This window comes from Amphiura filiformis, chromosome 15 (assembly GCF_039555335.1).
Source record: "Amphiura filiformis chromosome 15, Afil_fr2py, whole genome shotgun sequence".
In the NCBI taxonomy this organism is placed as follows: Eukaryota; Metazoa; Echinodermata; class Ophiuroidea; order Amphilepidida; family Amphiuridae; genus Amphiura; species Amphiura filiformis.
The window spans coordinates 43,465,101-43,537,189 of NC_092642.1; the positions used below are offsets into that span (position 1 = coordinate 43,465,101).

At 36.3% G+C, this 72,089-nt stretch overlaps 2 protein-coding genes across 2 annotated transcripts; one reads left to right on the forward strand and one right to left on the reverse strand.

Moving 5' to 3' along the window:
- Positions 1-1,091: 1,091 nt before the first annotated feature.
- On the reverse strand, positions 1,092-28,198 carry LOC140171686 (thymus-specific serine protease-like). The gene is given in 13 exon segments (XM_072194980.1): positions 1,092-1,374; positions 2,775-2,920; positions 3,356-3,538; positions 4,453-4,582; positions 9,996-10,250; positions 10,446-10,571; positions 11,178-11,269; positions 11,272-11,300; positions 13,410-13,539; positions 15,570-15,690; positions 19,891-20,036; positions 21,158-21,261; positions 28,026-28,198. Coding segments are annotated over 12 exon segments (1,458 nt in total). The 5' UTR covers positions 21,222-21,261; positions 28,026-28,198; the 3' UTR covers positions 1,092-1,338.
- An 88-nt stretch (positions 28,199-28,286) lies between these two features.
- On the forward strand, positions 28,287-54,550 carry LOC140171687 (alpha/beta hydrolase domain-containing protein 17B-like). Its single transcript, XM_072194981.1, is given in 6 exon segments — positions 28,287-28,547; positions 28,550-28,687; positions 28,690-29,107; positions 52,278-52,367; positions 52,369-52,403; positions 52,406-54,550. Coding segments are annotated over 6 exon segments (891 nt in total). The 5' UTR covers positions 28,287-28,465; the 3' UTR covers positions 52,534-54,550.
- The last annotated feature ends 17,539 nt before the right edge of the window (positions 54,551-72,089 follow it).

The window sequence follows — 72,089 nt, forward strand, 5'->3', positions numbered from 1 at the left end:
AATAGGGGGGTAAATTGCTGCAAATGTCCTCGATTCCCCGTGAAATAGGGGTCATTTTCAAATCCTGGAACGGTCATACGTCCTACCTTTAAATACAAACTGAACCCACCGGGAACATAAAATTGTTATTATTATTGCAGGATCAGGTGGGCACTCATATCAAATGTATTAACTTCCACAAACAGAAATTTGCAGTTAAAGACAGGGATTTCAACCAACAACTTGGGGTCCCAATTTAAGGCTCCTGGAAGCAGCAGCTCATTTGCAGCAGCATTAATATGTTCATTCAGATAAAGGGGTCCATACTATAAAGCGTGTAACCTATCATATTTTAAGTAATTCATCATAAAGTTACGAGTACACTCTTCTGGCAACTTTATGATGTACTTTATGATCAAACTAGAATTACGCGGTTCGTAATTAAGGTGGCCCCACAAGACTATATGGTTGTGTGTCTTGAGCTCGCCACCAAAAACATTGATCATAACACTAGTGTCTAACAGATAAGCCTCATATCGGTAATACCGATTACAGATATTTGGATTCCAAAATCGGCCCGATCAGATTCCGATTCCGATTTTTTTTGAAATTTTTAAACAAGCTAGTGCCCTAGCAGAATTTGTCGATTTAGATGGTCACAAAGTTAATGTTTTACTGTATTTTCTTGTGTATAAAAAGCTAACTAAAACACGTACGTCAGATAAGCAGACAGGTCTTGAAAATATGAAATGAAATTGTATAAGCCGCACAGGTAGGCCCTATAGAAAACACATCATTCATCGTATGCAAGGGTGACAAATTCGGAGCTTAAAACTGACATCCATTACCTGCGTTATGATGCAGAACTCATCCAAGGCTATCATATATCTTCATCAATCGAATGAATTGAACATCTCCTGAACATAATTCTGAATAATATTTCTATTCTTGATTTGGGGAATTTATAATTATCAATTACAGACTTCCAACATAACCATGCAATTGGCGATTCCCGATCAAATTGACAATAACATGTGACATGAAGGGGAATCCCTGTGATGACGATCGACGTTTGAGATACGTTTTGATGGTTTTCCCGACTTGCTCATCAGGGCGAGCACTAATATTAATATTAATCCTAATATACCAGTGCTTCCAATTTTACATCGTACATCACCTAAAAAGATAAATCAATAGAATGAAATCACATTGGTAGACTAGACTGCTGGGTTAGGAAATCTGACCACTTTTGCTTTGAGAAATTGCACCTTAGAGTATTACAAAAACACTATTACATTACATTGGTCTCCATTTAAATGCTGTAGGCCACATTCATTCCACAAGGCAGTCTAGCTTTGCTTACATCAGCCAAGAATTAAGTTGGTCCTTTATCATCTGTAGTAAGAGAAAAAATATAATGCACATTGTATTATATGAAAAAAACCGTATTGAGGATCAGAGGAGGTATCAAAAAGTTTTACTGGCATCTAGCGCCACCTGTAAAGAAAGTAAACATACTTAGGAGACCATTTCTGCACCATAGTGTACATAAGGACCAGTGATTACACTGACAAAATTTCATGGATATAGCTCTTTCACTTCTGTGATTTCAAAAACTTAAGGGATCTAAAATGAGCGTTTATTGCGTTTCGACAGTATTTTTTGTGGGACATGAGAGCACCTAAGACCTATCGAATTGCATTATGAATACGAAGCATGTCTTTCTGATATCAAATAATTTTAATTTTTTGAAAATCACAATATAATACAAATTTTATGACAAATTATAAAAATTTGATATTTTTCAAATTTTTGATATATAACAGTCCTCGGTAAATTATATAAATCTAATGACATATTCTTAAAGTGTATGTAGCAGGGAGGAAAAGTCGACGGTCAATTGAAAATTTTGACCTTTCATATTGAAGATATGGATTTTTTTCCCAAAAGACCTATTTTTTTTTTGGTGTTTTGGGAAAAAATCCATATCTTCAATAATGAAAGGTCAAAATTTTCAATTGATCGCCTGCTTTTCATCCCACCTATACACTTTAAGTATAAATCATCAGATTTATAAAGTTTACTTCAAGTACTGTTAAATATCAAAATATCAATTTTAATGATTTGCCATAAAATGTGTATTAAATTGCTAATTTCAAAAATCAAAATTATTTGATATCAGAATGACATTCTTCGTATTCAGAATGCAATTCGATATGTCTGATGTGCTCTAATGTCCCACAATAAATACTGTCCAAACGCTCATACCCCAGCCCTTAAAGTTATGTTCAATGTTGTGTTCCATTCAGCTTGCAGTCACCACTTTGCTACCATAGGTTCAAAGTCAAATTCAAATCATCCATGCTCTTCTCCATTTTCTTATGATATACAAATCAACATGCACCATGGTACATGTACACTACATGATTCCTATTGGGGCCACCTGCACAGATACACTGTAGTTAAGGTACTTGCCTCAGTGTAGTGCTAGAGGAGTACCGGTGTAGTACCAGTGCAGGACCACTGCTGGTGGGTTATGTGCAGTAGCAGCATTGGTACTATGTAGGTACTCTGGGTGTGCCAGTCAGGTACCTTGGCAACAGTGTACCTGTACAGGTGACCATAGGAATTTTGCATGGTATTTTACTTGGCGTTACTCTGGTCCAAAATCATGTGACACATGCCTGTTTAACTTTTGTAAGCTGTTTACAAAATAATACAAATTGCAATTGATAGAGAGTTTATTTAAAATACAATTCTGTTGCATAATAATTTGTAACAGTTCATGATCTTACTTGTCTTCCATCAATGAGGTATTGACTATCCGATTTCTCTGATGACCCCATGTCTTGACAATGAGAAGCTCCTTTAATAAACACAGCTACCTCATCAGAACTAAGACTCTTGGTTACGCCAAGTGCATGCCATGGGTCTATGTCACCTGCAATAGGCAAGAAAACAAGAAAATACAGCAATAAATATGCAGCTTTGGAGAACGGGTTAGTGTAGTGGTCTTCTCACTCGCTTCTTCCATCTGCGGCACAAATGCAATTCCCCAAAAGATGCAAATTCACTGGTTTGCTATATCTCTAGTTCACACCTGGCTGTCTATAGCCATCTGTGTAAGAAATATTCATAGCTTCAGTGTGAAACAACAAAGTCCATATGCACAAAACAAGTTAGACCAGGTCTAATATCACTAGCAACAACAAATCTTCAGAGCAATAACATCCACTGAAGATGCCGGTTGACCCGATGAAAGCGCTCCGGTGAGTGAAATTTGAGTACCGTAGAAGTCTTAAATTGCTTCCTATTCAGGTCTAACTTGTTTTGTGCATATACACCCAAGGGGTCAATAGGTTCTACATGTTCTCACCATTGACAAATATAATCCTGACTCCATCAGGCATATCAGCTCCATAGTATAGATTGGTAAAGTCAATATGCTTGTACATATCCATCTTCTTAAACCCATAGACTACTTCACATAACCCTAAGTCATAGTCAAGATCCATTTGTGGTAAGAATAAGCAGGAAGTGTTCTTATCACATGTTTGATCTGCAGATAGAAAATGAAAACCAACACACAAAAAAAATAATTGGTAAGTTTTTAGCGGGTTTGCGGGTCAGACAAGTTTAGAACTGTCAAGCTTTCGTCCGGAGCAGCTCTGACTTCTTCAGGACAAAGCACCTAAGAATGAGACATGTAGGCCGTCCCTTGCCTACTGGTGGCTCTGAAAAGAGCCGTTCACTGAAGACTGCCAGTACCCCTTGTCAACAGAGAACAAGCAGACCTTGCCTATCTGAGAATGTAAAAATACAGAGCAGTCTTCAGTGAATGACTCTTTTCAGAGCCACCAAACCTTTTACATTGGCAGATAGGTGAGATCTGCTTGATTTCTGTTGACAAGGGGCAGTCTTCAGTGAATGGCTCTTTTCCACCAGGCAAGGGGCGGCCTACCTATCTCATTCTTAGGTACTTTGTCCTGAAGAAGTCAGAGCTACTCCTGACAAAATCTTGACTAATAGAGCACCTCTGATTAAAGGGATATACAGTCATTTTACCAGCAAAATAGATTTCAATTTTGGTATTCTCAGATGAAAACCAATCCTTTGAGGTTTTCACACCAAAGGTTTCACAAGTTCCAATCAAGGATAAAGGTGAACAAAATCCAAACAAGATTTGCCTGTGTACAATGTTCAATGACAGCCCTGCACTAAATACATGATGGAATCAACCATGCACACAAGTGCTGTATCCCGGGTGCTGTATATTCAAGGGTTCTCTATTTGAATGATGACGAAATAGTTCAAAGTCAAATTCAGTGACAGTGACAGTTTTGTTACATGATCTTTAATTCAAAATGCTGATAAGTTGGTCTTGCATTTTGGGTGTCAAAATTCTTGTTCTTGCGTTTTAGGTGTCAAAATTACCGTATATCTTTTTAAGTTGCACACCATCTTTTTACTTACAATAACCAAATTGTTGACAAGTTTGATAAGTCCACTGTCTCATTCCTATGCCACCTAATATGGTCGTATTCTGTAGATCTTTGATGTATTCATCATATGAGATGTCAAAGCACTCCCTGTGTGTCTCTTCCTAAAATCAGTACAAAAAACGAAGAAATTTCAAAGTTACTTCTTTCTTACTTTAAAAGCCAATAACTGAAAATATATCAGTGATTTCTTGATGTTCTATTGGCTTAAAAAGGGAAAAGTGAAAATCAACAAATTTGCACAAAATTGATTCAAAAATTGGACATTTTTGTAATTTTGAATTTTTACTGGAAGCAACTGGGGGTGGGGGTGGGCAAGAGTTCTGACTGGAAGCAACTGGGGGTGGGCAAGAGTTCTGACTGGGGGCATTCCCCCATACCCCCTGGCATACCCCCTTGGCATCACCAAGGCCAGAATGCTTATAGGTTTTTTAGCCTGGCTTGAGCAATTTGTTTGAGCCTGGTCCCATCAAGACCCAAGTGTGTCTCCACACGGAGCGACCATTTAAACAAACAAACTGATCAGTGATTATTTTAAAGTAAATACCAACCTTTACAATGTGAATAATCTACATGAATAATAGAAAGATTCGAGCCAGGTATACCAACTTGGTGTGGGGAACAAGACAAAGACAAGATAAAAACTAATGCAGTATGTTGCTGTACTAGTAAAAATCCAAAACCACAGGGATAGTAGACAAACTTAAATAAAAATATATGAATAATGTTCATGTTGCTGTTGGTATAGATGCTAATTTTGCAATATATATACAAGGTATGACTAAAAAATGTTCCAATGTTTTATTAACATAGGGGGTCATAAATATTATCAAAGGGGCTAATATTTGCCAAAATGGGTTATTCAAGTTGACATCCATATATCCTTATGGGGACATGACCTTAATCTCCCACACAGGGGGTGTAGATACCACATGGAGTCACCCATTCAGGTAACCGCATTTGAAATTCACACTCCCTGTGTGGAAGGTTAAGGTCATGTCTTCCATAGGAGGTTTGTGGATTTCAACTGGAATAGCTATAAGGCAAAAAAAAAGGTTTGTCTTAAAGCTCGTGCCCGCATTTGTAAAATTGCGAGATTTGAAAAATTACGAAATTAGAAATACGGAATATTTTTTTATTTCAAAAATCAGATTTTTTTTCTCAAAATACCATAAAAAAAGTCGGGAATGAAAAAAAAACTACTCGTGAGCTTTGAGACAAACCTTTATTTTTTTTGGCCTAATGGGATTGAATTGCTATGAATATGGCACTATATCTTACGCTTTAGTGAGAGCCTGAGTGATGACATGTTTGAGATCTTTGGATGGTATGTTTCAGGCCTTGCCGTCTAGATTTTAAAGGTGAGTGGTCAATCGCTCTCTACCTTGATGCTTGGCGAGTGATAATATCACTCGCTAGTGGTCGAATCACTCTCTAGTGGTCGAATCACTCTCTAGGTCTGAAAGAGCAATCAGTATGACACACTTACGCAGTGATTCACAGCGAGCGATATTTATTGTCTATGGCAAGTGGAAAATCACTTGCTAGATATTGAGTTTGGGCGAGCGGTGGCGAGCGATCGCTCGCCTCAAACGGCAAGGCCTGATGTTTAAATCAATGCTATGAATAGCATATTTTGAAAGCAAATTCTTGGATATATTAAGCTGCATGTACATTATGCCCAAACTCACAAACACTCACCCCATATACCCTGCACCCCAGCACACACAAATGCATCATGAACATTAAAAGGCATGACATACTAAGGTAGGCTCACAGTATTTTTTCATAAACTTGCCTCAAAAAGAAACTTAAGTAATTATCCTGTGTGTAATTTTTGTTCATGTACAGGAGAATAATTGGAACCCATCAAAAGAAGTCTGTTGGGCTGTGAATGTGGTCCAGGAAGGTGTTCCATGTCAGTGCATTTTGCTGTTGTGTCAGTTGGACAACTGTTTGGTTACTGACCAGTGTTTAGAGTAGAGTATTGAAGTAATCCTGTGTGCAATTTTTGTTCATTTTTATGGACAGGATTTTAAGATATGACCTTGTGAAAAATTATAAGTTTCTTTTTGAGGCCAGTTTATCCCCGGGCAGTTTATATGACATCACTTCCATGACCATGATGACTGATTGGCCAGACTGCCAATATCTAATTGATAAGTTGCTAGCATGCCCGAGCATCAAGTTACAAGTGATTGCACGCTGCAAGTGATTGTGAAAATGCTATAGCAGTGTTTGATCACTAGTGATTTTTTAAGGTACCGTAATACACTATTTTAAAGTGTTGCGATTTGGTAGTTCACAACATCTTGCGAATGGTAATGAGCTTTGGCAAAAATTGCATTGCTCATTTCCTTATGAGCGTGTAGAAGAATTCAAATATCACAGAAATAATTTTGTAGGTCCTGTGGTTCTTGAGTTATGTTGTAAAGAGGGCTGAAACAACAACACTTTTGTAAAATGTACATAACTCATTAACAACAATAAATTAAGCAAGTTTTCAAATTATATAATTTGTATAATGAGCTTTTGCAAAACATCAAGGTGTTATTTGTCAATAATTTATTGATCTAGAGAATGAAAATCGCCTTTTTTGGTTGCTTCGACCAACAACACCTCGTCTACCCTTAATCTTGCACTGTGACTGCTTGTCAGACTTGATTTGATGGAAATCATACATTATGGCATAAAGGGCGAATGTGAATGTAATTGAATGTGTCTAAACACAGAGGAAAATCCTGATGTCACATATCAATATTTGGCAATATTATCCCGTTTATTTTCTTACACAGAATAAATTGTATACCTAAACCTATGCTTAAGTAGGTCTTGATCCTCTCAATGTAAATGTAGGTGTGGATATCAGAATGATATAAGTTGTCAAATTCAGCAAATGTAAGCATGTAAATCTAAATTAAGTTAACTTAAGGGATCTAAAATGAGCGTTTATTGCGTTTCGACAGTATTTTTATGGGACATGAGAGCACCTCAGACCTATCGAATTGCATTCTGAATACGAAGCATGTCTTTCTGATATCAAATAATTTTCATTTTTTGAAAATCACAATAGGCCTATAGTACAAATTTTATGACAAATTATAAACATTTGATATTTTTCGAATTTTTGATATATAACAGTACTCAAGTAAATTATATAAATCTAATGATATATTCTTAAAGTGTATGTAGCAGGGAGGAAAAGCCGACGGTCAATTGAAAATTTTGACCTTTCATATTGAAGCTATGGATTTTTTTCCCAAAAAGACTTTTTGTTGTTGGTGTTTTGGGAAAAAATCCATATCTTCAATACGAAAGGTCAAAATTTTCAATTGATCATCGGCTTTTCATCCCACCTACATACACTTTAAGTATAAATCATCAGATTTCTAAAGTTTACTTCAAGTACTGTTAAATATCAAAAATATCAATTTTTAATGATTTGCCATAAAATGTGTATTAAATTGCTAATTTTAAAAATCAAAATTATTTGATATCAGAATGACATTCTTCGTATTCAGAATGCAATTCGATATGTCTGATGTGCTCTGATGTCCCAAAATAAATACTGTCCAAACGCTCATACCCCAGCCCTTAATCTATATCAAAACAGCCATTTCCAAGGCGTATCCTCACATGTAGTCCATGTGCATGATTAGTCTGTCAATTTGATCCAGATAAATGAGTATACTAACCTGAAGTTTCTGGGAATATAAAATAAATTAAAATAGATGTAGTTACTTCACTCTATTCCTTAAAATAAAACAAATGTGTGCTTGTGCCCAGCAAATACTAAAATGTCATACCCGTATTATAAAACATATTTTGGTTTTCGTCAAAACGTTTTAAGTATTGAGTTATGAAGCACAGTGTCATCGACCCTATATCTTCATGGGAGAAATCGCCATGGTAGGTTGAATCCACAGCCACGATTGGCCATTTGGTTCAGACCTTTGAAGCTCTTTGAGACTAATAATTAGTCGAGGGACATGACTAAGGCTACTCACAATAGCCATGTAATTGATCTTGGTTGTGCGTGAATAAGCTTGTATACCCCATTGAAGTCAATGGTCATCGACTTTTATACTGCCTAGTAGTGAGTGCAGCTGTACTACACGATGTAGTCCATACAGGACCAACGCAATATAAAATTAGAGTTTTGGTCCGATTTTGAGTTCAAAGCGCACAGCCAATTTTCAAAGCGCATTCTAGCGACCATCATATCTGTTCAACACATATTTTCAAGTGTATGAGACCACATCTGGTTTCTTGAGAAAAATTCATTTACGGGAGATATTCATCATTTTCTAACCCGGTATCCGAAGATTTTCGTCTGATATCAAAATCGTGCATAGCAATTCACGTGTATCGATCCTGTGTATTCATTTTAGTGTCTCTGCTACACCAAATAATTATTAGCCAGGCGGTGTCGGTGTGTGAAGGTCATTATAAAATACACTACAATAACATCTCAATAATGTTGTCAACATTATTGTTATTGTAAAATATTTTTTGGCAAACATTTTTGCAAAATATTTTGTCAGCACTTGTACATTATGCCAAACTATTTTGCATCAAGTTTTCAAAATTGTTTTTTGAATATTATTAAGGGGGTACTACACCCCTGGCCAATTTTGTGCCTATTTTTGCATTTGTCTAAAAAATTATAGCGCACTGGTGACAAGTAAGATATGTATATTATAGGGGCAAGGACTACAACTACTGCACTGAAAATTCAGCAACTCGAGGCAAAGTAGTTATTGATTTATTGATCAAATAATGGGTTTCCCTCATTTTTTACTGTAACTCCACAACTGTTGTCTTAATAAAATCTCCAGTGCAGTAGTTGTAGTCCTTGCCCCTATAATATACATATCTTACTTGTCACCAATGCTCTATAATTTTTGAGAAAAATGCAAAAATAGGCACAAAATTGGACAGGGGTGTAGTACCCCCTTAAAACAGTTTAAAACAGTATCCCCTTTATATACCTCAACATTTAAATGTCTTCTGAAAAGAAACCATTTTGTGTTTGCTGGGTATCTCAAACTTTTCCCATTTTGGTTTACGGTAGCCAACATTTAAAAATTTGCCAAAGATTTTGGGTAAAGTAGTTAAATTTGGCCGCAAAATTTGGGACTTTTGGCATAACGATGGGTCTGTTTTTCTTGGAAAATTAGTATAGCCATAGGTCCACATTAAAAAAATATGGGGCCTTTAGGTAACAATGATGCTAAAAAGGAGGCCCTTAATATCCCTACTTATATGGATCACCTCCAATGTTAAAGTACCCCCAGACATAAATATGCTATTCCCGTTGAAATCCATATACCCCTATGGAAGACATGACCTCAATCTTCCACACACTTTGTGTGAATTTCAAATTGGGTTAGTAGAATGGATGCCTCCATTTGAAATTTACACCCCCTGTGTGGGAGATTAAGATCATGTCTTCCACAGGGATGTAATGGATTTCAGCTGCAATATCCCAATAAATTACACATCCAATATACACACCTTATATAGGTTGACAAGATTCAGGTACGGATCCTTAGTCTTTGTCATGTTCATACAGATGACTTCAATTTCATTCTTGCCATCTGTAATTTGATTATACTGTGCAGTACCCTGGAATACCCCAGCCAGATTCATGATGAAGGTTTTCAGGTCATTATCAGTCCCTATCTCAGTACATGTGTTGAAATCTTTCCTTAAGGTCTTCAGAGATTTTGTGTTGACCCACTGGAAAGCTGAACGTATGCTATCTGTACACTGAAAATAAAGAACAACAATTTTCTTTAAAATGAAATGCCCCACTCGCAACAAAATAGATGTCAAATAAAATTCACAAACACACAACTATTTTTCTGAACTTTTTCTTCCATACAAAACAAGTAATTTTGAAGCAGCTCGTTGCTATTTAATTCACTAATATTAATAATAAAATAAATTTCAAATCAATCTCACCTGTTTAGAGCCTCCAACCATAGGGTTACCAAAACTTGCCGCTACTACATCATTGTATCCCTCAAAATTTAACTGTGCTTTCACTGGGGCTGATGATGCTACGGCAGCATGTACTAAATGAGGATACTAACAAAAGAGAATGAAATAATGTTATACATAGCAAATAGTCAATGACATTAGCCCTGGAGGGTGGGGGTACATCATCATTTTTGTGGTGGGTTTGTTGACTATACTCCCAGAGGAACATGAAATGGTTGGTCTTTGGGAGATGATGGCCTATCAGTAAAAGTAGGTCTTTCAGAGCTGTGAACTGACATAATCAAGGGTCTTCTTGGTTTTCTGATTGAAAATTACCTGGAAAAACCAAAAAAAAAGAGAGTACTGTTCACTTTGGGGTCTTTTATAGATGAAATTATTTTGTTCTTTCATCTTCGCTGTCACTTAATATGTCACTGGCCTGCTGCTGCTGGTCCAGGTGGTGGACCAAAACCAAGCAGCCCACCACATGAGCCAATCTGCCTGTGCATGGTGGCTGATCCAAAGATTTGAAAAATGGTTGATGAACTTAAAAGTTGAACGCATATAATAAGGGAATCAAATAGTGGACAATCATCATGTACCACAGCAACTGTTTACAAAATTTACCTTCTTACCTCCAAAAATGGCCTTATATATCAAATTGCTTTATAACAAAAGTCTTTCAAGTTCAGTTTTATAATAAATTAAACCTACCTTCAGTCTAAACCATGCTGACAATGCACCAGGATAAGAGCCTCCAAAACATATCCATTTGTTTTTTGATGTCAGCTCATATTTTTCATTGCATGACCATGAAAAGCTGCTAAATCTGCAAGTCTAAAAATAACAACAACAATATGTGTTACAACTTACGTGTACATGCACACTTAACCCCCATTTGTTTGACCTATGGTTGTGAAACCTGGACAACAACTAAGTTTTTAGAACAAAAACTCAAGGTAGCACAGCATGCTATGGAGAGGAAAATGCTGCATATCACCATACGTAACAAAGTAAAAAATGTGGAAATCAGGGACAAAACAAATGACAAAGATATCATGGAAAGGATCAAGGAGGCAAAGTGGAGATGGGCGGGACACATAGCTCGTAGAGAGGACAATAGATGGACAAAGAGGTTAACGGAATGGCAGCCAAGAACCGGAAAGAGAAGAAGGGGAAGACAAAAACGAAGATGGCGTGATGATCTCACATCCTATTTGGGTACAACCTGGGCAAGAGAAGCACAGAACAGAAGCAAATGGAAGCTACTTGAGGAGGGCTACATCCGACAGTGGGTGACACAGCCTGTGAGGTGAGGTGAGGTGAGGTTTGATTCAAATCAACAATTGAAACTTCAATTCTTTTGAGAATCACGCTAGAGTGTGTCTCGTCTTAAGTTGAGGGTAACGCCATGGTGGATTTTGCAGTGGCCACTGGCCAATTCAAATCAGTGCATTTGTGTAGTTGCATCGATCACCAGCGTACGGACAAATCACCCTTCTATGCATGTGTACACACCCCATTGGATTAGGTTAGCATGCCTGATTTGAATTTGCCAATGTGTTATCCAATATGGCATTACTCTCCCGGGGGGGGGGGGTCTCAATACAAATGACCATACGGGGACGTGCCGCAAATATGGGTAGCATTTTCAGCCTCTTGGTATATCAATGACCCCTTTTTCAAAGCCTATTTTGGTATATAAATGGGTCCTTTTTTTCAAAAGTTTCTCAATTTTTTCGGAAAATAGCCCAATTTTTCCTTAATCTAGCCAAATGTTCCCAAAATTTTGGGAAAATTTGTAAAACTAACACAATTTGGGTTAAATTTGGCGAAAATTTTGACTTTTGGTATATAAATGGGTCCAAATTTCTTGAAAAATTGGTATATTTATGGGTCCACGTACAAATTCTCAGCGGCACGTCCCTACCAAAACCAAACTTGAGTACGCCCCCCCCCCCCCCCCGGATTACTCTCAACTTGAGACAAGACACACTACAGTATGTATGTCAAGCATGTCTAATTGGCATTAGCAGCTGAAATCAGGGTGACAACGCTGACAAAACTTCCATCAGGCCAGGTGACCTGGTGAAGGGGGATTGCAAAATCTAGTAGTTGTCTCTTGGATTTGTGCATCTTGGTTGTCTGCATGAGTTGTGGACAAACAAACAAGCATTTATTGAATATTATTTGACCAAATCCTATATAGCTAAAGGGGTGCCGAGGTGCAATGAACCCCATTCCCCATTGCAATTCCAAAAAAAGGTTCTTTTTTCTGTCAAAAACATTGAAAAGCAGCCTTTTTTTGATGGAAACATTCACAAAAGGTCTACTTTTTTCTATAGAAATGTTGAAATTAGACCTTTTTGAGGAAAATATCTCAAAAGATCTACTTTTTAGTCCTCGGCAGCACCCTAAAAAATCCTGGCTACATGCCTGAATATTACGAATATAGATAAATAAAGAAATAAGTACACGAGTAAGTACAAAATTGAGTTAAATAATGCAGAAGGAGGCAGCCTACATGCTTCGCCCTAGCAGGGATTAAGACAATGACAAAATTGAGTTAGCTTGAAATTCCCTTGGACAAGGAACTTACTGCTAATTGTCTTTTTGTAACCCGTACGAAACTCTGGGAACTGATCCTGGTTGCGATGGTCATATGTGGAATGTTTAGGGTGTGCGCTCTTGAAGCTGCAAAGTCCCGCTAGTGTTGTTGTTAAATGGTTTATGGAATGATGTGGGGCCATAGTGATCAGCGACAACCTGTAAAGTGTGCTGAGGCTTGTGGATCAACATCTAGGCGTTGTGCCTGTGCGTAGCACACTATAAATCACTGTGCTTTTTTTTGTGTGTGCTGCTACTTTATCCTTGCATACATTACATTTAAAATATTAATAATAATATCCAATGTAACCGATACTATTGTATTCTGTCTGAACTTACGCCTGCTGACTGTTGAGATACTGCATTTGAACCATCTTCAAACCATCCTTATTCACACTTTGTCCATAAAACCTATGCTCCACTCCAAATAAGAGTGCTCCAAATTTCTCTGCCATATCGACTGTATGTCCTGCAATTATAAAAGTAATAGTAATGTTAAATTGAATGGGTATGGGATCTTCACTTGCTTTCAAATGAAAACAAGATAAGCAATATGTCTCCAGGACTATGTGAACTGTTTCTTTACATATTCTTTTCACAGATTTATTTAATCTAAACTGAGCTCAAAAAGAAACTTATAATTTTTTACAACTTGTGAATCACAAGGTCATATCTTAAAATACTGTCAATCAAAATGAACCAAAATTACACACAGGATTACCTTAATACTCTACTCAAAACACATGTCAGTAACCAAGCAGTTGTCCAACTGACACAACAGCAAAATGCACTGTCATGGGACAGCTTCCTGGACTTCCTTCACTTTCACAGCCCAACATTTGGCACCCAGGACAAAAAATCTGTGAGAATGCACACAAGATCCTTGCACAGATGATAAAACGGTGCTGCTAACTGCTTTTCATACACTTTTTCATGAAACAGGACTGGGCTGTGAATGTGGTCCAGGAAGCTGTCCCATGTCAGTGCATTGTGCTGTTGTGTCAGTTGGATAACTGCTTGGTTACTGACATGTGTTAAGAGTAGAGTATTGAAGTAAATCTGTGTGTAATTTTGGTTCAATTTGATGGACATGATTTCAAGATATGACCTTGTGAAAAATTATAAGTTTCTTTTTGAGCTCAGTTTATAAAGTGAATGCAGCATGTCAAAATTGATTTTGTTTTTGTCCATTTTCAATCAAATCTGGAATGCAGGCAACTGGTTTCTTCTTCTTCTTCTTGCATATGTTCTGACAACATACACCAAAGGGCAGTTGTACTAGGTTGCAGAATTGTACAGATAAAAAAATCTGCCAGGGATCACTACATGGATACTTTTGCAAGTGAAGAGTGCATTATATGTAGGGGTGGATCCAAGTATTTGAAAGGGGCCCACTCATAAAAAATATTCTGGCTCAGAGTAAAACTCATCAACACAAAATTGTAAAATTGTTTTTTTATATGCAACCCCCTCCTACAGATCAACAGACCAAAGTTGAAAATCAGCTATCCAGCATATTAAATTGACTGAAGGCTGTACACAAATGTGAAGCGATCACGCAAAATCAGTCGGAACTCGGAAATATTAAATTTTCAGTTTCTTATAGGATAGTAAAAAGCATTTACAAAGCTGCATTTTGCAGAAAACCCCAGTGAAATTGAACAACCAGTTCCGAAGATATGAGCAATCAAAGAGTTTCCAAAACAACAGGTAACAAAGGGAAATATTTCCTTTGTTTGGCTATATCTTAAAATCAATATTTCCGAGTTCAGATTGATTTTACTTGATCACATCACAAATGACAAACAGAAGACACCAAACAGGGTAATGAGAATCCATTCCCACAACATTTCTCCACACTAGATTTGTGAAATCTAAGTAGATTCTAGGAAGTGTATTATGTTCATTCACTAGTAAAGGTAAAAATGGGAAATGAATAGATCGAATAAGCCAGATTCTTCTAATATTTTGATCCGGAATCTATTGGCTACAATGTTAACCCAACAACACGTACCCTTATACACAGACACCCCCACCCCCACACACACCCCTACACACCCCATGTATGGGCCTGCCCCTTCCCCCACACTGCTTGTGCCACCATATTACATAGTAGGCATTTCAGTTGCAGATATAATCTAGTACTATTCAGATTACACAATACACATATCACTAATTTTATAAGAAACCAAATGACATCTTTAATTTCTTTTTGGTAGACAATGTGTTGTTTCAACTGACAAGATAATGTCAAAACATTAGACTGAGGCGCCCTATTTAACGTTAGCTTTGAATATTTAATTATTTTGTTTATTGTTCACCCGACTTGCCCAGGTGAAAAATCAATAAAATAATTAAATGACCAAAGCTAACATTAAATAGGGCATCTCAGCCTAATGTTTTGACATTATCTTGTCAGATGAAACAACACATTGTCTCTTTCTTATCCTTTAAAAGCACGAAGATTTGTAAAAACAACATATTACATCAAACAATTACCTTCCATGATAGAATATTCACTGAGTTCTGCCTCTCCTCCTATGTAGAGAAATACAGGACCAGATTCCTTCTTCCAATATTTTGCATTGACATAGTATCTTTGAGCATATAGAAGTGGATCCTAAAAACAAATCAAATAAATGTGTTAAAATGTTAACAATGAAGAAACCAAACCACAAGAGGACCCTTTTCATTTTGAGGGGAAAATTTGATACGTTTCGTACCCAGCGGGGTCTTTTTCAGAATTTTTTTCCGGGGGGCATCCATTCCAGATTGTAACTTTTTGATTTTTTGCAATTATTTTTTATTTAGGAGGAAACAGGAGGATCACCACCATAAGGGCTGTTGAAACCCCCTACTCCCATGATGACGGGCCTGCACTATGACTCACCCATATCATGGAGTGACATGGGAGTTTTAAAATTATTATCATAGGCGTGATCCTGGGGGATGGATAAATTCCCCAATATTTTACCGGGGATGGTCCATACAATCATCCCCCTAATGTTGATGCCTATATATGGGTTTCTGACCAAATTAGCCCCATATTTGGCCATTTTAACCGAAAAAGTGCCAAATTTTTCACGCATTGTGCAAATTTATTCCACTTTTGTACCATATTTCACCACTTTAGCTTCAAAATGGCAAATTTTTTCGTACCATAACCTTATTTTGTTGCCAATAGGTGCTGGATTCACTAGACTTTAAGAAATTTTTTTTCCATTCCCCCCCCCCAATGCCAAAAAGAAATCTACGCCACTGAAAATTATAGTAAGAAAAACATGTCTGCATTCGAGTCAATATTACGTAGTTGATATTTACAGTGCTATAAAATATGGAAAATGAATTGGATTTTCTGACAGAGAAACATTCACAGTTTCTTTGAGTTAATTTTTGTTTGAAGAGTTTGAAGATGTATTATACAAATAAGTATGACTGGTAGCTAATGGTGGGAATGTTTGCAAATGTTTTAAATCACCTTCTGGCTCACCAGGGTTCAAAATAAACAGAAGCCAGGGGCAATTTTGCCCATATAAATAAACCTGCAAATGCCGCTGGTGCCCATGCAAATCTTCAATAGACTTGCTCAAGTCCTTTCGGACCTGAGGTCTGTGATATGATATCTTGTTCTTTTCTTTCGTTTATATGGCCCTGGTCACTCCATCGCCAAGCCACAGTTCTTTAACATCTTTAAAATAGGCCTACGAGAATAGGCCTACATACCAAATTACTTAGTATTCTATCCATTGGTACATGTATACCCAGCCAGTGTCCAAAGTCCCTGATCATGCTGGTTATACTATAATATGTGTCATGTGCCAATAATCTTTAGTTATCTTTGCTAATTGCCCTAATCTCTTTTTAAGTGCTGAAGATTAATAGGTGTGATATGTTCTCCCTCCCCTCCAGCTGTTTTATATATAGCGTGTTTCTATTGAGTCCCCTGCATTTTACCGGTAAAATTGTTCACCGTCAAATAGCGGCGAAAGGCGGATAACGGTCAGTTTCCATATTGCACGTTGTTTACCGGTAAACACTCGATGAACAGCGTCAATTGACACACCTTAAAAGTTTGCCGGCAAAAGGTTGTGCACTGGGGTCAATCCCCGGGTCAATCGCAAAGCATTGTGGATTTTAATATTGTAGTATTTTCTTAATTGTTTGGCTAAAATGAGGTAGCAAACACGAGAAAAGAAGACTGAAGAATAATGTTTTTTATTAGCGTTTTCATTGCTCTCGTACATCAAATTACGCCATTGGGAAATCCCCTCAGTGATATCGACGTGAGTACTCAGTATTTGTTGCATAAAAAAGTAGGTCTTAGAATTTAATCTTTCACAGTTTAATTTCAGTTAATATTCTTTTTAGTGAATAGTAATTTAACATGAACAACATAATATTAAATTCATGAAATCTTTCTAATCTTCTGAAGCACACACCGCCGCGGATCCGAGTTGATTTCTATTTATTTCGCATGCACAGCTGGATTCATCCGCGGAGCTGTTGTTGTTGTTGTTTTATTTCATAGCTTCGGTCATAAATCATAACTCACATTAAATATTTAGCATAATATATATAATGCAGGGATAATGCATTATGAATATTTCTTCCATTTACTTTATTTATAGCAAGTGAGTCAAATATTTGTATGTGATTATTTAGGGAATAATTAGGCCTAAGAATTTTTGCGAACGGAATGGTATAATACATAAACAAGCTAACCCATTGATGATGCAGAGGTCAATAGCATGAGGCTCAACTTCCGTTTTCTCCTCTGTATGTGCATTTAATCGGAACGGAGTGAGTTTCTATTGCTGTTTATCGGTAAGCGCCCCGCTATTTTCCTTCCTCAAGAAGGAAAACGTTACGTAAAAACTCGCCTTTGTTTACCGGTAAATAGCGGGAAGGTCAGTTTCTATTGAGCAGAAATAATCCCTTTACCGTCTTTTTACCGGTAAATGGTCCCAATAGAAACACGCCTATAGTGACAGGCCTTCAAGGAGTTCTCACTGTTGTGCAAACTGAAGGAGAGAGTGACAGTTGACATATTTGGACATATGGTCCTAGTCATAGTGGTTGCATGACCATAGATGACTTGTGGCTATATTATTTATAATATCATAAAAACCATGAAAACACTAGTAGTTCATGGATTAACTGTGGCTTTTGTTTATCAGCATAATGACAAAATATCTCGGAGTAGTATCTGTGTAGAAACCACTATCTTAGAAGCACTTACGCCCCGGTGTTGTCACTTAACATTCAAAGGCGTAACGCATGATCGTTCCCTAAGTCAAAAATACCCCCCTATTTTGCGCGGTTTCAAGAACATTTTCGTCATTTTTACCCTATTTTATACTGACGGGTACAAATTAGCCTTTTTTGCATTTCAAGTACACTTTTACAAAAGTACCCCTTTTTTAACATTTCAAGAACACACACAAAAACACTTGTTCTAATTCATTGTCTTTTCTGAGGAGAACTCTGTTGTCCTTTTAATATAAATGTATAAATGAGGAAAATAACAGATATATACAAATACATCCAATAGGATGCATCATGTGTTTTTTATGATACAGTTATCAATAATGTAACCTTTCCTCCCGGTTTTTTTGTTGTTGCAAAATAAAGCTTGAATGTGACCAATACATAAACTGACTGACAAAAATTACGAACTCTCAGTGGCATTTGCCAAGAAATCCCTCACTCAAACCACTATATTCAGCCCCATCTTTAGATATTTTCAAGAAAAACCTAGCTTGCCGGTCACAAAATAGTTAGCGATTTGCAGTTTTCGCCCTGCTGACTACAACTTCAGAAGGTTCAGAAGGAACAATTCCTTTATGATCAGGTGCCATTTCATAGAGTTTGTGGCCACTGATCTTTGTGTAGAGATCAGTGTTTGTGGCTCGGTTTGTGGGTACCCAGTTTGTCAAGGCTCCGGAGGCCGGGCGTGTCATTAATAAAGCCAATGAAAAAAGTCTCATGGAATCAGCGGCCAAACTGGGTAAGTCCCCAGTGACGTAATCGGTGTAAACAAACCATGAAACAAATAAAACCGAGTCGAGCGTGTTGCTGAATATTTAACCGGGATATTAGGAAGTCAAAAAAGTTTCACAAAAGTGAAATCCGGGAGTAAATTGAGCGAGAAATGGTAAGATTTCTTGGGATTTCAACATTATCATGATGATGATTCGCAAAAATATACCCTATTTTCTAATTTCGAGTACACCGTCGTAAAAAACAACCCTATTTTTTAAACATCGTGAACATAGTTTAAAAATAACCCCTTTTTTCGCGAAATTGGGAACGATCATAAGTACACATAGTCTAGGTATGCTAGGTGAATTCAAATTTGCCATCAAACTGCATCATTTTACATACATGTATCAAATTAAAGCCCTTGAGTAAAGAAAGCCAAAACTGAAAACATTTTTGTCATAGCACTTTCCGTAACAAATTTACATCTTGTCAAAGATTGACTTTCATCAAAACATAGTTTTAAAATAACCCCTTTTTTCGCGAAATTGGGAACGATCATGCGTACACATAGTCAATGTTAAGTGACGACACCGGGACTTACGCCTTGAAATCAAGGCTAATCTTCAAGACCAGGGGCAACTTTTTATTGAAAAACTGCCCTGATTACTATGGCACAATCATCTTCAGAACAACATGATATGGTATTCATTTTTGCTCTGCATTTTCCCCAGGTTGATGAAATTGCTCTTGGTGCAAGACAGAGACACATAAACTAGAGGCAATTTTAAAAAGAAGTTGCCTCTGCTTCGACCCCTGTTAGCTGAATTGTAAATATTACCTGAGCATTTTCCAAATCAAAGTGGTCGAGTGGCTGCAGAAGAAAATTAGTTGTGACATTTCCAAATTTGGCTAATAAGTCACCATGACGATGATGCTGATGATGATGCTGCAGAAGTCGCTCCCTCGTTTTCCAAAATGTCCGGCCTAAAAAATGTTTAAAATATTTGAGAATGACTTTTGTATAATATTATCTGTAACAACCAATAAAATGCTATTCTTATAAAAGACACACATCCATGCTAGCTTGATTGAGCTTGCTCTTCACACAAACCATCTGGCAACTGGAACATGTAACACTGTTTCTAATTGGCTATGAGCATGTTACAGAAACAGATAGATCCAAGAACTCTTCTTGCATATGTTTGAATTTGATGGAGGTTGATTCCACTTGACTATGATCATGACTCATGAATATTAAGTGGCCGATTAACGCACAATAACAAATTGACGGCCTTATTATAAGCGTGCTTGATGACGTGTGGGAAAAAAGATTTAATTGTGATCATTGGCAGGTTGATGGTATTGGTTTGTGTGGAGTGATCAGAATCAAACTGGCTGTGGGAGAGACTACCGTGATCCCTACTCAATCTGCTGATCAGTAGGCTATTTGTGTGATCATTAGCAACTTGGTCATTCTGAATACACATTTAAAACAATTGAGAGGAAAAGACTTGAGCTATAGGAACAAACCAAAAGTTGGATGACCACCTATAAATGAAAATCCTTTTACTAGAAGGGGAGAGGGTCAAAAAGTCCCATTATGTTTGTAAAAAACTAGTCAAGACATCCGTCAAAGTTGACCCTTTTGGTTAGGGTCAGCCTCTGAATGAACAGACTTTATAGTTTATAGGACATTATTGAACTCATGGTTTGACCCATAATAAACAGGATACAGGTTGATAGTTTGAAAGGTCATTAGTCTGAAACCTAATAACTTTGTTATAAACCCTAATCCTTGCCCTAACCCTAACTTAATCCTATTCTTAACAATAACCCTACATGTAACACTAGTCAGTAATGCTAACCCTAACATTATCCTAATCCTAATCCAAAATGAGCTATTTCCAACTTTAACTCGTTTCAGAGTTATTGGACTAATGACCCTTTGGTCTAATGGGCTGATAATTCCCATACCTTTGATGGTCTGTTTTATCTCATACTGGGTTACATCAAGCACACATATAAGTAAATGTTTTAATGTCTTATTAATATGTTGATCTTGTTTGATAGATAACATAATTATCACAATGTAAACATGTAATTACCTAAGCCAGCTTGTACACAACAAATTGTAGATAGGAGAAGCACTGTACCCACCAATACCTTCATGGTTTCAATGTTGTTGCAGTGAAAGAGACACCAAATGACCCTGATCAAGAAAAAATAGACAATATAAAGTTGAAACAATATAGATGAATCACATCATGTCCCACTTCCTGATAGTCAGGCATGTGATAATATTAATACAATGGTATCAAGAGGCACAGGCTAGGCAGGCAATGGATTGTATACCACATAATAACATCAGTTCCTGTGAGTTGGTGGGAGTGGGGGTGCACTTGCCAAGTGAAGTACCTGTGTCCACTGCTATCAAATCTAGTTTGTTTGTTTACCCAGGTTGGTCCGTGAGGAACACATGCTAATCCCCCGGTGTTGTCACTTAACATTGACTATGTGTACGCATGATCGTTCCCAATTTCGCGAAAAAAGGGGTTATTTTTAAACTATGTTCGCGAACATTTTATGTTCGCGATATTTAAAAAAAATAGGGTTGTTTTTGACGACGGTGTACTCGAAACTAAAAAATAGGGTAGGCCTACATATTTCTGTGAATCATCATCATCATCATGTTGAAATCCCAAGAAATCTTACCATTTCTCGCTCAATTTACTCCCCGATTTCACTTTTGTGAAACTTTTTTGCCTTCCTAATATCCCGGCTTAAATATTCAGCAACACGCTCGACTCGGTTTTATTTGTTTCATGGTTTGTTCACACCGATTCCGTCACTGGGGACTTACCCAGTTTGGCCGCTGATTCCATGAGACCTTTTTCATTGGCTTTATTAATGACGCACCCGGCCTCCGGAGCCTTGACAAACTGGGTACCCACAAACCGAGGATGTATTTGTATATATTTTTCTGTTATTTTCCTCATTTATATATTAAAAGGACAACGGAGTAAAACAATGAATCAGAACAAGTGTTTTTGTGTGTGTTCTTGAAATGTTAAAAAAGGGATACTTTTGTAAAAGTGTACTTGAAATGCAAAAAATAGGGTATTTCTTAAGGCTAATTTGTACAGCGTTTTCATGTAAAATAGGGGTAAAAATGACGAAAATGTTCTTGAAACCGCGCAAAATAGGGGGGTATTTTTGACTTAGGGAACGATCATGTGTTACGCCTTTGAATGTTAAGTGACAACACCGGGGCTAATCCATGGAAGACCATGGACCGTTCCAAGCTCATACAAATGCACAAGCCTGGATAGCCAGTGTAGGCTAATATATGCATGCTGGCCTAGATAGCTTTGATAAACAAAGCAAGAAATGGAAGAAAATAGCTAGGAAAAAGAGAAAAGAGAGAAGGCCACTCCCAAACACAATTGTACAATTTTACTCTTAGCCCTTACTTCGTGAGAAAGGAAACTGGAATTCCAATCTCAGGCCCCGATGCAAAGTAGAAATCAATGATGTATGACACCCTGTAAAATTATGATACAAGGATATAAGTGTTGTTACTTGTACGGAATTAATAGTTCATTTTCCAGTGGTATAGCCAGTGGGGGCTGGGGATGGGACCCCTGAACTGTCGACATTTCGCAAACCTTAAATGGTCTATGTTGCAAGTGCAGCAAGCAGGAAAATTTGCATATATATTTAAGCGTTTCCGTACGGTTTTCCGAAGCCTTTTTAGAGCATTTTATTCAAAAGGCGCCCCAAGAATGTGTGCCAGAAATTGCTTGCCCCCCCCCCTTTTGGAGCACCAAAAATTCCCCCCCCCCCAATTATACCCTCCCCCAGGGCTCATAATTATTGCACAGCAAATTGTGAACATAGATGGTCCTTTGACATTTTGCTATGTACATTTTTTAAATGTTATACGTAAATATTTCATGTGGCATGTAATGTTGTAACGCAAAAGTAATCGGGCTAGAAAGTTATTTTTTGGGGGAAAAATTGGTATCATGTGTATGAAAGTCAGACATGAATTCATCATAGGGTTAAAAAATAGTTGTGTCTCAAAACCGCAGCGCATGTTCGTTTTTCTTAGTGCGTCCATGTCAGCTGAAACAGCATAATCATTTTCTATTTCCTTTTTTTTTTTTTTTCTGCTGTATAATCATGAAATTCTAAAAGAAATTGGAAGAAAAGTTACATGATTTGCTACTCGCATTGTTTAGGTAGAAACAATTGATATTAGTACTTTAAATTCAATTGTGTAAATCATCCACAATTTTTTGCTACATATGTATGTACTTTTGAACACTCGAAAATGACATCTTAATTCAAAATTTAGAATTAAAAAAATCATTAATATAAATGTAAATCTTTAAAAAAAACCTCATTCCGTATTCGTTTTTGAAACTGCCATGGGCTTGCCCTTTGAGACATACATATACTAGTAAGTAATTTTTTGTTAATCCGAATGAAAATTCACTGTGATCCTAGTTAGTTAATTGTCCACATCCAACTTTGTTTTGTCAGCACCAGGCCCGTACGCAGGATTTTGTTTTGGGGGGTGCTGATGTTGAAAAAGTGGACTTTTTTCCAAGGGGGTGGGCGATTTTGTAAAAAGTGGACTTTTTCCCTCAAATTTGGGACTTTTTTGACCAAAAAAGCGTAAAAAACCTGATATTTTGGATCGCTACGCTCGCAGATTCTTAAATTTTGGGACTTTTTGTATACTTTTGCAAATTTTGCACCCCCCCGCACCCCCCCTGCGTACGGGCCTGGTCAGCACATACATTGACTGTAATCATACTGGCACTTTATAACAGAATACTACTCTTCTCAAAGTTGGACAAACAAGGAGTCGTAAATCATGTAGCACAAATTCACTTACAAATTTCAGGTCTCAAACCGTCTCATCAGAGAAGATGTAAGGAAGAGGAGGTTGATCCAGCTTTCCTCAAACAAAATATGTGTGAGACCGCTCATTCAAAGTAAATGATGAATCACCCTATTTAGCCGCTTAACAATAGAATACTACAATGGGGTTTGAACCCGGAACGGGTGCGATACACGCAACTACTTTTAGGGATAGGTCAGTGATTGCATGTCATCGTACCATGCATAACATACATGCAGGCCCTGTCATCCGATCAGATTTCAGATAAAATATGACTGAAGTTCCATGGCAAATTATGATTTTCATCGCTTGCTGTCACTTTCAGCCTCTATCATTTGTGATAGAGAAAATTTTCAATTATCAGAATATCTTTACTAGATTTACAGGAAATTACCGGAAAATACATTAAAAAAATAAAATAGATATGATCAACAATCATAACTTCTCTAACAAATCCTAAAAATGTCTTCTTTAGAAATTTATATATTGACAAAAAAAGCCGGATTTTGGGTGAAATTTTTATAACACTCGATTTCTTTCTTGTATTTTTCCACTTGTGGTATCCCATCCAAGCAGCTGGTCCTTAATACACGCGTTTCATACTTTTCAACAAATGCTCTATAGAAATTAGAAACATTCGAAATATTTCCAATTCTTGAGTGCAAATTGGTCGACTGTGAGCGGTCTCACACATCACATCAAAGGCTACTGCAAGTAGATGTCGAACTACTTGAGAACAAAGGACTATGAATAGGTGCAACCGGATTACCTACGGGATTATCTCAAGTATATAATTCTGTTAACCCTCCTCCCCGGTGTCGTCACTTAACATTCAAAGGCGTAATTACGCATGATCGTTCCCTAAGTCAAAAATACCCCCCTATTTTGCGCGGTTTCAAGAACATTTTCGTCATTTTTACCCCTATTTTACACGGAAACAGGTACAAATTAGCCTTAAAAAATACCCTATTTTTTTGCATTTTAATTACACTTTTACAAAAGTACCCCTTTTTAACATTTCAAGAACACACACAAAAACACCCCTTCTGATTCATTGTCTTTTCTGAGGAGAACTCTGTTGTCCTTTTAATATATAAATGAGGAAAATAACAGCAAAATATATACAAATACATCCAATAGGATGCATCATGTGTTTTTTATGATACAGTTATCAACAATGTAATCTTTCCTCCCGTTTTTTTTTTTTTTTTTGCAAAATAAAGCTTGAATGTGACCAATACAAAAACTGACTGACAAAATTACGAGCTCTGGCATTTGCCACGCAATTCCCTCACTCAAACCACTAGGCCTATATCAGCCCCATCTTTAGATATTTTCAAGAAAAACATCTATTGTCTGTCCAATTAACTTAGACACCCAGTTTTTGTTACTTATTTGAAAAAATATCCACTTTCAAGGAAAGTCATGAAAGAAAAGTGTTAACATTCGCTGAGACCTAACAGGATTTTTGTGTTTGGACCAAAGCATTGAGCGAGAGTTTACCAGAAATTCTATTGAAATTGGAAGGTTTTTCTCAACACTTTAAAAGTAATCCGGTAGAAGTTGGGTACCATTATTTTGGAAGGTCTCATTAATAGTCATTGTACAGATTTGTAGGTATTGTGATTTTGGATAGTGAATGGATGAATAGTAAATTAATTATACTCCTCACCAAAAACATTTTATAAAAATGAAAAATATAATTCAGTTCATAAAATGCAGACAGTGTTTCTTATTGGCATATTTATTCTTAGTGTATTAACGCAGTGATCCCAGTTGTTCCTCAACCAATTACAACAATTCGGCGCGGTATTTGAATCTTGTTCTGTGCATGCTTTTGGCTTGGCCCAATTCCAAGAAAATACAAATTGTATGCCCTATGAATGTTCCGATGTTATTGGTGAGGAGTAGAACTGGCTCCGTCCCTCTGACCGCGGTGCCCCAATTGCGAGGGCGAAGCGCTGAGCGCTGGGCGGGGCGGCGAGCGCCAAGTTCCTCTGACCGCTGATGCCCCAATTGCTGGCGCTGAAGCGCCATGCTAAGCGGGCGTAAGCGCAAGCGAGATGAGCGGTGGTTTAGGGAGTTGGATTGTCATTATCATGAGCACGTAACCAGTGCTAGTGAGGAGTATAATTCACAATACACTCCAGGCGCACAGTAACTTGCCCTATAATTAGTTATAATGCACCAACTGTGACATCTTTTGAGTTATAGAGGTTGTGCATGAAATTATTGATTGGCTCCAAACAAAGGATTTGAACTGGTGTCCTTCACCGAAATCCACAGTCCATTCAATCAAATATTGTCATCAACCTATTTGATCATAGTGTATTTGTTATACGTGTGAGACAACCTCTCGCGGTGATTGCAAACATGCTTTTGTTGAATGCATTTGAGTAGACCGCCATTATTGTGAATTAGTAAAAGGATCAAAGAAAAAGGGTGTCATCACTGATCAATAGGCATGACTACAATGTTCAAACACCCTTACTGTAAATAGATTATCCCATCAAAAGTTTCAAGTCATTAGGAATATTTGGCTGGACCCAGATATCTTGCTGAAAATCGGTCAAAATTGAATAAAAGTAGACAAGGAAGAATATTTTTTCATCGCTTTACTAATAATTTCTGTTAGGTCTGACCGTGTTTAGCAACTTTTCTTTCATGACTTTTTGCCAAAGTGAAAACTTTTCGAAATATATCCTAAAAACCGGGTGTCTAAGTTATTTGGACAGACAATAGCTTGCCGGTCACCAAATAGTTAGCAATTTGTGGGTTTCACCCTGCTGACTACAACTTCAGAAGGAACAATTCATTTATGATCAGGTGCCATTTCAAGAGTTTGTTGCCGGTTTGTGGGTAGGTCTACCCAGTTTGTCAAGGCTGCTTAGGCCGGGCGAGTCATTAATAAAGCCGATGAAAAAAGGCCCATGGAATAAGTGGGCAATGACGTAATCGGTGTAAACAAACCATGAAACAAATAAAACCGAGTCGAGCATGTTGCTGAATATTTAGGCCGGGATATTAGGAAGGCAAAAAAGTTTCACAAAAGTGAAATCCGGGAGTAAATTGAGCGAGAAATGGTACGATTTCTTGGGATTTCAACATTATCATGATTCACAAAAATATACCCTATTTTTTAATTTCGAGTACACCGTCGTCAAAAACAACCCTATTTTTTAAACATCGTGAACATAGTTTAAAATAACCCCTTTTTCGCGAAATTGGGAATCCATAAGTACACATAGTCTAGGTATGCTAGGTGAATTCAAATTTGCCATCAAACTGCATCATTTTACATACATGTATCAAATTAAAGCCCTTGAGTAAAGAAAGCCAAAACTGAAAACATTTTTGTCATAGCACTTTCCGTAACAAATTTACATCTTGTCAAAGATTGACTTTCATCAAAAAGATTCTGCTAGCAAAATTCCCCAAAACGGCATTTAGGGGTGTTTCTAGATCTTAGTCTCATGGCGATAGCAGCTTTTTTTTATGGAATTGCTATCAAAATCTCTCTAAAATTCCATGTGCGACTTGATTATAAAAATAAAAAATCATATATTTGGGTCAAGTGAAGTATAGAAAACATATTTATGTAGGTTTCCTTCACCGACCTATTCTCGAAAAAAATTCAAATTTCTATGTAAATATGCATTGTGTTTGGGCCCCGGTCTCGGCGAATTTCGCTGACTAGTAAATGTGTTAACTAAGGTTTGCCTGGGATACCTACATAGTCAATGTTAAGTGACGACACCGGGCCCTCCTCTTCCTAAATACATCTTCTCTGGTCTCATGTACAATGTATATCTTTTCTTACATTTTAAACATTTGCAGCAATATCGCAACATATATATTATGGAATGCTGTATTGAATCCATTCACCTCAAAACTGTAATCCTGGCCCTGTGTACAAAATGTAGCTGATATATCAATGTTCCAATGCAATGGGGTTCCAACTTCCAAGTAAATAATTGTTTCAATTCAGTTCACTAACTTCATGAAATTGAATCAACTTTATCTCTACTAATTTTACTATACTCTTTTTAAAGAAATGTTCTTACCTGCCTTCAGAATAAAAAGATGCTTATCCTCTATAGCGCATCAAAAAGAAAATACTATTTATGCGTTCCAGTTGTCATGCAATAGACAGACCACTAAAATGTTGGGAAAAGACGTTAGTTGTGATCTTGTACAACCTGATCTTGTGATTTCTTTGCTGTCCCTTTAAATTAACACATGACCTGTCATATGATAACTCATTGGAGGTAAGATTTTCAACAAACAAACCAATTACGCATGCGCATTGAAAACATGACGTCATTTTCGTCATTTACGGAGATTCCCAATACCGGTGATTTCTGTGTCAGATTTTCCAAGAAAACACATCAAAAGGTGTATTAATCAACCAAAATCGTGAGTTTTAGGAGAATCAAGACATTCTATAGTATCAATAGAATTGGTACATCATTGATTTAGTACTTTTTAGCCACCCATAGGGACAATGAACGGGCTAACGTTCAGCGAACTCTGCTGTCTGTTTTGTTGTCCTCCGTGCCCTTCACGGATAGCAGCGAAACTTGCATTTTACCACCCGAGCCAACGTACTCAATCATCACCGATGAAACAGGCACAAAAGGTACGTTGCATCTCACCGAGAAGGCCGAATGGCAATATTCAGATCGAGAACTGGAATCTATTGAAGTGTTTTATTCACGCAACAAACGCGAAACAGAATAGCATGCATGTTTGTACGCTGTGCCTCCAATCCCAAATACACCATTTTATTCAGTCATGGAAATGCTGTAGACATTGGACAAATGAGTAGTTTCTATATTGGGCTTGGATCTCGTATTAATTGCAACATCTTCAGTTATGATTACTCTGGGTATGGAAGTAGTAATGGTAAACCACTGGAACGTAACCTGTATTCAGACATTGATTGCGCTTGGCAGGCGTTACGATCACGGTATGGAATTAGTCCCGAGAATATTATCTTGTATGGACAGAGTATTGGAACAGTACCTACAATAGACCTTGCGTCTCGATATGAGTGTGCTGCCGTCATTCTACATTCCCGCTTATGTCTGGTATGAGGTAGCTTTCCGGATACAAAGAAGACATGGTGGTTTGATGCCTTTCCTAGGTAAGATATTTGTGAAAGAACTTTGTTTTTTACAACATTTGGAGTCATTGTCTTTTGTCTTCTTTAACTCAAACTCTAGTAGTCTAGCTTCGAATTTGCACACGATAGTTATGCATTCGATGCTAGAGTATGTCGCTATCTTTTTTCAGTTGGACAGCGTTGACATTTTTTGCAACTGAATGTTATTTCTTGTACTAAATATGTTAAAATTTTGATGACAGTTATTTCGATGAGTCAAATGTATCTTTTGAGTAAAATGTGCATATTTTGAACAGTCTAAAATTTGTTTTGGATGTTATCGCCAGTCGTGATCGACTGTTTTAACTTCTGAACTTCCATTTTTACGCGGTGTCATGCGATTTTGAATGCAAGGTCTCTAGCCTCAAATGTGAAGCTACATGTATCACAGTGATCAAATTTGTGGCTATACTTATCAAGCAATCTATAAAAATATTGCTTTGCCTCACCAGCCTCAGTATGCAGTAGTGGTGTTATCGATAGAGATTTTGTGTATCGCTATGTCGGAAGAAAATACTTCCGACAATCGACATGTATCGGCAGTTGAGGGGGGTGCATTGGGGGAAAGTGATTTGTGTAAATTGCCGCAAAAAGTGGAAATTTACGTAATTTCGAGGTTTTGCCTCAAAAGTGGGCCCGGGGAAACGAGGAGGGGTGCATGAAATTGAAAAAAGTTCCCTAAAATTACTTGTTATTGAAGGTTTGGAGCCTGAGAAATACAAATGTACTACGGTACCGTACTTTAAAAAAAAGTTAAAAATTCCGAGATTTTTTTTCAAAGCTGGATAAAGTTGTAACTGTTGCTTCTAACAGCCAGGGATATATTGAATTAACAATGCCAAGCTAGTTGTTCAATGGAAGCAAAAGTAATTAAAATGTACAACTTTACATTGTATTGTGATGTACCCTGAGTAATTTAATTTAATTTAATTACCGGTATTTAACTTTGTTTACAATCTGAAAGTATGTCATGAGGTGGGGGACCCCCTTGTACGTGCAAGATAATGGTGTGGAGGATCATTTTGGAATTCCCCCAAATTATTGTAGACAAAGTCAGAGCTGTGTTTGGAACTTGGAGGTCCCCAGTTCGTTGTTGCACCATAGGGGGGGGGGGCAGGGGGTGATGTGGTGTAGAGGGTGGATGTGTGTGGTTAATCTTGGGAGATCCCGGGGTTGCAGCGGTGTTGTGAGGGTGTGATTGAAGTGAATCAAGTGATGGTTTGTTGATAGATGGTGGGTTTTTTGCATGAGTGCTGATATAGAGGGCTGGAGGCTTTTGTTGGGACTTTACAGAATGCCATGGGAGATTGAGAAACTCCACATGTGTGTGATGATCTTTGTGCTTCAAAAAAGAAGTACATTTTAACCAGTTTATATAGCCAATAATTGAGCTATTTTTAAAATACAGCAACGAAGGAGATTGCGAGCACACAAAAGTGTTCTTCCTCATCAAAGGATTAAAGTTCTTCTGTCGAATTGCTGGGTTTGTGAAGGCCAGTGTAGGCCACGCATCTATCAAAAACAGTGGAGCTGTGTTAAAGAAACCTGTTCCCTGGAAAAAGAGTGATTGGTGAAAGAAACACTATTTTTGGAGAAAGCAGCGCAAGGAGATATATTTAGGAAAAGCAGCGCAAGGAGACAAGTAATAGGAGCAAGCAGCATCATTTTCGTGTGAGGATTTCATACGCAAGGATATTGATTTAAACGTAAGTGTACACTGGACTTCGCTGATTTTTGCAGGACAAGTGAACAAGGATATTACATCAGTCGTCCAGAACATTGCAAGAACTCTAGAATCACCAACAAGATGACCGCTGGTTAAATACTGATAGAATAAATCTGATTGTGTTATTTTAGTGTATATTGTTGTAAATATGTACCAAGCATACTGTGTTTTCAATTAAAGACTTAGATTTTGTTAGCTTAATCAAACAGTGTATTTGTGTTGTGCATTCGTGTGAGTTCGGGTAAAAGGTGATTTTGGCCTTGAGTCAAGTACGACTCGTAACAGTATCCAGTTGAAAAAAATCTCATTTTTTTAAGTCAGCAGGTTCCAACCTTCAATAAGTAATTTAGGGACATTAGGGTCTATAAGGCCAAGGAAAGTCGATTTTGAGTTTCCCGTCAACCGCCCTCACTTCATTTTCTGACCCTCACTTGAATTCATTATTGTGATTTTCCAACAAAAAAAGATAAATACTGGTTATATTTGCAAAAAAAAATATGAATATCCCTTTATTTTGTGTGGAAAATTCAAAATCAAAACATACATTTTGCTGTCAACCTTGCAGACTCTTTTTACTTTTGAATCTCATTTGGGCTAAACATCCATCTTCAACATGTTCAAGTGATTAAGCGGCAAATAACAACACATTTTAAGTGCGTGTTGGACTGTTGGTCAGGTCACATAATGAAAGGCAGAAAAATAATGAATAATGAAAAGGTTACCGGTACCTCACTTGTTTTCAGAAATTATGTGATGGGAAACTCAAAATTGACTGTAAGTGGCCTAACATCTTTAAAACAGGCCTTGACAAATTTTATTTTTAGCTTGCCTGATCAGGCAGGTAATAGCCAAAAATTGGTCGCTTGAAATTGCCTGCAAATGACCTCTATTTCACTGCAACAATTGTTGACAAAGTGGCGTTACATACTCATCATGCATTGCATACAGGGCGAGTATGCCAAATTTGGCAGTTGAGTCATTCCATACCAACTCGCCTAATTTTCAGAAAAGGTTGGCTGGTCACCCTCTCAGCAAGGGTCCCGCTGGAAGCAAATTCTTGCGTCCAGATGCACAATTGTATTGCTGGACGCATTGTTCAACAAATTTCATCAACCTGTTGGGTCCAGTTGGATGCAAGTTGCGGGGTCGGGTCAAGTCTGTCAATCAGTGATGCCAACGCCGCGCCTTAGGCGCACAATTGGGCTACTTGGCGATCATTTGCCACTAGTCAAAAAAGCATGCCGCTACTTGCCTAAAATCGGGCTACTTATGCTAGCCCCAAGCCGCGGCAGCAATTTGATGTATTTTTCTTTCAATTTAGCCGATTTATAAAGGTTTTGAGTCTCTGAAGCTCCAAATTGCAATTACAATGGGTTTTGTGAGTGACCACATATTGATCGGTCAGTAACTTCCCAGTAAGTACCGGAAGTTTGAAAGTCAAGTGCCTTACCGCCCAATTGGGTGTTTTGCGTTTAAAATTGGGTAAATCTGCACAAAATTGGGTGCTTTTTGAAGCTTAAAAATTGGGCTTCTTGAGAATCCTGGCGAGTCAATGCGCCGCCTTGACGCTGAAAAGTTTTGGCAACACTGCTGTCAATGTCAATGGAAATTCTCCCGGTAAGGCGATGTGTGATAGTATGGTGGCCTGATGTGCTAGTTTTGTGTCATGTTATTTGCATATTATGAATATTATAACGACCTTATTTGCATTATATTGCATATTATTTGTATTTGGTTATTTTCACAGTAAAGGGTGTAACTTTGGATTTTTAACATTTTGATCCATAGTGGTCTAATAAAGCTACAGAATTCCATGATTTTTGGCCACATAAGTTGTCTAGGTACGGTAGCAGCTACCTTGGGTAGCATAATCATCTTTGGCAGTTACTGCGTTCAGTTTTGGCAGGCTAAAATGTCCATAAATATGGCCTTTTTGATATGTATACTAAAAAAACAGTAACATTTTTTTGCAAAGCCGTGTTTTCTTCAGTTAAGTTCATAGATAATTTTTTTTATGCTGAAAATTTAGTCGTATGCTCAGTAAAAATTGCCACATTTGTTTTGATTGTGAACAGCCCTGTATTTTTGAGAACAGGTGCTGTAAACTGCTATCTACTGAAGATGAAAAAAGTTAAGTCAGGGAACAATTTATGCAGATGTACAATAGGCTTAGATACATTTGTATTTTTAAATGCATACATTTGTATTGATCAATACACTGTGTGCATGAATTTCAAGAAAGGCAGTGGCGTGCACAGCACATTGTAAGTGGCGGGGCCAGGTTGTTCAGTTCCCCCGAATGGAGTCTGATTAGGAGTGTAAGTCGCCCGCACTGCAAGTGGGCCCGCACTCGAAGCCCCTCACGGTTGGGGTCCAGGGGTTTTAGCGTTTTAAAAAGCCAAGGAATCCTATTTTGAGGGGGGCAAATTTTGATGTTTTTGCACCGTCCCCCAAATTACCAACAAAAGTGGGGGCCTGTGCCCCCCTGCCCCCCCCCCTTGCGCACGCCACTGAAGAAAGGTGCATGTACCAGTCTGTTTGGTTTCAGTTAATTTATTTAGACTTTCACTCATTTTGTCTGTCTGAGCCAATCTGTGTATTTATAAACTACATTGTAGTCTGTCTTTATGTCTTGCACCTCTGTCTTTTTATCATTTTCTGTCTACTCAATTTTTACTCCTGGAAAAACAAGGGATCAACATACCATTACCCATTTCCTGGAATACTAAACTGATGATGTAATTATATTGTACATGGATTTGTTTTTAGCACACACTACAGTTGGTATAGACCTGTATAACAATGTGTTGCTGCCACATCTTGCCTTTTAAGTATTTATTAGTTTCCTCTGGGAGTCTGTCATACCTTGGCATTTAACTTAGTAGTGAGGCATTTGAAGTAAATCATGTATCTCCAGTGATTCATTGTCAATCAATTCACTATCTTGTGTAGTGGCTCAGGAATTTGTAAATTACATGCATGTACATACACTGGTACATGTATTATTTGCATAGTTTGACAAGTAATTGTTATTTTATTTGCATAAGTTGACAATTTGTTACATTGTAGAAAGGAAATACATGTGTAGAATTCAACATCTGGTTAAATAAAACTCTTGGGATATTATAAAACTGCTCTTTGTACTTGAAACATGTGCTATCTACTGAAGATGAAATTAAGTTCAGGGTGGCTCAGGGACAAGTGGACGGGCAATTGTTGGATCATGGCTAAACTCGGTTGATACCATTTGAAATCCATACATGTCCTCTTCCACACAGCAAGTGTGAATTTCAAATCGACTACCTGAATGGGTGACTCCATTTGAAATACATTCCCTGTTTGGGAGGGGGGGTGATCAATTTCAACAGAAATAGCCATTCACAACTCATCCAAACACTAAAAATTAAAATTACTAAATTAAAATAGATCTTGGAATTTGGAAAAAACAGTTTTGAGTGTATGGGTTAAAATTAAAAATATTGAAGCCTATGGGTTCAAAAATGTTTTTGCTGGGTTTTGCGGTTGCCTGTTTAGCCACAAAATAGTGCGAGAATTAAACCCAGCAAAAATTCACTGTTATTTTTTTTACTAACGACAGATATTAAATATTATCTTGCATAGATAGTTCAAAACGTATATGATGATTATAGACAGTAATCCAGTGCCAAGTGTCATCATTGGGCTTGTCATTTTCACTTGACCAGTCATGGAGCCCCCAGCCATTGAAACAAAGATATGAGAAGCACACTCACTGAGCACTATAAATTTGTCTTGGCTAGTTGAGAGACTTTGTATTGATGCACAGCATAATGATGTCTGGCTGATGCTAATAGAGAGCTACATGTAGACTTATTCGTGGTAACTGAACCTTTACAAGTGCATCAATTTTTGTGATGCATCTGCAAGATATCTGGCACTCTATTAGTCTACTGTATAAGTGGTAATTTTCGCGTACAGTTATTTTCGCGATTTGTAGTGAGAGACACATTTTCGCGAATGTTATTTTCGCGATTGCCCAGTCCTCCCCTATACTTATAATACATTATGGCATATATTTGCGAGGTGTTATTTTCGCGGTTGGAGCTCTAATCGCGAAATTCGCGAAAATAAAACCCTCACGAAAATTACCACTTATACAGTATTATAATTGTAGTGCTCATCCATTATGCTAAAATTTCATAAGATGTTTTAAACTTGTAGACTAGTTGTAGAAGTGCAGGTATTTCATCCTTTTTGAATAATTACTGGTTGATGATACAAAGTAAAAATAAAATTAATATGGAAATACCATTATGTATGATGATGAATACAAATAAAATCACTCTGTTTTGTGGGCCTGACCAACCCAGATTTTGGGAGACATTTTTTCTTTGTTTTTTGACTGTATATTCGTAAATATGCATGCTGTAGTATTTTTTTTTTTGTGACAAAAGTGGATGGATTTTGACAGGAATTTTGCATTTAGTGTGCACAAATTTGCAGGTTTTTTAAATTTTATTTTGTGGGTGGTATTTGTTTTATTTATTTATTTATTATTTCGTTATTTTATCTTAAATTTTAATTATTAAATGAAAAATTCCTTAAAAAGCCTGTCTCTACAATGTAAGTAAAAATATACTACTGTATTTCGTCAAATAGTCGCCCCCCTCCTCAAATAAATGCCCCCCACCACTTTTTTTCAACCAAGATGTTTCAAAAATGCCGATATTTCCATGCTATCTTGTGTAGTAAGCTTACCAAGTTCGCACATGGTCCATAATAAGCGTCAATAATTGGCGAAAATCTGGATCAGAAACCCGGAAGTGAGCCAGAAGTCAGTGTTTCTAGTTCATAGTTCGTCATTTTAGCGTGTGTTTTTAGTTTACCTAATAATTTTAATGGGAATTATCGTTCTAAAATTGACCTTGAATAAACACCCCCCCTTGGGAAAATGTAACCCCCCCGGGGGCGTTTACTTGACGAAATACGGTATATATTTTTGGATGATGCATTGCAAATCATGGTTCAGGTGTTGTGGTCATAGCGTATGTGCATTGATTTTTGCGTTTGACTGGCCACACTTAATCAACTATAAATTGATAATCAGCCCATGTCTTTTGCTGTTTTGGTATGCTTGATTAAGGTATCACGCAGTCATGCTGACTACTTTTGATATGATTGTGCATTTTGTTCACATGCCTTATAATTAACATTCATTGTGGATTCATTAAGTTATGTTGATAGTTGTTTAGTGGGCGTTTGTTAGTACGTAATCAATGTGCTTGTCTTGAGTGTCATCGGTGTTATAATTACCCCATGATTATATTAAAGAGGCTTATATGGCCGTGTGTTTTGAACTCGCCACCCTTAGCGTTACATCACAAATATTATGAATTTTTGCACCAATCAAGTTTCAAATTAGAATATCTCCACAACTATCAACCCTAAACTAGCAAAAGTGTACATTTTTGGAAAGCTGAAGGCAAAAGCAATTTAAATATACACATTTCAACTCATTGTACAGGGTGACCTTGAAGCTATACAGGGTGGAATAAAATAATTCCAAATAAAAACTGGGTCACTTAATGCATTGCTTATTACTAACTTGCAGTTATAAACTGAAAGTAAACAACATTGATTTGGTTAGAGATTAGGGGGAGCCTACTGACTTTGGAAGAAAAAAAAATCACAGCTGTTTGGTAATCTCGGAATACAGGATGTCCCAAAATATGTTAAATTTTTTTTACAATTCAACATATTTTGAACTAAAACATTTTACCCCTAACCCATACAGAAAAAGTAAGTCCATATTTAGATTCCTCATCAAATTTCCTCTCAGAAAATGTATATTTTGACTATGATAGGGTAAGTAATTAAAAATTTACAGCAACTTTTAGATTTTGAAGACATCCGCATCACTTACTACAGTGTTTAATATGAAAATGGGTAGTTTTGTACGTCCAAGTTGATATTTTATAGACTAAACCAATCATAAAGTGTTCAAAATGATTAAAAACAATTAGCAGAATTAATAATCTTTCAAAAGAGCTCTTAACCATGTCTGTAGCCCATATGAATGCAAAGATATGATCAGTTGATTCAATGCGCACACACAAAATCTTTATTTCCCATAGACTTTGCACATACCGCCACCGCCTCAACCGCCACCGCGGCCATTCTGAACTCAAACAACTATAACTCCACTATCTTAGCTGATAAACAATTCTCCTTTGAAGGTCTGTTAGGGCACTCAATTATTGTCTGTCCAATTAACTTAGACACCCAGTTTTTGTCACTTATTTGAAAAAATATCCACTTTCAAAGAAAGTCATGAAAGAAAGGTGTTCACATTCGCTGAGACCTAACGGGATTTTTGTGTTTCCAAAGCATTGAGTGAGAGTTTACCAGAAATTTTATTGAAATTGGAAGGTTTTTCTCAACACTTTAAAAATAATCAGGTAGAAGTTGGGTACCATTATTTTGGAAGGTCTCATTATACAGATTTGTAGGTATTGTGATTTTGGATAGTGAATGGATGAATAGTAAATTAATTATACTCCTCACCAAAAACGTTTTATAAAAATGAAAAATATAATTCAGTTCATAAAATGCAGACAGTGTTTCTAATTGGCATATTTATTCTTAGTGTATTAACTCAGTGATCCCAGCTGTCCCTCAACCAATTAAAACAATTCGGCGCGGTATTTGAATCTTGTTCTGTGCATGCTTTTGGCTTGGTCCAATTCCAAGAAAATACAAATTGTATGCTCTATGAATGTTTGATGTTATTGGTGAGGAGTATAATTCACAATACACTCCAGACACATAGTAACTTGCCCTATCATTTGTTATAATGCACCAACTGTGACATCTTTTGAGTTATAGAGGTTGTGCTTGAAATTATTGATTGGCTCCAAACAAAGGATTTGAACCGGTCGGTGTCCCTCACCGAAATCATGGCACAGTGCAGTCCATTCAATCAAATATTGTCATCAACCTATTTGATCGTAGTGTATTTGTTAAGCGTGTGAGACGACCTCTCGCGGTAGATGCAAACGTGCTTTTGTTGAATGCATTTGAGTAGACCGCCATTATTGTGAATTGGTAAAATGATCAAAGAAAAAGGGGTGGCATCACTCATGGAGCTATTATAAGATGGAGAGGAAATAGATTACGTAACGCATTGAAACCTTGTGCCGATTTGAAATCTGACAAGCTATTCATCTAAAGGTACCTTTTGTTTGGGACAAAGCGCTTCCGCCATTAAATCGGTAAGCTGACCCGACAGTGTACAATGTATTAACGCTTTACCTAGCAGGCTACTGTCAATAAGTGATCAAACGAAAGGCGCGTAAAAGCGACGACTACTGGAACGAAAAGTACCTTTTGTTTCCATAACACACAAGGGTGTGATTGAGTAGCCGTAAGCACAAAAGGCACACATTAGCCGCTGATGTACAGTTCGTGATCACCCCACTGACTTCAGGTGCTTCATTTAAATAAATTGAATGCGCTGCTGAATGATTACACATCAATGCTGCCATGTATGCATGTCTTTAGTACTGTATAATGGTAATAGCTACGTATACATGTAACAAATAATAAGTATACCGGTATAGGCCTATATAAAAGTTGTTTCACAAATTGACATTTTATTTTATTTTAAGAAGGAGAATGTCATAAACAGTGGCGTACTGAAGGGGGGGGGGGGCAGCTCTTCTGTGAGAAGTCTTGGGAGGGGATGAGGGAGGAAGAGGTGAAAGAGGGGATATGAAGAATGAGAGGGTGACTGGAGGAAGAGAGAAAGAGGAAGAAATGAAGAGAAATAAATAAATAGAAGTAAATAAATAGAAAGGTAAGAAAAATGATAGGAATGAGAGGGGACAAAAAGTAAGAGGGGATGGAGAAGGGAAGGGAGATAAGAAGATGGAGTGATACTTTAGCAAGCAAAGAAAGGAATGTCAAAATGTGTAGGCCTTATAATAATTATTATAAAAACTAAACACCGCCCCCCCCCCCACACAAACACACATAGGCCTAACACTAACAGCACTATAGGCAGCCATTCGATGATGTCAATGCCTTTATGGGTTACATATTTAAAACGCCCAGTCAGATGTATTTTACACCTGCCAAGCACAAGTCACCCAATTTGAAAATTGGACGTTGAATGTACACTCTCATGAATATTGATTGGCAACATTTTCCAATATGTCAGCGCTCAAATCGGACACAATAGAACAATAGACCATTCAGTGCGTTGGCATCACTGATCAATATGCATGTTCAAACACCCCTTACTGTAAATAGATTATCCCATCAAAAGTTTCAAGTCATTAGGAATATTCGACTGGACCCAGATATCTTGCTGTAAATTGGTCAAAATTGAATAAAAGTAGACAAGGAAGAATATTTTTTCATCGCCTTACTAATAATTTCTGTTAGGTCTGACCGTGTTTAGCAACTTTTCTTTCATGACTTTTTGCCAAAGTGAAAACTTTTCGAAATATATCCTAAAAACCGGGTGTCTAAGTTATTTGGACAGACAATAGCTACAAAATGACACCAAACACACTACAATACCTTTTGTTTAAGCAGAGATATAACAATTTGAACGAGTCTCGATTTGGAAAAACGTAACAAAACCACCATTTTTGGGTGGCGAGTTCAAAACGCGTGGCCATATAAATTTCTAGATCATGTAGTGAATTGGACATTAAAATAAAATATACTGTGAAAATGATTATAACAGTGGCGTCAATGCGTTGAGGCAGCTGTTTAAGCTCTTACATTTATGCAATGTGTTCAATCGTGTGTGTTTATAGATGAATACCTCAATAAAAACGTTTTATCAACAAAGGCAATCGATATGCTTTTGCGAACTGCATACAGCACTACACTGTTCAATAGCCTTATTCTGATGTGGCGGGAGTTTTAAAACAACAGGCCCTGACCAAAATAGGATGTGTTCGCATACTGCCAACCAAAAACAATGGAAATTGAAATTGTGATGATGCACATTTGCACACGCATACTGCCAGGCAATGATGTCAGATGTCAACTCATCTATAATGCCAGTAATTTGAGCGAGTTCGCTAGTGATTTGAAGCTGTGTCCAATGAAATGCCATTTTTTCAAGGTGAAAAATAGTATAAACAATGAGGATCTTCTCAACCTGGTTGTGTGTAAACATATAGTTCAATTGAGGGAGGGGAGGGGAAAACACCCCCTGGGCAGGGTAGCGCTAGAACAAAACACTCCAGAGTCCCCTGAACTTACAGAAAATAAAACAGTAGGGGGTCCGTAGTAGAGTTTGGTCAGTCAGAATTGCACAAATGCAGCATTTATAGTATGTCTGCAGTAGCGCTAGATTGAAAAACTGGGGGATCTGCAGGAACCCCCGAACTTGCAAAAAAATTAGAAATAGGAGGTCTGAACTGTATTTTGGTGAGTCCGGGACCTTTAAATGCATCCTACATGTAGCTCTACCCCTTCCCCCGGGCTTATTCTCCTCCCCACCCCCTTGGCCATTGAAAAATACATTGATTAGGGCCTACGTGTTTCTAACCATGGATTATGTGAAGAATAAAATTAATAGCTCTGAAACTCTGAGAAATGATTGCTCTTTAAAAGGTCAGGTGTTTGAAACTGAAATCGCAGCTGCAAAATCTTCAGTATTCATGTAAACTGAGCTCAAAAAGAAACTTATAATTTTTTACAACTTGTGAATCACAAGGTCATATCTTAAAATGGTGTCAATCAAAATGAACCAAAATTACACACAGGATTACTTTAATACTCTACTCAAAACACATGTCAGTAACCAAGCAGTTGTCCAACTGACACAACAGCAAAATGCACTGTCATGGGACAGCTTCCTGGAAGTTTCTCCACTTTCACAGCTCAACATTTGGCACCCAGCACAAAAATCTGTGAGAATGCACACAAGATCCTTGCACAGATGATAAAACGGTGCTGCTTTCTGCTTTTCATACACTTTTTTCATGAAACAGGGCTGGGCTGTGAATGTGGTCCAGTCAGGAAGCTGTTCCATGTCAGTGCATTTTGCTGTTGTGTCAGTTGGATAACTGCTTGGTTACTGACATGTGTTAAGAGTAGAGTATTGAAGTAAACCTGTGTGTAATTTTGGTTCAATTTAATGGACAGGATTTCAAGATATGACCTTGTGAAAAATTATAAGTTTCTTTTTGAGCTCAGTTTAGATAAGACTACCCTGAAGGAATTATGAATGCCTTCATGTGGATGTACTAGGAATGCCTCCGTCATGTGCGTACCTTAGTGACATGCTGTTCTACATACATGTATGTTATTTTCAATGTGAACGATTGTAATCATACCAGAATTGGCTTCTTGTCGCATTTGAAAAGCTGACAGTATTTAGACTGGCAACCCATTATTTGCATGATTCACCCCCACGACACCTTTCCCCTATTTCCTGTAAGGACTGCATTCAAGGCGGTGTTGCCCATTATAAAGCCACACATGCACAGTTGGGCTTCAAATTTAATCATGATAAACTTATGTGTTGATTTTGCTTACTATGTTTTTCATGATATTTATTTGTTTGCTCATTAAGTCCATTTATTTATATGAATTTATTCATTCATTCAAATTTCAAGTAATTAATTTATAATTATTTATTTATTGTTCTTGTAGTTTTATATTGTTATTATTGTATGTAATTTGGCTTATTGGCCACAACTTTACAATAAAATAATATCAATCAAAAATTCAATCAATTATTTGAATTTGAATCTACAAAACTACATGTATACATGTATGTATTTGTTTCTTTAAATTTTATTTATTTAGATTTATCTATAATTATTTTAATTTATTTAAATTTGTTTATTTGTAAAATTTATAATGTATTATGTTTTAAATTAGATTAGTTATTAATTATGCCCATTCTAAAATACAGGTTTATAAAAAAATGTAATTGATCAGACAGTTATAATAAAAGGAATAAATAAATTTTGGTTCTTTGGTGGACTGTGACACTTGATGAGCTTGCGAGCTGTGTCTACTCTCATCCTAAATGGTCTATGGTCTACTGCTCTTCTAGTGGTGTTTGCCATACCATGTTTTAAATGGTCTATGGCCATACATAGACACAATGTATGTATCTTTTGACAACTTCTGGCAACTCCAACTCCCCTATAAAAGCATTTAAGGCCTGGGTTCATAGTAATGTAGCTTGACGGATCAATGGAATGACATAAATAGATGGATATGTCTTATTTGCAATGGATTTTGGTTCATGCTAGGCAGATTTATGATCAGACATGAACAAAATGTTAATGTGTTTTGCCATTAAGAGCATTTTTTTTTCACCACAGATGAGGGGATTAGGAAGGAAGTTATTAAGCTGCAAACATGTAGTGTGGTAGAAGAGTGTTTTTTTGAGATATTTTCACCTAGTTTTTACTCGAGCAAACGGCAATATGGGAAAAATAAGTGAATGAAGGAGTAAATTAACTAATAAATTAACTAATAATGAAATATGTAAAATTAATAGGCCTACGTAATACAACAAGAGTAAACTTGGATGAAACCATCACTACAGATAAAGTGCTCCTGAAACTAAAAAGGAGCAGAAATATATTTAAATGTAGTGAATCTTGGTATTTAAACCATCATTCGATACAGCACTGTTTCGTATAGGATAGGTGTTGGCACACCTACACTCCTAATATATGAAAGAAATAATTCTTAATAATGAGTAACATTAAAAAATTTTAAAACTAAATTGACAAGTTTATCAAAATGGAAGGTAAGCAAATGATTTATAAAGTGTACTATAGAAGATTAAAATTGTAAATGGTTTAAAATATAAAATGTCACAACTCTGCCTTCTTTACACACACACTCTACACCCCGGCATGCACTAACACACACCCCAACCCGCAACAGACAAGGTATATACACACCCCTACATCCCACACACAAAATAACAAGAGGAATATAATTGCACACTGTATAGTAGGTTTATTTACAAGTCATGGTAGTATACATACATAGCAAAACTGAATGCTGAATATAGTCCACCCAACCCTAATGCTATCCTTAATTAACGTGGGAGTCTAAGTTCTGTAATTACACTGCAAAATTATTTTATCTGATAGAGCTAAATACATTTAGAGAATTATGTCTTGAACAAATTCCAATATATTTTCAATACAATTGAACTTGTGTATCTTTATTGTTCTGCCCATGTAAGCTAGCAAACAAGCCCAGGAATTTAATTGTTTTGCTCTGTGTGTTACGATACTTAGGCGACAAAGCAGGTAATAATGAGAGGTTTCAGGGACCTAAATGACTAGCAGGCTACTTATTACACCCCCGCATTGGTATTATACTCTGAATCAGGTCTAAATAGACAGTTGAGTTGGGTTCACTACTTCACTAATCAAAGAAATTGCATCTTGTGCATTTAAAATGTGCAATGTTCACGTGGAAGTATACATTCACTCCGGCTAATGTACAGGAGCTCATTCACTTTTGTCTGGGTATGAAGCTTGCCCATTAATGTATTAAAGGATTGGCAAAGAAATTAAACCTAGATATTAACCATGTTAACCCTATAGCACTGAACACTGCTTTTAAAAAAGGACAGAAGATGATCAAAGAAGTCACTTGGTACGTACCCACTGGATTCGAACCGTAGACCAAGCACACAAGCACACAATCACTGGCCGGTAGCCATAGGGGCAATTCCCTGAGCATATAGCACTTAAATTGCATCATCACATCATGTGGGATTCATACATGTGCATTCAGTGGTTATTATCGTGGTAGTGGTATTTTGTGGTAGCAATAGATGTTGGGGTTAAGTGCAGTTCAGAATAACCCGGCAAGTAATGCTTGACCAGCCATATTGGATTGCTACACATGAGACCAACATAGTGTGCATAGTTCAGTTGTGACATTAATGACAAACTTATCACAGAACATATTTGACATTGATAACTTCTTTTTCTCAATTCCTCTAAATAAGATGTTCATTTTGCCTTTGATAAAGATACACCATGGAGCGAAAGCTTTGGCCTTTACATGTATCTTTAAAACTTTGACCAATTTTACCACAAAAAAAAACCAGTGCCACAGTGCTTTCAAAACAGGCAGTGATGAGGCACCAGTGGATTATGTGATCCAACATGTCCAGAAAAATTACCAAGGTATCCAGAATGTATAACAATATAGGATTCCCCATAATAGCAGTCAGAAGTTATATTTCAATCCATGGCCATGTTTTCTAGGGTAAACCAATTGTGCTCTTCAGTAGTGACACCCACAATAATTGACAAAGGCAACACACCCACACAATTTAAATACAACTTGGGGAAAAATATTGAGGTAGTCTTTTCACAGAGATAAGTGTGTATTTGTGGCTTAAATGGAAGAGAGGAGTGTAAAAATAAAATCCCAGGTACGGTGACAGCGAGAAAAAAGAAATGGAGTTGAAATACCAGCTACATACCAGCCCACTTGTTCAAATGAGTACAATTTATCGACAACGAAACAAAAAGGAAAATTATTGTAAATTATTAGTTTGGAATGTATGTTTGGGTAAAAAACAAATTGATGTTAGGGGGAAAATTATGTTTTATGATTTTATTTAAAATTTAGTGTAAAGTGTGATATTTTTGCAGTATTAGTTTTTGCCATTTTAACTGTCAGGAGCAGTTTTGTAATATCTTGTATTCAGAGTTCTGAAGTTACCTGCAAAAAGCATGAAAATTATATTAAATTTCCTGTTATACAGTATGCAAATGTATTCAAATTTATGCGAAATTTAGGTGACTGTCTAGAATAAATTTGCTTAAAAATATGGGTTATCACTTCATCTCATAGATTTTGCAATATAAATCAAGAACACCGGTACATGTTCCCTTCTATAAAAAAATATAAAGATTGGCACTGTACAGATCACATTAAATTTGAAAGGAAAAGGAAACCACTGAGTGATATTTGTATGGATAATGGATTGTCCAATCATTAGTTTTGGCATTGCAACCAAACAATATTTTAGTTTCAGCATCACAACCAACCTATCAATTTGAAAAATAGATTTAAGAAATGGAAAAATGACAACTCATTGCCATGTAAATATTCATTTCATGGAATCTCAATTCAAGCAAATCTGTAAATTCCTGTCAGTGGAAGGTTTGGATTTGCAACTTGCACACTAATGTGACAGTTGAAAGCACATATTTATGACCTATATGGACAGGATTGGGATCATAGAATTGTAAATGACTGTTCTATGGACAGTGTCAAGTTGACATTGACGTCATCAGTGTTTAGTTGCAGTTCAATGAAGGTGCCGAATTATGACCACTTCATTGATATGAAGTAAAGCGTACATATTTTTCATTCAAACTTGCTTTTCAATATTACATGTACATACATGCATGTGTGACAACAACACAACATTTAATTATATTGCATTTTAACAGGTTTGAGACATGAGTCGATCTTGGCCGCCCCCCTGCCATGTATGTCGATATACAGGTATACCATCAATTGTGGCAAGGGGAAAGCAATATATCATCAGATTTTGCAATTTCCTGAAACCGGCCTTTTCCAATGCGTAGTATGTATGAAACGACTTTTATGTAACATACAAATGTAATTAAATTGTATCTGCTCTCAAGCTCCCTTCAATTAGATTCTCAGTTGTACACTTGTATGAGATACCAGATGACCATGAAAAATAAAATTCTATTTTCAAAAAAAGACTACATGTATATAGGATAGGATTTGCATTTCCTTTGAACACCACAGATATTTCTTTCCAGGATCTGAGTGTGTGAGCACATTACACCTTCTTTCTAAAATCTGCATTTCCATATGGAGGGAGGAGTAATTTTATAATGTAAACTATTTCACAGCTCTTTCAAGCTTATTCGTTCATCATTGGTTGGGCTGTGTGAGTGAAAATTGGAAAGAGAGTGCCAAATTTGGCTGCTTTCATGTCACCTTGCAATCTGATTATTACATGTGAACGTTGAATTGAACTTGAATGTGCTAACAGCTTCAGGTGTGATATGTGTGTATTGAATACATCAAAACATGGCTATGGAAATGCCCATGCATTATTGATACATTGTTGGTGCGTAAAAAGGCCTTTGGGTTTTTGCTGTTCAGTATCAAGATGTTTCTTTATTAATTTTATACTACATCTACATGTAGATCTCAATGTTCAATACCAACAAGTACTTAAATTGGGCCATAAATAATGAGCTGTGATGGGTGATATTGTGGGCACATCTGGACCAGGAGCCACACATTTGGAAAAAGCAGCTCCTGGTCCTGAGATTATCTAGTGAACCAGGAGCCATTTTTAAAGCGCCAAGAGTCATTTAAATTTCAATTGTATACATTAAATACAAAACCTCCTTTAACTACAAGGCTCTATTTAAAAAAAAAATGTAGAGCCTGGATCAAATGATTTTCGTGTGGACCAGAAGGCAAAATGTTATGACCATTGGGTAAATGGCTCCTGGGTGCCTGGTTATTTTGAAGCCATCTTGACAGCATTGGTTTAAAATACCATTCCACTCCTGATTACCATAAAAAAGACAAATATCATGATTATAATCATTGTCAATAATGTTCATGCATACAGGATAATGTTTTTAAAGTAAACTCAATTTTAATTATTAAAAATCAACGACCATTTCACACTTAGCCCCATCTTAAGTTTTCAATAAAGTGAACAACACCTCAGTTTGGGAATGTTATGATTTGAAACAATAACAAGGCTAACGCTAGATTGGCGAATGAGTGATGGTGACTATGATGAGTGTGTTTCTGTGGTTGTCTAGTAAACACATAGAGAATAAAGGATTTCCCCTGATGGTCTGCTGGCTAACCTTTTAGTTTGGACTCGCGAAAATGTCACACCTTGCATGCCAAGAAAAATTCTTGTCATAAATAATTGATTTGTTTCGTTAAAAGCCACCTGGAGTTTATTTAAAAGAATACATGAATCTGTTAAACAAGGTGATTGTTTACTTTTTAATCAGGTCAGTCTTTATGTTTTTAAGATATCTGTCTGATTGACAGCCATATTTTTTCTTGATAAGGAGGGAAAGGGATTAGGATAGTGCGAAATATAAGTGCCAAATATTGTAGCATAGTTTAATTTATTAAAGAATTTGCATAAATGAAGCTACTAGAAAAAGAATTCAATGTTTCAACAATGACGTTTTTCAAAGTTGAAAATCTTTTAAAAACCAGATTGTCTCAGCATCAGGGAAACTTGGGCATTCATGTGCAGCCAAGTGTGGACAATTATCCTATCAGTTCCACTTGAGCCATATCAAGTCCTCTTGAAAGTTTATGCTATTGATTTGGGTCATGGTATTGGAATGATGTAGGAGTTGTTGTGTTGTTATAGCAACAATCCCAGATTCTTGGCCATTCTGATGGCACTTTAGTGGGGTGCAGCCAATCAGGTCTCTGCTTTAATTCCATTTCTTTTGTTGTGTTCACACCTTTCTTAGTAAGCCACTTGCATTTGCTCCTCCGATCATGCTGGACCAAAAATCCCACCCACCCTCCCAGTAGCTGGAAGGGTAATTCAGTTATCTCATTTGTCCAAGATGCTTCAATAAAAGTATGTCAAATTATGCTACTCTCCGCTTTGTCTGGAGTTTTCTTCAAATCCTGAAGAATCTCTTCAGTAGATTGTCTCCACTTTCTACTAAGCTTTGTGATGGCTTTATAAATGCTTTGTATGGAGTTCTTCAAATCCTGAAGAATCTCGTCTGTAGATTGTCTCCACTTTCTACTACGCTTTGTATGGAGTCTCGTCAATACCTGATGAAACTTGTCTGTAGATTGTCTCCACTTTCTACTACGCTTTGTATGGAGTCTCGTCAATACCTGATGAGACTCGTCTGTAGGTTGTCTACACTTTCTACTACGCTTTGTATGGAGTCTCGTCAATACCACTTGTCTGTAGATTGTCTCCACTTTCTACTACGCTTTGTATGGAGTCTCGTCAATACCTGATGAAACTTGTCTGTAGATTGTCTCCACTTTCTACTACGCTTTGTATGGAGTCTCGTCAATACCTGATGAAACTTGTCTGTAGATTGTCTCCACTTTCTACTTTGTATGGAGTCTCGTCAATACCTGATGAGTCTAGTTGTCTCCACTTTCTACTACGCTTTGTATGGAGTCTCGTCAATACCTGATGAGACTCCTGTAGATTGTCTCCACTTTCTACTACGCTTTGTATGGAGTCTCGTCAATACCTGATGAAACTTGTCTGTAGATTGTCTCCACTTTCTACTACGCTTTTAATGGGAAATGTATGCTTTTATGGATTTTCTTCAAATCCTGAAGAATCTCGTCTGTAGATTGTCTCCACTTTCTACTGCGCTTTGTATGGAATCTCGTCAATACCTGATGAGACTCGTCTGTAGATTGTCTCCACTTTCTACTTCGCTTTGTATGGAGTCTCGTCAATACCTGATGAAACTTGTCTGTAGATTGTCTCCACTTTCTACTACGCTTTGTATGGAGTCTCGTCAATACCTGATGAGACTCGTCTGTAGATTGTCTCCACTTTCTACTACGCTTTGTATGGAGTCTCGTCAATACCTGATGAAACTTGTCTGTAGATTGTCTCCACTTTCTACTACGCTTTTAAAGGAAATGTATGCTTTTTATGGATTTTCTTCAAATCCTGAAGAATCTCGCCTGTAGATTGTCTCCACTTTCTACTGCGCTTTGTATGGAGTCTCGTCAATACCTGATGAAACTTGTCTGTAGATTGTCTCCACTTTCTACTACGCTTTGTATGGAGTCTCGTCAATACCTGATGAAACTTGTCTGTAGATTGTCTCCACTTTCTACTACGCTTTATGTAGAGTAATTTATGCTTATTTGAAGTATCTTTTTGGCTTGATTGTTTTTGTCAGTGGATTATTTCATTTATTAATTTTTTTTTTTTAGTAAATTTTGGCTGACTTTTCAATAATTACCAGCTTATATAGGGATTTAAAGATTTAATTCATTGATAGAGTTGGCATTGTTTCTTCTTTTGGAGATTTCTGTTTATTTAATAATTGCGTTATAAATATTGTTTTCCAATTCAATCCTCTGTTTGATCCAAAGAGGTATCTGTATTTGCTTAAGATGAAATTTGGTTAAATGTGATACAGAAGTCAATTCTTGCATGTCCAGCCTATATGGTTGGCTTGTTGTACACCTTTTTCCCATAATTCTTGTATTGTGTTATTAATAATATTTATTGGAAGATAAATAACTATTTATATTATGTCTTAACTGCTATGAAAGTGCTATGATTATTATATTATTATTATATTATGAAATCTATCATTATTTATCATTATTTATCTCAATTATATTTATGTATATGAATATAAAATTGTTGAATGGTCATAAATAGCTTAATAAATGGTCCTCATGATCGGGAGGGCAATGCGGAGTCTAATCATTGCTTTGGTGTTGTGTTTTCCTGATATCTCGAGACAATTCAAAATTGCCAAGATGTAAAATAATGATACATGTAGTATAAACGTTGACCCAAAAATTGACCCAGTTACATTTATTCTATGAAGTGCAATATAGTAATGAGATGTTTTTACAAGACAGGATGTGCTATTATTTTGCCTTAAAAATTGTAACCAATTTCAAAATGGGAATTTGTAAATAGTGAGAATAAACTGTCATTCCCCCATTGCCTCTTTTATTATCACTGCCAAACAACCTGTTGCCTGGATGCTGCCTTCTGGCAACAGGTACCTCTACTGTACCTTGTTAAATAGGTTTATATGCACAGACACAGCAAGACAGGAACCTCTCCATGCTCAGTGCATAATTCTGTCGCACCATAGAAGCATTTGCTGTAGATGTGTACTACTTACTAGTGCTAGTATTACACATAGATTCTGTTTATGCATACAGTTTAGAGATTCTGAAATGTGAAAGACTGATACATTTTTGTTATCTTCATGTTTGATTTTTTGATCACACTTGCATACATCTGTGTCATATGTGCATTAAAATTTAAATTAAAATTTCTCATGTTTACTCACTCTTACAATCTTGAAAAACCTCACGATTGAGTAGCATTGCAAAAAATGTATTTTGATTTCAGCCTTAAATTTTGAACACATCAATTTTAATCACAAATTTTATGGCAACTTTCAAGAAATTGAAGTATGTAGCGAAATACAAAATTTTACAATCAATACATGGATCCTGGTTTCTCTACCGGAAGTTAGTTTGATCGAAATTCCTTCCCACCAACGTAATAGGTGTAATGCATAACAATACAGTTTAGAGGTTAATCCATCTTCTTTGATACGTAATATGCGTATTTATTGTGGGAAGGAATTTCGGTCAAACTGATTTCTGAAAGTGGAGGTTACACATTTTGAAAAATCCTGTAAGACTTAGCAAAGGTGACCCAAAATAATGTCCTGATTATGATCGGTTAACATCGATGTGTGCTTCAACAAAGTATTGCGGGCTTTGCCAAAAGAAAAGGTCGATACCAATCAGGGTTATAGCTAGAGAATTTTTAGTGTCGGGTGGTATTGAGGGAATTTTTAATGAAATTGACAGTTTTATTGAAATTGCCTAAATGTGGCCAAATTCTATGTGATTCTGCAATTTTTGACACTTGAGTGCTGGGTACTAGAGCTTAAATTGTTTATCAGTGGTGTGTTCTAAATCTGAGTGCCGGGCCCTGCTGCCCGCCACCGCTCGCCGTAGCTACATCCCTGATACCAATGTATACCAAACTGTTCTATATACATTGAGATGGTAAAATGTAGATGACTAGAAGATTGTGGGTGTATATGTAAGTATATGTACACCCACAAAGACTATAAAAAGAAAATGATGTCAGTCTGAGTGCAATGCCTTGCAGTACTGTATGTATAAATATGTACTGTAGTCAGCCATGATTGTCATTCAAATAATAAAGGTTACATTATGGTAGTACTGGTGCTATTTAAAAGAAGATAGTCCCAGCCCGATTCAAGCTAGTCATACAGTTTCCTGTGGCAAAGCTGTAACATCCTCATCATCTCAGTGACACGACACACTTGATACATGCAATAAGCTTCAGGTGCATAGACACTGTATAATAGATGTAGATGTGTTGTGCAAAACAAAGCAATAGATCCATGGATGATTTGTATTTAGTCACGTTGTGAATGTACACGCATACAAACACATGCATAATCGTTTTGTGTCTTCCAAGTTGGTGATACAGACTTCCTGACGACTAGGTGATGGAGGTCACTGACCAATCCTTTTAGTCTTATTACATTAAGATTCGTTCTTAGAAACACAGAAACATAAATTAACACAATTAATTCAATTAATTCAAGTCAGTTCTTTTGAAATTAAAGATCACAATGGTCATATTCCGTAGAAAACAAAAGCAACTTCTCCTTGTTATGATAAGTTGTATTTGGGAGGAGGAGATGGTCTTGATTTTTGAAATACTAATTTCTTTTGTAGGATTTATGATTTATTGGAACAGTCTTTCAACAGGTTTTCACATCAATTTTGAAGTAAAATCTCCCCATTTTCTCCTACATTGAAACATTCTTGAAACCAAAAGTACTCTGTTCACTTGAATAAATATAATTTTAAGCAGCTTCATTATAGCTTAACTATGGTCCTTTTTTTTTTTTTATTGTATAGGACATAAAAAAAGAGTAGCATATCGACAGTTGAGAACTAGAAAGCATGGACTGTCTTTTGGAATATGCAGGAGAGCATTAAATTGCTCTTCTGAGCCTTCAAGGAGAGCTGATTAGAGCATTTACAATAGACTGTTAAGCAGTATACAGACTTTTTTATTATGCGTACAATATTGTATGTACAATATACGTTATTTAATCTATTGCCATTCTATTTCCAGTAATGTTTAAGTTCTAACGAATGTTTGATGACGTAAAATCGATAATATATTTCTGCTAGATATTGTATGTAACATATTATCGATTTTTCGTCATCAAACATTCGTTAGAACTAAAACATTACTGGAAATAGAATGGCAACAGATTAAATAACGTACATATTGTACATACAATATTGTACGTACAATACTCGGAGTCTGAAGCGCGCTTAAGGAGAGAATGGTCAACTAAGGCAGAGTTAAGGAGAACAGTCAAGAGTGATTGCTCTCCTCAAAAGGCAGTCTAACCAATTGGTGGCACTTTGATGCAAATGAAAATGACAATCTTTATAATCACATTCAAAATTAAACTTATCTCTGTCTACCATGTTATTTTGACTTGAAATTTACAGCTAAGACCAATTTTAATTTATCATTTTGTGGAAAAAAGGAAAAGCTATCAGCAAACTTATAAATATTGTTTTCTAATAATTGTACTCATTCTTGACTGGTTTTTATTCTCGTTTCAGTATCGACAAAGCATCCAAGGTATCATCGCCCGTCCTTGTCATCCACGGCACAGAAGATGAGGTTATCGACTTCTCCCATGGGCTAGCCATCTCGACGATGTCAGCGCACCGTGGAACCTCTATGGGTAGAGGCGCCGGGCATAACGACGGGAGTTATCACGGGCAATACTTGAACGCCTGCGGCAGTTCATCACGGTGGAACTACCGAACTTGTGACTACCAGTGGAGGATGAAGCAACAACGACTACAGACATAAATGATGCAGGGGTGGTCATGGTGACCGACAGCAGGGAGGGGGCTAATAACGATGAGGGGGGTAACAAAAAGACCGACTCACGATCGGTCAATGGGAAAACTAGCGGTAGCGACGCAAAAGCTGCCGCTAAGGATAAAAAATCAACTAAAGAAACGGCAGTCGTAGACTGTCATAGCTCAGAAACGGGTGAAAAGTTATAATTATAATTATTACTAGGTATCACTAAGTGATAGCAGATTTTTATGATTACTACTTATATAATGTAAACAAACAATTTCACATAGTGTAATTATTTTGACATTATACCCTTCATATTAAACTGGTCTGTAATTAATTATTAATAGCTTACAGTATTTTCATATACTGTACTGTTAGTGATCAATGTAGAAGCATGCTTTTAATATTATTATCATAAGAAAAGAAAAAATAATTTCATTTTAGAATTGAATTTCAGAAGAAACAAAAGTTGCAATTTATAAAAAAAAAAGTTGCAATTTTCATCTATGTCTGTGGTATTTGTACTGATTCCTCCACGTTTCAGTGTTCGTGAGGTTGTGTAGAGCGGAGGTGATGAGAGTATAGGGGATGAGATGTGTATTATAATATTATAGGATATAGCTAGGGGAAAACGAATTGACCCATTTTGTTGTTGTTGTTATTGTTGTTATTATAATAATGGGTTGTTATTTTAGCGTTTATTTATGGGTCAAGCATGCATGGTGCTTATAAAGGAAAAAGTGCATATATTCAGAAATGCCACTTTTCCACCTGTTGCCTGAATTCCTTCTTTTATTTAAAGTCCAAATTTCCGCGCTATTTCAGGCTTTTCGCAAGTTTCAGGTATTTTGAGTGGTATTAAGTGGCATCTCTGTATTCTTTGTAGCTGCTATTGATTTCTGAATGTATTGTAACATAGTAGAGCTTTTACACTGAAATGCATTACATTGAGTGTATTTAAAGGTATGGCAACATTATGTGTCCACACGGTGCCAACATCAGGGTTGGAAATTTGAAAGAGGATTTAATGTTGGCTACAAATTTCTCCCCTGATGTGTAAAGTAGACATGCTTTATTAGGAGAGCTGTTAGGAATACATAAAAATTATGTATAATTTCTTTTGTTAGATTATGAAGAGCAGTGAATGTCACTCCCGAGTGATTTTAGGAGAGCCATTCATAGATTATGGAGAGCAGCGAATGTCACTCCAGAGGGTATTGAGCCATTCAGGGAGCTCTATATCATGCTATGTGACATCTAAAATTGCAGGCGAGCTATACATCACCCTTCTGAGAATGGGCTATTCCAGTTGAAATCCAGACACCCCCTGTGGAAGACACAACCTTTTAAATTTCCCACACAGGGGGTGTAGATTTCAAATGGGGTCACCCATTTGAAATTCACACTCCCTGTGTGGAAGATTAAGGTCATGTCTCCCATAGGGGGTGTATGGATTTCAATTGGAATAGCCCAATGTCTAGGAGAGCTGTCAGGGGAGTGATTAAAATTAAACAACACTTAGTTTAAAAAAATAATTACAGACCTGTGAGCCACACATCACTATTGTACTATTCTATAAATGAAGTTTAGCAGAGTAATTGCTCTCACTCTTCTCAAATTTATCGCTCTCCTTAACTTAAGACTCATCAATTCACAAAGCAACAAATTGTTAAATAACACACACACTTATGTTCACAATGCATTGTAACTTGGAAACAGAATGTAGAATGCTGGGTTAAATGCACTGGATGAGTTAAGTAAAACTGTGTCAAGCCAACAAGTGCTTTAATTTTGCGTGATATTATGTATGTGGGCTCAACCCTGCCTGAAGCACTTACTTTACTGGATGGAATATTGCCACAGCAAACAGTCTTGCCTTCCCAGCATGCATTGTTCCAGTGTTTCTAGAAACTAGCACATAACACATTTGGACGAATCTACATGTAGGCAGTAGTGAGTAGCGCTAAGCCTAAATTGTCAAAAAGTGGCTGAAAAGAACAAAAATTGGGTCATTTTGCTGAAAGGTCTGCCTGTCCCCCCACCCAGAATTGATGCCCATACATATAACAACGTATCTAGTCTATATTCAGCTCATAATAGGCGGGACTTGCAGCATCAAAGATTGATATAGACTGGCGTACACACAGCCACGCACAGCACCACACTTTGCGTATTGCGTGACTGATGAGCACTTTTGTGAATTGGGACCTCATTGAATTGCCCAGTAACAAAAACCAAATCATTCTCGCCTATTATGAGCTGATCACAGTAAAGCAAGGTTTCATGTGTGATTTTCAGCAATGCATTATGGGAAGGCATTTGATTGCTGCTGTGGAATATTGCTAACAAGTCAATGACTGATGCTGTATAGCAGCATATTGTTTCAATACATCTAAACAAAACAGTAGCAGCATTACTGTGGTAAAACATTTACTTGCGGAAATGTGGCATTTTATAACAACCATTGTAATTCAGGAAGGACAAGTATTTTAAGTATCGTTATTGGTATAAAATATTGTTATTGTCCGGAGGTATTAAAGTGGAATGTAATATTGCCATTCAGTTATCCTCTTTCTCTCTCTCTCTCTCTCTGATCAATTCAGTGGGAGATATATGTTGGCTTTTCCTAGAAATGATTTGCACAGTATACTATAAGTCATGCAGTATATACTATAAAAACAATCATTTCTTTGTTGTGAATTTAATTGACAGTCATATTCATGATGTGATCATTGACAATGAAATACCTTGAAATGTATTATGGTTAATTTTACTTGTAAGTCTTCTCTGCAGACACAATACAAATGATTCAATATGCATCATTATTTTTGTTACAATCTATAATGGTCTGTATGCTACTGCCAGTGACTGTATGTAAAGCTCAATTTCTGCAGGCCTTTTGTGCCCGTTTCATATGTACCATAGCAGGTATCATAATTACTGCCAATTTATCAAAAATCTTATTACACACCAAATGTTCCGCAGGAAAAATACCTTGCACTCGGTGCTACCAGTGCAACCCACACATTGAAGCAAAATTGTCCTCAATGTGTAGTGAATCATATGATTTGTACAATGTACGTTTCGAGTGGGAGAGAGAAAGAGAGAGAGAACTCGGAGAAAGTATATTTGACTAGCAAAAGGGGCCTATGCTATATTGACTTTGTTGACAGCTACAAGTGTACATGTATGCCATTGCAGATATATGTGATGCCATTTTTACCACTTTGTTTATAGCATAATTATGTACAAAATGTGATATAAATGTTAGTGAAACAGCCATGGTGGTTTAAAAAGAATGGCGTAGCAAAACAAAGGAAATTTTGCTATTTTTAATACCTCAAAAGGCAAAGATGTCGTTTGTCAAGAATGTCAATAAGCAGCAAGGAGAAGTAAATTATGAAAAAAATAATCAAGATTTTAATCGTATGGGGGCCAAGTTGTTATTATGATTTTGTTATGTTGTCCAAACGCTACTCTGATATCAGGACCAGTCGCTATTTGATAGAAAGGAGTCATTTTGTCAGTGTCAGGAATATTGTACAGATTTCATATTATTCTGTCAGAAAGTATGTCAGCCTTGTGCAGTTATGATGAGCATTGTAATCCCATATATTAGAAGGGTGACATACAATTGGTCAGTCACCCTGGGCAGTTGCCACCTCAAAGTGTGAGTAAACATGCATTATTGCTTCCTCGTTCTGGAATCTTAAAGACTTTATGTTTGGATTACAAGTTGAAGAACAGACACTTTCTTGCAGAGCAGTTTGTGCCTGCGGTCATAATGCCTCCTTCCCAACAACAGTAATAGTAACTGGTCCCCAACAATCAAGCTTGCCATTTTAAGTTTAAGAAAAAACAACAACTTGTAGCTGGCCTTATGATAGTGTACAATAGTATAAATTTAGTTAGTGTGCTGTATATGCTGTATAGAGGTTAAATTATTTGGCGCTGTGTGACTGCCCGTACATGGAAAGCCACTCAGTAAATCATATCTAGTATGCTCTTGCTACTTGTTAAATAGTCGCTTGTCCCACCCTATATTTTCCTCTGTTTGTTAATGACTGTGGGTTCACTCTCAATTTTATTCACTCTTGATTTTCTTGCACTGTGCGCTGATTTTGCTGTTGTGTGTATTGCTGGAATCTTGGTTAGTTGCTCCTTCACTAACATATCAACAGGTTTATAGAAAGCATACAAATGTGGTGTGGGGTTAACAAATGGTTTCACATTTGCTTAATTTGAGAAAAATTTGGTTTGGTGTATCACTGCTGTTAGCATAATTATTAACGTGTGAATTGCAACATCCAATTGTAATTAGCAAAATGAAAGAGGAAAACACTGTATTAGTCTACACTTTGACTTGATATGCTTCTGGATGTTTATTTTTGTCAATTAATATTTATACAAATATACAATCACAAAAAATGAAAGTTAAATATCATAATTAAAAGAGTATTTTGTGATCCTAGCATCCTCTTTTTATGACTTTTTAGTAGATATCCACAACAAAGCTTATTGCCAAAATTTCAGTTAATTTCCGATTTTGCGTTTGCGAGTTATGCATGATTATGTGTATTACACATTGCTCCATAGACAATGTATTGTAATTTCATTCTGGTGTACAAGAATGTTATTCAAATTTCACAATATTTTTGCTAAATAAATTAATATGCAAGAATTTTTTGTACATAAACATTATGAAGCCAGAGGTTTCCAGTGGTATAAAAATCTCAACTTTTTTTTTTTTTAAAAAGTCATGGATGATGCTGTAGATCATGAAATCATGTATTTTGTGATCCACAACTTCATCCCCCCCCCCTCCACTTACCTTTATAATTAAAAAAATTGAGATATTTATATCATCGGAAATCACAGACTACATTATGTATGTACATGTACACATAGCATTTCTTGCAGACTCGGGTCATTTGCCAAAGAAATTCTCCAATTTGCATTTTCTGTCTGTCAGCAGACAGTAATTACAACAGTGGCCTGTGGATTGGTTTAATGCATACGTAATTATATGCATAGCTTGCAAACACAATACAGGAATCAACTGAAATTTTGGAAACAGGAATCAACTGAAAATTTAATATTTCCAAGTTCCGACTGATTTTGCTTGATCGCACCACATCATATATCGATCCATGCCAAGAAAAGATGTTAAAATAACGAAATAGACAGTCTTATTTTCCGATTAGTGATTACAAAGAAGTGTCTGTCAACATAAAATTATGAGTTTTTAAATCCCACATCTTTTTGTGTATAGCACACAGGTTGATATTGGTGCAAATACACTTAATTGAAAATAGCATAGAAAATTTGGAAATGGTTGAAAGCTGTTAGTAATTCACTTAGAGTGTGAATCAGGGCCAGCTTGACTTGCCAAGGTACATTAAGCTGGACATTTAATATGGTAAAGGAACACTCTATAACTTGATTTGAACGTTAAGTGTGAATCGGAAAGCGTGTCATACTCAAGTTGAATTTACTTGGTTGGTCAATTGGAATATTGTGAATTTGAAGAAAAGAGGTTTTTGGGGGTTATTGATCAGTGGCGTGCGCAAAGGGGGGCAGGGGGGCCATGCCCCCCACTTTTGTTGGTGATTCGGGTGAAAAACGTTAAAAACATCAAAATTTGCTCCTAATCACACTCCATTCAGGGGAACTGAACAACCTGGCCCCTCCACTTTCAATGTGCTGCGCACGCCATAATGAAATATTTGAATGCCTGAGTGGAGTTCAGTATGAAGTGTGCTACACTGAATTATAACCTAAAAACAATAAAAAAATAGACTATTATAGGTTAGGTTTTAAGGTACATGGATAAGAACAGATCCTGGAATGATATTTTATATAGGGTCTGTGTTGAGAAGCACAGATGCTGTAATACATTGTAGGTATATGCTCACAATGCACTGTATTGTAATAAATAGGCCTATAATACATGTAGCTCAATTAAATATTTATGATGCTCTAAACTGCTGGGTTGCATACAGAAACACTCAGGCCCATCAAAATATATTTACATAAAAACCCTAATCCCCCAAAAAAAAAAACCCAGCTGGAAACAGTTGTGCAATTTCAGTGCAGATTGTTCTATTTGCAGGTGATACTGCTATTATATTATCATGCAATGCTTTTAATTGCTCTTGCTATCCAATTTTTAAATGGCATTGCTTTTAGCAATGGATAAAAATAAGTTGAGATTAACCATATTATTCATAATTGAAATGATGAATTGTGACCACAATCTGAAACAGGAAACAGAAGTGGTTTAAAATGCCTGATTTCACTCATGGTAACATTTAGGTTGGAAAGCTAAATGGTTTTTATTATAGGAAGGTTTTTCCCAGATGCAATTTTTCTTTTTGAAATTGAATCAGAATATAAACCAGTAAAATGACGGGTTTCATTGCAAATAATTATTTAGATCATATTCTGAAGGAAAAATAATGTGATGAATATGAATGAAGATCGATCCTGAAAATAATTTGTATCCACCAAGTAATTCAGAATAAACTGTAGATAAGGGTACATTCTAATGTACATTGTACATGCACTTGCTTAGCTCAATATTCTGTATTGACAATAGTTGTAACTGAATCAAGTGGTAACAAGTCTAAGATTTATAAGACACATAGGGAATAGATACCAAACTACCAGGAGGATAAACCGCAGCTCCTTATGTATCTAGGATGCCTGCCTGTTTAGTTTGATGCTTTGAAAGCAGAACTGTAACATTACCGTTTTGTATGCCAGTAATTTCTTAAATCTATTTTCTCATCTGTTTTGCACAAGTGTCACCTGTGGCAAAACGATAGCAGACTGCAATATCAGAGCTACTTATGCCATCCTGTATAGGTAGGATCAACCCCATATTTAGAGCATAATCAGATACTAAATAACATTTGTCTTCAGGGGAATGATACTGCAGGTTGATTATTAAGAGACATTGTCTTCAGGGGGAAGATACAATGCTAGTCGATTATTGATCGTGCAGACTTTCTAAGCAATATGTTGTGGGTCAAATGTTGGTCATCAGCTTCTTGCTATGCATGTATGACACACACTCAAATGTACTTGCTTTAGTAATTATAATCCGGGGGAAATGTGACTGAGTTCTTGTGGCTGTCAAATTTATACACCCTTGCGTAATTAGATTTTCGGGTTAAGTGTTTTAAATGTGTTGAAATTAATTACGGCAGTTGAAATTGGATTCGTTTATCATTAGGTTCATATTTCCGAGTGTTACTGTTCCAGAGTGTCATTTTAGGTTATGTTGAAGTCAAGTGGTGTATGGCGTCGCAAATTTCCTTTAATTTAGCGAGGAAATAGATAGAAATCGGCATTGATGAAAGCTTTTAAGTTGATATTGGATTCATATGTTTTTAAAAACAAATATTTTCAGTAAATGTAAAACTAGTGGCACACACTAATTATTTATGATTGTAAGGCTTTGTGAAACCACTTCTTGCAGTTTTGTGACGTTGGCTACAATTTTGTATGGATCCCCGCCAATCGTATGAAAATCATGTTGATATGTTGATGTAAAATGGTTTCCATGAAAATAGAGGACATTACTCACTTCCATTTGGAGTGCAGGAAAGTGTTATATTTCACAACTCATTTATTTTTGTGATTTATGGAAGCTGTTTATTGCCAACTGCGTAATTAGAACCCAGTGAAATATTACTTTGTTTTGTATGTCGCAGGTAGAAACTCTTGAATTTTTGCCAACTTTAATAAGAGATCCAAATAATCAGAAATGGTTAATTTGTGAAATTTAAAATGTAGTGATTTTTTTTTAAATCAGAGGAAATGGCATATCTAGATATAATAACCAAAATCAATACACGGGTACACTTTTTTGTGTATTATTGTATGATTTCATTTAGTGGTCAATGGTAGTCTTGATAAATTTAGTATTATAGCAAAATTAAATTAAAAACAGTAAAATCAAGAAATGTTGCCATTTTCTAAATGTTTTTGACTGTCAACACTTTACTGCCAAACGCGAAGTAAAAAACTCCCATATACATTTAGTTCTGTACTGTGGATCACAATATTATCCATTAATGTGCGTGCCAGTCGTGCCATATTAAGGAAACCCTATATGAAAGAAATTTTAATTGAGCACATAGAATGCTGCGCATGTATTCCCCAAACAACATATGCTGAAAATAACAGGTACACTTTATTAAAAAGCTATTGGTACCTTTATTTTTTTCCACATATTTATAATTTTAAAAATTAATAAAGATTGATACCTTTGACACAAATGTAATACGTGGACACTGTGGAAGAATAACATATTTATGAATAGCAAGTATATATACACCAAATAATGACTTAAACAGACCTACTCCTTTTATTACTTCAACTTGGTGCGAAAATAATCTGTATATTTGTTTGCGCAAGCTTGTTGAATTGATGAAATGGTGTGCAAACGTATAATGACACAGGCAGAAAAGTGGTTTGCACAGAAACTGGTTGAGCCATTACTGAAATGTGCCGGAAGGATTTTGTTGTATCCTGATTGAGCTATCTAGGTAAAAATATGGGCTATAGAATCCACCATTGTGAACTGCTCATTTTAAGCCCATATTAATCAGTGCAATTATAAAGTGTCTGCCTGTTGATATGTGCATGTATTTTATGTGGTGTACATATTCAAAATGTGGTGGTGCATATAATTTCCAATCAAATTTGAATTATGAGAAAATGCAATGATGATGATCATGTAAATGCATTTAAAGATATGTCATCCGATTGACAACCTCATCCCTCCACTTTTTCTTAGTATCAAAATGGAGATTTTAGCATCAGAAGAAAGCTCATATTTTCTCAATTTCCCAGTGGAATTTTAGGCATTATATATGTTACGTTTAGATGTTATGAGCAAAAAAGTGATAATATCTAATATATAAAACCGCTAGTGCAATTTACCTCAAACATTGGGAATCAGATTATTTTTGGCACAGGCCAGAATGTGAGGTACAAAATAAAATCTGACCACCAAAACAAAACTGACCATCCACCTTTAAATGGACACAAATATGCACAGTAGTGGTCAGTGGTTCTTAAGACCGTCCATGAACTTGTTTTCTGCAAGGGTCTAGTCTTGTCACATTTCATAGGAAGTCTGATGGCATTCTTTCCTGTACATGGTTAACTTCAAAGTGTCTAGCTGCAAAAACATTGAATTTGAATTGGTTTGTAATATGTGCTTCCCTCGGGCGGTATTAATAAAAGACTTGAGCGTTGTTCTTGTACACTGACTGATTGGCATAGAGAAAGTCTTTAACATTCTTCCTGTGCACTGACTGGTAGAAAATATATCAAAGTTACAAATTAATACCACAAATTGGATTTTGAAATTTATTGAATAACATGACATTGCATTACCTTACAAACAAAAACCAAGGTTGATAAATTATCAATTGAATAGCGGAATCTGTTGCAGAGGCGTTGTTGTGTGACTCATCCAATTGGGGTTCACTAACTCTGATAGGGGAGTGTGCTGCAATCTGGATTTGGGCAATTTTTAAAATCAAATTTCACTTTTTAGTAGGGGGACGTGTACCCCATGGCCATGCCTCAATAAAGCTCTACATCATTGATTGGCTGCCACAGTACAGTTCCCCTTGGGTGATATAATGTCGTTGTCATTGAAGGGTTGAGTGAAAATTGCTATAAAAATTGTTGCGTAGACTGGCAAAGTGTAGACAGGGTTTTCTTGCTTGTCATAAATATAATATGTTAGTGATATATAGTGTCATTCTTGTACCAAATGTATCCACATGGCCTCATCAGAAGATATTCCACATAGTCACTGATCATGGGTCACTGATCATAGTCACTGATCATGGGTCCATATCCTTATTTGTACATGTATTGTATAATTTTACTTACTAGTAAGAAAAGAGAAAACAGATTCAGCAGTACACACAATTTAATAAAACTTGGAAGGGATTTGTCAGATATAACACATACATTTTGCCAAGTATAAATAGCAAGTATGCTAGGTGTAAGTGCGTTTCAGTTGGAAAATCAGAGTTCAGTAGCTCGCACTTATGTATGTGACAATTTGATTTTTATTTCAAAAGTTATTTCAAACATAATGCAAAGCAAAAATTGAGATGTATATCCCACAGTCGCAATTCTGTCTTTTTCCTTGTACATGTAGTTCTATGCAGTATATTGTACAGTTATTAGTCCTTGTATATTGTATCCTTGTAACCAGTTGTATGATGATACCAATTAGTTAAATATTGACTTCCTCTGCTTTGATAGATTGCCATATATATGACATTGTAATGTTATTTTCAGTAGGTTCATATGTGTATATTGTTTCATTTCTAAATGGAAGTAAAAAAAAAATAAGCCGTTTGTTTAATTGCAACAAAATCTGCATTATTGTAAATTACACCTTCTGTTTTGTATTTATTTTGTTTTGTTTTCTCCTTTATTAATTATGCTAATGATTGTGTCAGCCAAATTTGTGCAGTTGTGTGTTGCAATTTTCATGATTATATTTTCATGTAGATGTTTGCACCAGGTTCTGTTAGAGCAGGTTGCATCCATGATGTACAATGTGGCTAGGACAGTGTGTACTTGTAAAGTGACTGAGACTTACACAATCATGTTCCAGAGGTTTTATGATGTTACATCCATTTTATGCTGAAAATGAATTATAAGGCATTTGATATCTAGGGCATTAGGTCCGACGCAGACTCCATCCAATTTTGTGAAGTTGCGCATGTTTGCCTGAAAATCATTATTAAGGGCGTAAAAATTAAAATTGAACTTCATTGAACTGTACCGATTATAAGGCCACAAAGCTGTAATATTTGTCAATGTAAAAGTGCAATACAACACCAAGTGAAGTAAACGTATGAGGTAGAGTTTACTTCAGATCATGCATAATGCATTCTCAACCTGACCTGAAATAATTTGTCACCATTTTCCCCAATGATATAAATATTAAAATTGAAAATATAAGGTTTGACCTTAATTAAATGATGATATATATACATTGTGTATATAATTATGAATGGAGCTACCTGGAGAACTAATTCAACACCTTGGCTTAATTATATATAACAGCAACTATGTTGGATGCATTTTATATGTTAATATCCTAATAGACCATATGTTATTAAGCAAAATGAGTCGTATAACAAGCCACGTCATATTATTTTATGATCAAGTCGTACTTTTTGTGCTGTATGAAAATCACATCAGAGGTGAACTGATGGTCGCTAAGATATCATCATTTTCATGTTGCTGAAAACAATGTGCTGTCCCAGTTGCAATCCATCACCCCTATGGAAGACATGGCCTTAATCTCCCACACAGGGTGGTGTAGATTTTAAATAGAGTCACCCATTCAGGTAATCCAATTTGAAATTCACACTCCCTGTGTGGATAATCAAGGTAATGTCTTCCCTGCCAGAGGGGTATATGGATTTCATAGGGTGTATGGATTTCAACTGGAATAGCCCAGTAGAGCATAACATGAGCACCTAGTGCCTATCTCAAATCAATCTTGGTAACACGAAACGCGTAATAAATTTGCTTGAAAGATATGAATAGACGTATGTGACATTGCAGGTTATTTTTGTTGCTCATTAAATATTGTTGCTAATGATCTGACTAGTATTATGTTATCACTCTATGCCACATGTGTACACATATCTCTTTATTACTGGGAAAGTTGAAATTTTTGTAGAACATGAATATTTTCACTCTCATCAGAGCTACTGCGAAAATAAACACATGCAAAAATGTATGGTCTTTTATGTATACATGAATATTTTCACTCTCATCAGAGCTACTGCGAAAATAAAAATGTGCAAAATGTATGTTCTTTTATGTATACATATAAGTGTATAAGTAAACTCAAAATCGCAAATTAATAAAAACGACCGAAGCAGTTCAAGGTCGGCAAAGCACAAAATATTACTTACACAAAAATTACCACTTTATATGCTAATTTGAATTTGTAATAAAAAATTAAACAAAAATAATTTACAATATAAAAATCAACTGGTACTAGATTATTTAAATGTTGCGATAAAGGTGGTAAATCAATTAGCTTGACGCACCCTGTATAAGGAGGAGGAAGCATGCCACCTGATATAGGTGCTGTATTTCACTCTTTGAATCATAAGTCAAAGTTCCATGTCTTGCATTGTTAATATGGTAGATGTGTGAACTTGAGATGTATGAATTGTATAGTTTCATGCTTGAAATGGCTGTCTGCTGACCTGACATTTTGAACCATTTATTGAATCTTGACAAATTTGATCTTTTACGTATTCATGTGTGCTTTGAAATATTATTGATATTTATTTTCAGTTGCGTAAATCTTACCTTCGCTGGGTTTAAAAAATAATATTGATTTTCTGTCTCTATTCATAGATTTTGCAATAAATAAGAAATGTATGAAGTGGTTTTTAGAATGTACTGTATCATAGGATGCATGCATTATTCCATCTGCCCGTGTGACTGGCATTTGAATAACAAATTTTGCAGCAAGCATGATTTTATTTTGGAGAGCAGGTTTTTACAGGCAATTATTTTGCATCCTAAAATAGACTGGTTTGGTTCAGTTGCTTTTGAATTATGGGCATGCATAACTATAAATGGCAATTTAAAATGAATTCAATGCTATGCTGCACGTTCATGTAATTTTGTGATATTTATTGGCAAGATTGAATTGGTTTTATGCAAATTGTTTCTTTTCTAACGCTCTCTCTTCCTCACTCTATCTTCCTCACTTTTTTCTTGCTCTCTCTTCCTCACTCTCTCTCCTCCTCCCCTTTCAAGCTTACTCTCTCTAGTGCTTGTAAAATTAAAGTATAATGCATACACATGGTCCCAGAGCCAATAGTTAATTTGCACTGACATCTATCTGACAGTAGGCAGCTTCTCATATTTATTTAACAAAGTAGTGTCTCCCCCATGAGACTATACCATGAAAAGGCATGAATAATTAACTTGTGATAAGAAGAAAGGGAGGGGAGAAATGCTGACATGATATAAAAACAATGGCAGACTGAAAGAGCAGTATCATGTATGTGTTATCAGATTGGAAGGTGCAGTGTCAGGCGTAATTGGGTTACTTTTGCAATGACTTATTTTCCATCAATGATTGATGTCTATTTACATTAGGATCCACAACATGCTCATCTATCAGGGGCACAGTTCTTAAACCCAATACATTTGTACATTTATTGAATGACCTTAGACCTTGGGTACAAAAATTTAAATTTTGCACTATGATTATGTAATTGAGGTTATTGGACTATACCATTGGGATGAGGCTATTGTGGTCCATAGTGTTTTAAGGTTATGCAGACCTGTCCGAGGTGACATGGATGCTCATCCTTTTTTTCTTTGTGCATTAACCCCTTCAGAACTAAGTTCTAACAGTGATTCTGATTGGTTATTTATGCAATAAATTCATCTGAGTGACCGATTAAAATACAGCTTCTATAATTATATTTAAGCTCAACCCTACTATCATTCTTACAATGTTGCTGATTGGCTCAATAAATCTGACCAGTCTTCTTGTAGCCAATCAGCTGGTAGTAAAATATCCAATTGATGAAATGTCATGGATGAATAATCAATAGCACCGAAATGTGAAAATTTAATTGACAAAAATTTCACATCAGCAGGGAAAGCCACTCTGTATTGATTTGTAATTTTGCGACTGAAATCTGGTAGCGATAATGGATGAGTTTAATGTGAGCATTACCTAATCAGGCATTGTATGGTATGTTATGTAGGTGTCATTGTACTATCACACATGTTAACACAGCACTGGTTAATCACATATGATATGTTTGTACACAGGCATTCAATCGGATCAAAAATTCTTAGAAATTGCCCAAGTTTTATATTGGATTCATACAAATCCATGCAAATAAGATGCCGTCATGAGAAGTATTGCCTCGTAAGATATTTTCTAAGCATTTTAGGCAGAATCTGTCTAAGACTTGGATTCCTGTGGTTAAGCTGTATGCCGATGCATAATTTTTGCTTCAGGTGCCTGATGCATATTATGTGGAATGAACTATATGTATGTGGCATGGGTTAGTACTTAGGAGGCAGGGAAAAATTCTATAAATTTATATTGTCATCCTCTGTGGGATATGTAATGTATCCGAGATAGAAGAAAAATGAAATGATTGTTTCCTGTGGGGGAAAATGTCAATTAATCAGATTGAGAAAGGCTTATTTCTTTATTTTTAGGGATCAACTCTAGAATTGAGGTTTGTGAAAGTGATGGGAAGTACATGTACTGTAAAAGTCAAAATTTCTGCACTTAATTAATTTTGTGCGCTGTTCCAATTTTTTTCACTTGTTTATAGATTTGTGATTACATTGACCTAGGTACTTAATTGGAATATATCCGCAAGTTGTTACTTATTTTCATGTAGCTGCTTGAACCGTGAAAAGTGCAAAAATAAACGTAGCGTGAAAATGAGCACTTTTACAGAATTGCAGTCTTCATGGGAGGCTGTAATGAAAGGAATAGATATCAGACATGGAAGATAACATCAGATATGCAAGTTTTAGGGAATTTCCCTAATTTTAGGAAGAGTAAGCTTGATTTGGGAATTGCATTGCCAAAGTGCATTGTCAAATATGTATAATTTTGTTCTCTGTTTAAAACATAACACTCAGTGTACATTGAATCATACTGTATATTATTTGTCATAACAATTCACAGCAAGAAAACACAACCTACCTCGTGGCAGCTATTCATCGCTGTTCTAGAACATATTATCAAGGGGGTTGTGCACGGTGGCTATATCTGCAATAGTTGCCCTATAGATATTTGACCATTTCTGCATTCTATATTGTACATGTATAACACCCTGCACCTATTGCAGACAGAGCCTTCCCTGAATTCTTGGTATGTGTTATAAATTGCTCAATAGCTGCCTTATGTAATCAAACTGGTGAAATAACAAATATATTTAGTTAATGACATGTTTGATTATAGGTAGGAGAGCTGAAAAGAACCATGTCTAGCACTACATGTATATATTAATCCAAAATGTGTGGTCTGAAGTTTGTAGCATAAGGCAGCTATTGGACTAGTGATTTTCTTGTAATCATTTCTCGGTTTTAGGCTACGTGACACATCCAGAAATATAACGTGTATGCGTGGGTCTCTTCCTTTATAATCTGTGAATGATTGATGCAATTTCTGTGGGATTTTGTATCAATGTGATAAGGGCATTAACAAGGGCAATCTCCTCAAGTAGGTTTGTATACAAGCATCTATACTTCGTGTAGACAGCCATTTAACATACCTACATGTATACAAAGATATTGTCAAGCATTATATTCTGTAAACATTTTTCAACAGACAAGCTAGCTGTTAATATTTTGAAGCAAGAAATTGAATTGTCACATGAATTTTTGCAAAAGGGCCTTTGATCACAGAGGAATCTGCAGCAGGGAAGGAGACTGTTATGGCTAATAAGAAATATTTATCACAAATGCAAATTCACTTCCACAAATCCAAGTATGAGTCGGGCTTAAAACAAATTTTGCCTCATTGTTAGTATGCATCTGGTCCACAAGTTGGTGAAAGTTTCTGGTATGATGTGGATGACAAGTACTCTACAGCTTACCATTACATGTACTTCAAGTTTGCACAAATGAAGTCAATTTAGTTGTGAAGATCTGACAGATAATGAAGTGAAGACTCACTTGACTAATGAATTACTTTGGATCCTTTATGTTGCTTGGCAATTGTGTAATAGACCTGTATGTGTGTATGAAGTTGGACAATAATTGTATTTATCCTATTATATGTCTTAATATAAAATTATGGATACATTTCTTGTAAGAATTAATGTTGTGAATATGTAGTAAAATAGATCCAAACCTTCCTTTTATTAACCTAGGTAAATTAGTGTTATTTAAGGATACCATATTCTCATCTTGATTGTCAAGGTCAAAGTAACAGTAATAATATTTCAATAGGAGTAGAATATTTGTCATCTGTCTTTTGATGGCCTGACCAAATCTGATATTCTGCATTGTACTTGTGGTCAAAATTGCTTTTTTTTAACCCATGAGAACTACCTGCCGATTGGCCAAAAAGAAGTTTTCATTATCAATTGGCCCAATCAGCAACATTGTTAGAATAATTTCACCACACAAAAAAATTGGGGTGAATTATTTATTTACAAAGCGCCATTCTGATTGGTGATTAAAGTGAAAATATCATGTAATTGACCAATCAGAGGCAATGTTAGATTGGCAGGTAGTGCTCAGGGGGTTAACTTTTCACAAAAATGTCATGGACTGTCTGGGAAATTGGTGAATACCATTTGTTAATGTTATACATGTATTATCATTTTTTCTTGAAACTAGAATCAGATGGTTTATGTAATTATTTTGTTTCTCACACCTTCATCATTCTTTTTTTTTTAATGGTCACAGAATGAAAATTGCTGTCAATTTGAACTACATACATGTAAATTGGCCTCTACTGCTTAACTTTTTTTTCCTCCAAAAAATTCAATCATTTCAATCTCATTTCCTTTCTATTTAGAAGCCACATTGACCGAAACCTATCTTGGCAAAGATATGTAAAAACATTGACAACCTCACTAAATCGGTTGCAGAAACCTGAAATAATGGGGAAATATCCATGTAAATAGGTTTTTCCAATTGAAATACAACACTCCCTGTGGAAGACATGACCTTAATCCCTCACAGGGGGTGTAGATTTCAAATGGAGTCACCCATTTAGGTAACCCCATTTGAAATTCACACTCGCTGTGTGGGCGATTAAGGTCATGTTTTCCATAGGGGGTGTATGGATTTCAACTGGAATAACCCAATATCAGTGAGCTGACATCGATAGTCTCAAAAAACATTGGAGCGATTACCGAATAGGGTGCAACTCTACTAGTCTTATTACAAGACTGCCTTACCCCAACACTAAATGAGGACTGGACTCAAATCTAGCAAGTTGCACCCTATTCAGTAATTGTACCACATTGATTGTGTGGAAGCTTGTTAAACCAGGAAGCGCTTGTTTTCTAAACCAAGATTTGAAACTATTTCAATATGTGGAAATCATTTCATGTACTGGCAGTACAGATCTGCCTTGCAAATTAAGATGAGAGTGTTTATCCTTAAAATTGATGTTGCTATCATTTTGCATGACAAATTATACAAATCATATCCACAAATGTCAGTTATGTTGTATAATACTGCTGTATAAGAAGTTGTTTTTTATTTGTTTGTTAAAAATAAGTGGAAATAATTGCTTATGTTGTATGCCAAGCATAATATCATGCTATCCCAGTATAAAAGTAGGCATATGTCAGTTATCGAGATACTGTTAATAAGAAGTGTTGAAAACATACTGGCATAGCATTAACATTTTGCATGGCATGCAACATGTATAAAAATCAGTAATGTCAGACCTCACATGGCTTTTATCATGAATTGAACATATTGAGAGTACTCATGAATGAATTCATTTTGGGTACATGTAAAATGATACCATGTAATGACTGCTCGGTGCCAGAAGTGGATAGTGCAATAGCTGCCATGTGTAGCTGAGTACAATATATTGAGGGTACTTTGCCAAATGTTCACAGGGCAGCTATTGCAATTACTCACTATTGGCACTGAGCAGTCGATAAGGTTATGTGAGTGTTGCTGTTTGTGGCAAAATGGAGCAATTTGATTGCAACGTGACATAAATATCAAAATCATTTTGCAAGTTGCACTTACGTAAACCATTTTGGTGCAGAGTGGTTTCCCGAATCCATTTCAGTTCAGACCACATTGATCTACATTGCCCTGATTTTAATTGCTCACATAGATAGTCCAAGGAGTAGTAGCCAGGATTTTTGACTCTGAAACAAGTTCTGATGATTTACGGAAACCAGTATCGTCAGTATCATGTCTGTTCTAATCCCTAAAACTACTCCTGGTGTATATCTATGTCACAGGTAGCATGTTATATAAATTCATACATTAGTTTGACCCAGTGCATGTGATGTACAGTATTATACAAAACTGGGTCAACAAATTCATGTTTTTTTATTGTTGTAATATCACATTATCCTCTTGTATCTAAAAAACAAAGTGTTATAATAGTTCCAGCTCATGTATATATACACATATATAAAGAGGACATGAGCTGATTAACTTTACCATTTTTCTTTGTTTTGTGTGTTAATGCAGTGTAATAAACATTCTGGCTGAAAATTTGAGTGTCAATTTTGTATTATTGTGTCAGGGTTTCTATATAAAATCACATGGCTGACTTCTGTTTCAAAAAGTAATCCACCCCAATACAATCTTAATGCCTTTAAAAGTCTATACTTAATATAAGCCTACACCAATTGTTAAGATTTCATTGAGGGATTAGACAGCTTTAAGTCTTCATCAAGGGATTAGACAGTTTTATTCCATAATCTGTATAATCCCAGTCTTGATACTAGGCTAATTCTGTGGAAGCTTACATGAAGGTAATACCGACTTATAATGAATTCCTAGTCTGCTAGACCATGCAAAGAAATGCAGCAAGGTTTGTTTTTAAATGTGGTACTTACAAATGGATCAGTTAAAAGAGAAAAGGTTGTTTTTATTAATCCAAATTAATCTGAATAGAGAAATGTAATCAAGGTTACACACAAGGAAATTGTTGTTGCCCTCAGCGACTGACCCTAAAACTAGCAAATATCAGCTTATACAATAATTTGTGTTTTAAAAAATTATGAGAAATTGTAAATCTTGCTGTGTTCTGCTGCAAATGTTTTATAAAAAGAACTTCTATTTTATTTTTTTTATATAGTGTGAACAGACCTTGCTCTGACATGCTCGGGTGGAATTCACAATGTTACAATGCATCATGTCAGCTTGTGCATATGTTTTTTAAAAAAACAATAGAAATTGTTTAAGTTTCACCGTTTTCTGCTGCATGTTTTATTGAAAGAACTTATTTTTTATTCGAACATACTGTGAACAGGCCCGCCCCAACACGCTCGAGTGGAATTCACAAAATTACAATGCACCATATTTGCACAAGTCCTTTAACCCATTATCATTTAACCCATGGTAAATCCAAACTCATCGTAATCCCAACATATATAAACCATATATGGGAGGACCTATGATGGGTTTTGAACTTATGATAGGTTTAGGAGTTGTACAAAAATGTAATCAGGCCGTTGCAACTCGTATACTAGCGCAATACAAAAAGGTGGCGACACCGTCGGCTTCCCCTGTGTATTACCCTGCACTAACATGGCGTCCAATGGCGTCTCCCGGCGGGGCCATTTTGGAAAAGTAAAGAAAAATGCTGCTGCCACCTACGGCCTACTGCGTGAGTGCTGTGGAGACTTACGTTAACATGACGTCACGAATATGCTAATTAAAGAAAAATGCTGCTGCCATCTCGTCCACATGTTGCAAGCGTGATTTATCGCTGTTTAAGCTGACCTCACATCGATGATCGGAGTTGCAAGTCCATCGCACTACGTGCTCTATAATACGTC